At 34.1% G+C, this 72,089-nt stretch overlaps 5 protein-coding genes, 1 long non-coding RNA gene and 1 pseudogene across 6 annotated transcripts; 3 read left to right on the plus strand and 4 right to left on the minus strand.

Annotated features, from left to right (window-relative positions):
• Positions 1–8,949: 8,949 nt before the first annotated feature.
• Positions 8,950–11,618, plus strand: LOC146926919 (cytochrome b5-like). Its single transcript, XM_085700361.1, has 3 exons — positions 8,950–9,044; positions 10,924–10,990; positions 11,106–11,618. Exons 1-3 carry the CDS (start codon positions 8,958–8,960, stop codon positions 11,357–11,359), a joined length of 408 nt encoding a protein of 135 aa, XP_085556487.1. The 5' UTR covers positions 8,950–8,957; the 3' UTR covers positions 11,360–11,618.
• Positions 11,619–12,222: 604 nt separating this feature from the next.
• Positions 12,223–14,243, plus strand: LOC146926920 (uncharacterized). Its single transcript, XR_015005551.1, has 7 exons — positions 12,223–12,356; positions 12,443–12,493; positions 12,622–12,728; positions 12,839–12,931; positions 13,159–13,213; positions 13,326–13,438; positions 13,656–14,243. It is a non-coding gene; the product is annotated as an uncharacterized LOC146926920 (long non-coding RNA).
• A 2,693-nt stretch (positions 14,244–16,936) lies between these two features.
• LOC146926921 (Phototropic-responsive NPH3 family protein) lies at positions 16,937–20,432 on the minus strand. Its single transcript, XM_085700355.1, has 4 exons — positions 20,272–20,432; positions 19,471–19,537; positions 18,096–19,262; positions 16,937–17,922 (listed from the first exon to the last, which is right to left on the minus strand). The coding sequence occupies exons 1-4, from the start codon at positions 20,355–20,357 to the stop codon at positions 17,389–17,391; spliced, it is 1,854 nt and encodes a 617-aa protein (XP_085556481.1). The 5' UTR covers positions 20,358–20,432; the 3' UTR covers positions 16,937–17,388.
• A 5,930-nt stretch (positions 20,433–26,362) lies between these two features.
• Positions 26,363–32,950, minus strand: LOC146926922 (E3 ubiquitin-protein ligase PRT1-like). The gene is made up of 7 exons (XM_085700356.1): positions 32,811–32,950; positions 31,250–31,278; positions 30,979–31,158; positions 29,654–29,965; positions 29,346–29,549; positions 28,039–28,130; positions 26,363–27,024 (listed from the first exon to the last, which is right to left on the minus strand). Exons 1-7 carry the CDS (start codon positions 32,888–32,890, stop codon positions 26,782–26,784), a joined length of 1,140 nt encoding a protein of 379 aa, XP_085556482.1. The 5' UTR covers positions 32,891–32,950; the 3' UTR covers positions 26,363–26,781.
• A 6,117-nt stretch (positions 32,951–39,067) lies between these two features.
• On the minus strand, positions 39,068–40,749 carry LOC146926923 (uncharacterized). The gene has a single exon (XM_085700357.1). It carries the CDS (start codon positions 40,689–40,691, stop codon positions 39,333–39,335), a length of 1,359 nt encoding a protein of 452 aa, XP_085556483.1. The 5' UTR covers positions 40,692–40,749; the 3' UTR covers positions 39,068–39,332.
• A 23,889-nt stretch (positions 40,750–64,638) lies between these two features.
• On the plus strand, positions 64,639–66,093 carry LOC146926924 (F-box/kelch-repeat protein At1g74510 pseudogene; annotated as a pseudogene).
• Positions 66,094–67,811: 1,718 nt separating this feature from the next.
• On the minus strand, positions 67,812–68,752 carry LOC146926925 (uncharacterized). The gene is made up of 2 exons (XM_085708114.1): positions 68,480–68,752; positions 67,812–68,029 (listed from the first exon to the last, which is right to left on the minus strand). The coding sequence occupies exons 1-2, from the start codon at positions 68,639–68,641 to the stop codon at positions 67,943–67,945; spliced, it is 249 nt and encodes an 82-aa protein (XP_085564240.1). The 5' UTR covers positions 68,642–68,752; the 3' UTR covers positions 67,812–67,942.
• Positions 68,753–72,089: the final 3,337 nt, after the last annotated feature.

A 72,089-nucleotide genomic window follows, 5' to 3' on the forward strand; every position in this document is an offset into this window, starting at 1 on the left:
ATCATGCATCTTCAATTCCACATTGTAGCTCCTGAGATCTCTGGTGCCATTCTTCAGCGTGTTCCAACAAACATCCAAAATAAGCATTATTAGTTTAAAATGATCAAATAACACTAAAAATGAATTAAAACCATAAATTTCTAAATAATCACTGATTAGATGCTGTAGACCATGCATTCACTCAATTTCTCGTTCATTATGGGGAGTTAGTGCAATGTAATAACCTACAAATTTGCCGGTTATCACATGCTCAAGGGAGAAAAACAACAAGAAACAAAAAAAAAAAATATTAAACCAACAAATCTTTAGAGACGTTAAAAGCTTCAGTTGCAACCAATGCAAAGATTAATGTGTACTTCTTTTGAAATTCTACAAACTTTCAAACCTAGTTTGTTCCAAAGCAATAAATCATTATGTTGCTTGCTTCTCCAGTTCTGTACCTCATAACTCATTAGGGGAAGGGGGTGAGAGTAGAGGATTTTTATAGAGAATAATAAAGGAATGCTTATGATTATTATATTTTTAATCATGAGAGTATTATAACATAAATTTGATTTCGAGAATTTGTTCAAACTCTTCAAAATCCTCCTCCAACACAATTTCTCCCAAAGCCCTCAACACCAAAATCCTTCATTATTTCCACTTAAACCTTCCTTTCTTTCAAAGCCCCCCAAGCCCCTACTCGAAGGGGTTTTGAATTTAAATGTGAAATAACGACATGATATATGATCATATAATACTTCAATCAAATTTAATTGATTTTAAAAAACATTTATAGTATGTGTAACTTAAACAAGGAAAGTAAACCATCCCTTCTTTCCCTCGTAAACTCCAAATCCATACATACCCTTAATTGAATTAGATTCTACCACCACAGTTCGGAAATAATATAACAAGACTAATTTTAAAATTATGGTCAACAATATCAATGGCATCCATATTCACAACCTATGAAGCACTGACACCAGACACGAGATCGACATTAACACGTTGACATTGATGTTAGACATTGACATATGTAAGACACCAGACACACATTCAATCAAAGGTGTCAGTGCTCCAGAGTTAACAACATTGACAATTACAACAAGCCTAACAAACAAACCAACCTACATAATATCAACATATCTTTGAGTTTGGTACAACTTGGAAACACTATCCAAGTGATCATAGTTGAGGTTTTCTAAGTCACCAAGGTGACCATCAACATCTTCATCCATATCCGACGCATCGACATCATTATCCGCCGAAGATAAAACAAACCACACTACTCATCAATTTAATCACACACACTAAAATATAAAATGAATGAAAATATTAAAGAAAAGTATATTGACAGGAACTTCAGCCTCGTTGTCAGAGAGTTCATCGAGGTCAGCAAGAGTAGCCTGAAATTATAAATGAACGAAAATTGAATGGTTAAGAAAGTGGTGACAAGAAGATGTTGATATGGAACATCAATGTCTTGGGGAGAAAGAGAGGAAAAGTACCATACATGTTTAGGAAGACATAGTGTGTTGCGGATTCGATGAAAAACTCACACCAATAACAACTTGATGTGTGGAGCAAGGGATAATTAAGCAACCAAAATCAAAGTGTATGGAACAATTAACACAAGCCAAAAGTAGAAAACAACGGCGAGAAAAAAAAGGAAGAGAGAACACAAATAATTTGTTGACCCAGTTCGGTCCAAATTGACCTAGTCTGGGGGAGAGAGCAGCCATCCGTTCCACTATATGATGAGTAACGTTACAAAAGAGATTTCAATGGGTTACAAGAATAAGTCTCCCGCCTAATTCTACCCAAATCCCAGCCTCTTCCCGTAACCAAGAGACTCAATCCTAATAGTGTTTCCCAAGGTGAATCAACCTTCAAACCCTAGTTTTGTTGCCAAGAGACAAACTCTATACAAACCCTAGTTTTGTTGTTGCCTTTCTAAACCCTTGTTTCAGCCCCTCTATCTCTCAAAATAGTCTGATACAAGGCCTATATTTATAGTAAAAGAAACTCCCATAAAATTGTAACAAATCTGGCCCAAAAAATACGTTTCTGAAAAATAACAGCACGTGAAATCGGCCACCGATTTTCCAAATCGGCCACCGATTTTTCCCGAACAGAAAGCCTCCCAAAAGGCAGCCAAAATCGGCCACCGATTTTCCAAATCGGCCACCGATTTGTACTTTCAGCAAACATCAATTTTGGCCTCCAAACTCCAATTTTGAGTCACTTTCACAACAATCTCCACCTTGACTCCAAATTAGTGATGATGCCCATTTAACATCAACACCTTGCTGCACTTTCTCTTGCTTCCCACTACACCAAGTAGCTCCACAAGTTTACACCTTAATCTCTTCAATCATCGGAATGCCTTCCGCCCCTTTGAAGATCCTTGTGTCCAAACTACTCAAGGAATTTTAGGTAGTTCCACAAGTACACACCTTAACCTCTTCAGCCATCGGAATGTCTTCCGCCTTCTCGAAGATCCTTGTATCCAAACTACACTAGGAATTTCAGGTAGTTCTACAAGACTACACCATACCTCTTCAATACGAGACATCTCCCGCTTCCTTGAAGATCTACTTGTTCCCAATCACCCTTGGCTTTTAGAGTAATCCACAAGTATACACCTCAACCCTTTCAGCCCTTGGAATGTCTTCCGTCTTCTCGAAAGGTCCTTGCAGTCCAACTACACTAGGAGTTTTAGGTAGTTCCACAAGCATTCACCATACCTCTTCAATACGAGACATCTCCCGCTTCCTTGAAGATCACCTTGCATCCAATCACCCTTGGACTTTTAGGGTAATTCCACAAGTCCTGCTATACATTCTTCAACCTCCGGAATGCCTTCCGTCTTCATGAAGAAATCCCTTGCTCACCACTAGAGCATAGCACCCAAGGTCCTCCATAGTCGTACCACTCCCGGTGTGTTCAACTCCACCTAAAGCTGAGCTTCCAACCTCTCAACTAGCAAATGAGTACATCCCACTATGTCTTCCTTGAACCTCCACCTCAACCGGTAGATCATGAGTATTCTTACCACCGCCTCTCCAGGCTGATGTTGAGTGTTTAACGTCTCTCCAGACGACCACCGCTCCACTAGGCATCAATCCCAAGGTGACCAACATCACCTTCATCCTCCAAAGAACACCACACCATCAGAGCACGCGCATCCTCAAGACGCACCTTAATGTTCTCAAAATCACCAATGATTTTGTTGAACTCCACAAGTAGCTCCATGACGGCCTTTAACTTTACCATCCTGAATAAGTAAAGTTGTTGCTTTAGGAATTGCCGACGAGTCAAAGACTTTGTCATATACAAATATTCGAACTTTGACCACATCGATGCCGCGGTTGTATCCTTTGTTGCTTCTCTCAAAACTTTATCTCCGAGGCACAAGACAATGGCACTCCTGGCCTTGTCCACCATCTCGGTCTTCTCCGCTCGTGACATGGTGATCGGTAACGAACCTTCACCCTTCAAAGTTTTCTCACACTTTTGTTGTATTAACACCGCTTCCATCTTTACCTTCCATAACCCAAAATCGTTATCGCCGGTAAACTTCTCAATATCCCACTTTGAACCCATGATACTTGATTATCCTTTGACCTTTGCCCCACGGTGGGCGCCAATTGTTGCGGATTCGATGAAAAACTCACACCAATAACAACTTGATGTGTGGAGCAAGGGATAATTAAGCAACCAAAATCAAAGTGTATGGAACAATTAACACAAGCCAAAAGTAGAAAACAACGGCGAGAAAAAAAAGGAAGAGAGAACACAAATAATTTGTTGACCCAGTTCGGTCCAAATTGACCTAGTCTGGGGGAGAGAGCAGCCCTCCGTTCCACTATATGATGAGTAACGTTACAAAAGAGATTTCAATGGGTTACAAGAATAAGTCTCCCACCTAATTCTACCCAAATCCCAGCCTCTTCCCGTAACCAAGAGACTCAATCCTAATAGTGTTTCCCAAGGTGAATCAACCTTCAAACCCTAGTTTTGTTGCCAAGAGACAAACTCTATACAAACCCTAGTTTTGTTGTTGCCTTTCTAAACCCTTGTTTCAGCCCCTCTATCTCTCAAAATAGTCTGATACAAGGCCTATATTTATAGTAAAAGAAACTCCCATAAAATTGTAACAAATCTGGCCCAAAAAATACGTTTCTGAAAAATAACAGCACGTGAAATCGGCCACCGATTTTCCAAATCGGCCACCGATTTTTCCCGAACAGAAAGCCTCCCAAAAGGCAGCCAAAATCGGCCACCGATTTTCCAAATCGGCCACCGATTTGTACTTTCAGCAAACATCAATTTTGGCCTCCAAACTCCAATTTTGAGTCACTTTCACAACAATCTCCACCTTGACTCCAAATTAGTGATGATGCCCATTTAACATCAACACCTTGCTGCTCTTTCTCTTGCTTCCCACTACACCAAGTAGCTCCACAAGTTTACACCTTAATCTCTTCAATCATCGGAATGCCTTCCGCCCCTTTGAAGATCCTTGTGTCCAAACTACTCAAGGAATTTTAGGTAGTTCCACAAGTACACACCTTAACCTCTTCAGCCATCGGAATGTCTTCCGCCTTCTCGAAGATCCTTGTATCCAAACTACACTAGGAATTTCAGGTAGTTCTACAAGACTACACCATACCTCTTCAATACGAGACATCTCCCGCTTCCTTGAAGATCTACTTGTTCCCAATCACCCTTGGCTTTTAGAGTAATCCACAAGTATACACCTCAACCCTTTCAGCCCTTAGAATGTCTTCCGTCTTCTCGAAAGGTCCTTGCAGTCCAACTACACTAGGAGTTTTAGGTAGTTCCACAAGCATTCACCATACCTCTTCAATACGAGACATCTCCCGCTTCCTTGAAGATCACCTTGCATCCAATCACCCTTGGACTTTTAGGGTAATTCCACAAGTCCTGCTATACATTCTTCAACCTCCGGAATGCCTTCCGTCTTCATGAAGAAATCCCTTGCTCACCACTAGAGCATAGCACCCAAGGTCCTCCATATTCGTACCACTCCCGGTGTGTTCAACTCCACCTAAAGCTGAGCTTCCAACCTCTCAACTAGCAAATGAGTACATCCCACTATGTCTTCCTTGAACCTCCACCTCAACCGGTAGATCATGAGTATTCTTACCACCGCCTCTCCAGGCTGATGTTGAGTGTTTAACGTCTCTCCAGACGACCACCGCTCCACTAGGCATCAATCCCAAGGTGACCAACATCACCTTCATCCTCCAAAGAACACCACACCATCAGAGCACGCGCATCCTCAAGACGCACCTTAATGTTCTCAAAATCACCAATGATTTTGTTGAACTCCACAAGTAGCTCCATGACGGCCTTTAACTTTACCATCCTGAATAAGTAAAGTTGTTGCTTTAGGAATTGCCGACGAGTCAAAGACTTTGTCATATACAAATATTCGAACTTTGACCACATCGATGCCGCGGTTGTATCCTTTGTTGCTTCTCTCAAAACTTTATCTCCGAGGCACAAGACAATGGCACTCCTGGCCTTGTCCACCATCTCGGTCTTCTCCGCTCGTGACATGGTGATCGGTAACGAACCTTCACCCTTCAAAGCTTTCTCACACTTTTGTTGTATTAACACCGCTTCCATCTTTACCTTCCATAACCCAAAATCGTTATCGCCGGTAAACTTCTCAATATCCCACTTTGAACCCATGATACTTGATTATCCTTTGACCTTTGCCCCACGGTGGGCGCCAATTGTTGCGGATTCGATGAAAAACTCACACCAATAACAACTTGATGTGTGGAGCAAGGGATAATTAAGCAACCAAAATCAAAGTGTATGGAACAATTAACACAAGCCAAAAGTAGAAAACAACGGCGAGAAAAAAAAGGAAGAGAGAACACAAATAATTTGTTGACCCAGTTCGGTCCAAATTGACCTAGTCTGGGGGAGAGAGCAGCCCTCCGTTCCACTATATGATGAGTAACGTTACAAAAGAGATTTCAATGGGTTACAAGAATAAGTCTCCCGCCTAATTCTACCCAAATCCCAGCCTCTTCCCGTAACCAAGAGACTCAATCCTAATAGTGTTTCCCAAGGTGAATCAACCTTCAAACCCTAGTTTTGTTGCCAAGAGACAAACTCTATACAAACCCTAGTTTTGTTGTTGCCTTTCTAAACCCTTGTTTCAGCCCCTCTATCTCTCAAAATAGTCTGATACAAGGCCTATATTTATAGTAAAAGAAACTCCCATAAAATTGTAACAAATCTGGCCCAAAAAATACGTTTCTGAAAAATAACAGCACGTGAAATCGGCCACCGATTTTCCAAATCGGCCACCGATTTTTCCCGAACAGAAAGCCTCCCAAAAGGCAGCCAAAATCGGCCACCGATTTTCCAAATCGGCCACCGATTTGTACTTTCAGCAAACATCAATTTTGGCCTCCAAACTCCAATTTTGAGTCACTTTCACAACATAGTGGTTGATGAAGCTATAAGTGGAAGGAAGACAGAGTCACCAAAATCTAGATTGATGAAGGAGGAAGCGAAGAAGGTGAAGGTCACTGAGAGAGAAGAAGAGTGTAAATATGTTTTGTTTGTGAGATTTTGTTTATAATTAAGGGTATTGTGTGCATAGTTTTAAAACTCAGCTCGGTCATCGACTCGGCAAAGGTATTGGATCACTGGTTTAATGGTCGAACCACTGAATCATTGGTTGAACCACATGACTGAACCAGATTAAACCGAATAACTCGATTAGACGACTCGGCTTAAGATTAAATTTTAATAGATATTTAACCAGATTAAATCAGATTGAACCGATGACTCAGCCACTCAATATTTAATAATGATGTGCTATTTTTGAAAAGAAAAAAAAACGGTGTGATCTTTTCTTTGGACAAATGAAGATATATATTACTTACATATATATTATAATGTACTTGTTGACATAAAGAAGTGGTTGGTGTGGTTGTTATGTTTCCATTTTCCATTGTTTCACTTTGATGAGCATGGTTCGATTCCTCTATCCGGAATCGGCTGAGCCATCAGTTTGCACCAGTTTAATTACATGGTCGATCTGATATCTATATCGAACCGACATATCCATCGGTTCCCCGTCAGACGGGTTCGATCGGCCGGTCCGAGCCAGTTTTTAAAACTATGATTTTGTGTTTCAATTTTGGGCAAAAATATTTGTCGATCTGATATCTATATCGAACCGACATACCCATCGGTTCCCCGTCAGACGGGTTCGATCGGCCGGTCCGAGCCAGTTTTTAAAACTATGATTTTGTGTTTCGTTTAATTACATGGTCGATTTGATATCTATATCGAACCGACATATCCATCGGTTCCCCGTCAGACGGGTTCGATCGGCCGGTCCGAGCCAGTTTTTAAAACTATGATTTTGTGTTTCAATTTTGGGCAAAAATATTTGTCGATCTGATATCTATATTGAACCGACATACCCATCGGTTCCCCGTCAGACGGGTTCGATCGGCCGGTCCGAGCCAGTTTTTAAAACTATGATTTTGTGTTTCAATTTTGGGCAAAAATATTTAAATCCGCACTGCTGACTGCAACGTTATCGGTCGTCAATGACATTTAACAACAGAGACTAAATGTGTTGACGGAAATTTTTTTAAGGATAAAAAAATTGCAAAATATTATGGAGGGACAAAAATCAAAATTCATGAATTTTATGGATACCAATTACTTATTAAACCCCTACAAATATATATCAACAACAACAACGACGACGACGACGATAAATATGGTGGTGGAAGGTGGTGGGCAACGTCGTACCGTTAGTGTTGACCACATCGAAGCTCCGGTAGTCAACATTAGTAAAATGTGGAGTTCCGATCATTTTTCCAACAATGGAAAACAGAGCATCGAGAAAGGCGACATACGACGGTGGGCACGTGATGCATCGGTGGCCTTGGTGGATGTCTTTCGATTTTTGTTATTTTTTTTTTAATTTTTACTAAATTAATAATTATATTATTCTAGCAAAAAAATATTTTCTAAATTTTTTTTAAAAGAAATTATTTTTTCCCAAAAATAGTTTCTAAAAGAAAATATTTTTTCCCAAAAATAATTGTTTTCTAAAAAAAAAGTTTTTAATTTTTTCCAACTAAAATTACTTATTTTCTAAAATATATTTTTTACTATATGTTGAAAATTTGAATAGGGTCAAGGGTTGACCCTCAATAAAGCCTATCATCAATAAAACAATAAAAATGATGCTGAGCCTAATACACATTCACTTAAAAGAGGGATCTAAGAAATATTATGATTTATTGAGGCATAATAATGGGTGTCTTTTAATTTGAGTTTTTTTTTTTTTTACGGTTTTTCATGTAGGTCTCATACATTAAAAATAAATCTCGCATGCACTTCACTTGATCAGATAAAATATTAGGGAGAGCGTTAAAAGAGTGTTTCTAATATCATTCGTAAAAGAAGGTTAAAACTTAAAAGTTGACGTATTTTATTCAAATTTTGAACCATGAGTAAACATTTTTTTACAAATATAAACGATATTTATTCATTTAAATCGATAAAGTATATCGTTACCATACAAATTCAAAATCATTAAAAACGATGATGAATCTACAAACAAACTCGTGCATTAAACCGAAATAGCCATATTGGGTAAACTTTTGACGATAAAAAACTTTTGTCTTACAAATTGAACTAGAGCAAATAAATATTTGGACCATATAAATGAATTTGTTGACCAAACTCTTTGTTTGATTAAGATTTAAGAGAAGGAGTAGATATTTCTAGAAGTTGAGAGTATGGTATGTTATTATTGTTGGTGACAAATCATTTCCAACCTTCACCAACCCATTACCTATACCAACCACAATTCTTTGCTATTCATTCATTTTCACCAACCACCCACCTCTTTATTTCAAATACTCTCAATTTTTGTGAGTACTGATCAATCAACAATGGGTGACGAGCGTAAGGTGTTCACTTTGGCTGATGTCTCTAAGCATAACAGTGCCAAAGACTGCTGGCTTGTTATTCATAACAAGGTAATGCTCTGTTTTTTTGTTCTTTCTTTTTTGTTTGTAATTTGTTTGGTTCTTGTTTGAAATTCTAGTGTTTGGTTTATTTGTTTGTTTGTGTTAAAATGGAATTCACAAGTGATATGGTTGAGAATTGAGATTCACATTGTTTTGATGTTTTTTCTGTTTTATTATGTTTTGTTGTGACAACCTTAGTTGCAGGATTGGATTGGATTGGATTAGTTAGATTTAAATCTATGTAAGAATTGGATTTGTTTTGATTGAAAAATGTTACATTTTGTATAAAGGGATTTTTTTTTAAGAAAAATTGCTGAAAATTTGATCGTGTTTTTTTTACTGGTATGCGGCACAAAGACCGACTAATCTGAGGGACCAATCCAACAGTCCACTTGCATTTAGATTGTGTTTTTATTCTGGTTTTTTTGATACTATGTGTGTTATTTTGTCAAATAGCTTAGCGGAATTTGAACAAATTGAAATTGTTTGGCGATACACTATTTAGCACAAAGCGTTGTTAAATAGCGCGACTATTGTGGTACTATATTTACCTTGATAGCGTAGCGGAATTTTAACAAAATGGTATTTTTTTGCGATCTGTGATTGGCAATGTTGTTTTGAACCATACTGATTTGCTTTTAAAACATTGAATCACTGATTTTGTTTTTTATGTTTTCTTGTTTATTTTCCAAAGTACTGTTTTTGAGTTGTTGAGCTCAAATTGTAGCCATATGCGAATTTCCATTTGTTTTCTCTGATTTTGTTTTTTATGTTGAGACGTGTTAAGTTTCATATTCTGGAATGAAGATCATGATTCCAATACGGAAAAGTACGTTTTGAGAGATTGAAGGCTTAATCTAATATGCCTACTATGTTGAATTGTATTCATCATTGTCTTGAAAGCTTAAGTTGGTAAACAGGGAGAGAAAAGTAGATGTTGAAAACTAGGACAAATATTAAACATTTAGTGCATACTTTTCTTTCATGTCTTACTTGTTATTTACGAAGCACAGACAAATACATGGACACCGAACACGACACTGACACATAAACACCAGTAATAATTTGAGAAAATGAAGCTCATTGAATGTAACCACATGTGTTAGTGTCAGACATGGGACATGCCTTTAATCTAAAGTGTTGGTGTTATACAGAAACAAAAAATATCTTCACATATTTCCAATATTTTGTTTTTTGTAATTGACTTCGTTCAAGTTGCATATGGTGTTGTTATATTGGAAGCAAGACTTTGGAATGACTTAGATTTCCTCTGCCTTGACTTGGTCTTTCTGCATTTTTTCTTAATCCTTATTTTTCTTTCTTAACTGGAATACAATCAAAAGATGTAGGAATGGTTGGGAATCATACCTCAATCTCATAGAACAATCATATATTGTGAGTTTATGCTAAGGAGTAATGAGTCATGTGCATTTGAGGTTTAAGAAATATATACAATCAAAAGATTTGAGCATTTGCGATAACTTATTGAATTAGGGCCTGTTTGGATTGACTTATTTGAGTTTATCTATGGGCATAAACATTTACGAGACTGTTTAGGAGAGCTTATGAAAACAGCTTATGACATTGTTATAAGTTGCTTTCAACATATTTTTGTAAGATCTCAGAATAGCTTATGGAAACAACTTATTAGCTTATATGAAAACAATTTAACTTTATTTAACTTTTTATTAGAAATAGTTTATACAAGTTTTTTATACGATAAGTACTTAAATAAGCTGTTCATCCGAACAGGGCTTTAGTAGAAGAAATTCAAACTTCAATGTTTTCACTGCACTGCGAAGTTTCTTTTTATCTTTTAGGGTGATTTGAAATTATCCTGTGTTGGTGCCTTCTGTCCCTTTACCTTACCATGTCTATTTTGGAACAGGTTTATGATGTGACAAAGTTCTTGGAGGACCACCCTGGTGGAGATGAAGTTCTAATTTCTTCCACAGGTATCCTACATTTTCTCTGAAAAAGATCTTAATTATTTAATTCAAACCTCATGATCTCAGAAGTGAGATGTTAATGTAAATGCCTTTTGATAAACGTAACAACACATGTTTGCAGGGAAAGACGCATCAACTGATTTTGATGATATCGGTCACAGCACAAGTGCTTATACAATGATGGAAGAGTTTTATGTTGGAGACATTGATTCATCAACCATCCCTTCAAAGGTTGATTACACTCCACCGAAACAACCTCACTATAATCAGGACAAGACATCAGAGTTCGTCATCAAGATCCTCCAATTTCTAGTTCCCTTGTTTATCTTGGGTGTGGCAGTTGGTATTCGTTTCTACACCAAATCAACACAATGATTTAAACAGCAAGAAACGTTAAATATTAGCCGCATTTGCAATAATATGTTATTGTTGAATGTTGAAAGACAGGCATGTTTTGTTTTCAAGTGTTCAAACTAATGAGGTTTGCTAGGATATGCAATGTGATGTTGGGCTTGTTTGCCTTTTCCTTGTAATTTTCTGTTAAATCTCATATTGTCTTTCTGTCATTCTTTTGCTACAGGAACCGGAACAGTTTTATGGAGTTTTAACAGTATAAAATTTTGGTTCATTCTCATATTTTGTTTTATTTTCCAATTTTGATATATCAATTATGGTGTGATGCTGCAAATGATCGGTTTATGGGAACCATAGTTGAGATACCATAGTTTATGCTTAAGATTTTTTTTTCAAAATATATTCCCTCAAAAAAAAAAAGTCTTTCAAAATATATGATAATTTTCTAACATTGACCATTCACAGAAATTCTCTCAAAGCCTAGGATAACTTTGAAACATTTGATCCATAATTTGAATTATTTGATTAACATCAACATTAATACCTTGTTGGTCCATTGTTGATCCTTCTCCATCTACTATCGACTCATTAAAAAAGACTATCAATTGCATCTTGCATACGTTGCAATCTAATAAAATTATTAAAAAAGACTATCAATTGCATCTTGCATACGTTGCAATCTAATAAAATTATGTATAGTGCAACAAGCTATTATTGGAATTAGTCTTTGCCTTTTAATAGGATAACTTGGCATCATCTTTAAAATTGTAGACCTCTCGATGAAAACAGGAAATGGTCAAAGTAAACAACCCCAGAGATCTGGTTTCTGGTTTAGGGTTTCCGTTTCGATCGACCCCTATTTCAACACTATCTCTCTCTATAACCGTTTTTTGAACCATCGATTTTGTGATCTTCCATGGCGGTGATCCAAGAGTTATCGGAGCTCGCTGATTCCATACGTCACAATGAAGACGGAAGACCTTCCACTCTTCTCAACGTCATCCCTCTCGGCAATGCCGTAAGCCTCCACAATCGATTTTGTTCAATTTTGCGGTTTTGATTTGAATTTTGATTTTGATTTTAATTTTAATTTGGATTTCGTAGGGTTCTGGTAAATCAGCGGTGTTGAACAGTTTAATTTGACATATAGTTTTGGTAAGTCAGGTTTTGAATTTCTATATATGATGGTTGAATCTCAAATTTCAAAAGATGAAGTGAAATTGAATCTCAAATTTCAAAAGATGAAGTGAAAGCGACAGTGAAATTTTGTTTGATTTCTTCAGCCTACCGGTGAAAATGTAGTTACGATCCAATCGTGATTCATCTGCAACGAGATACATCGTTGAGTAGCAAATCGATTATATTGCAGATTGATGATAAATCTCAGCAAGTTTCAGCAAGTTAGTTAATCTGATCTGTGCATTTTCGCGTTATGGATTCGGTTTATAGTGAATGTATTTATGTGATTTGTTTTGTTTTGTTTTGTTTTGTTTTGTACAGGTGATTTAAGACATGCGTTGCAGGATAGGTTGTGTAAGGCTTCCTCAGCCAAGCCTCGAGATCAGATAAAATTGAAGCTACGAACAAGTACAGGTCTGTATTTGAATGAGTGATAATTGATCTCTGAAGCACCAACATCTATGATTGAAGGCGTGTCTTACACGGCACTTGCACCTACACATGTGATTGCATTCAATTTTGTCGTTTTTCTCTAATTACTACAGGTGTCAGTGACATGTCTGATGTCATTGCTTCATGGTAATTGATTTCATTACCTTAATTTTTCTGCTAACATTATTTTTTACATCTTGTCCTCCCAGCACCATGTTGGTTGATTTACCTGGGTTGGATAAGCACATCATGGACAAATCAACAGTAAGTGTTGTTCTTCATTTACTTGTCCTATAGTTTATTCCCAATTTTTTTGATGTTATCATCATTGAATGGTTTTGGAGTTCTGGTAATATTTCCTTTTGCCTTTGTATAGGTTAGTGAATACGCGGAGCATAATGATGCCATTTTGGTAGTTATTGTACCAGCAGCTCAAGCACTTGAAATCCTCTCGTGCCCTTCAATTGGCAAAGGAATATGACGAAGAAGGTAATTCACATCTTTTTTTGTTATCAATGCTTTTATGTATAACAAGCGAAACCCACTTGGGTTGGCCTGGTAGTATTGGCTTGGGATCTGCGAGTGTGTTCTTCCTCGAGGTCTCAGGTTCGATTCTCTCCCAATGTCCTGAGGATTTGCTCAGTTCTTCTCCCTTAGTTGTCATTGTGAATTAATTAACTAAAAAGGTATAAACAAATTTTGATAGGTACAAGAATTGTTGGTGTTATTAGTATAATTGATCAAGCTGCATCAGACCAAAAAGCAATAGCTGCAGTTGAAGCACTTCTACTGAATAAGGGTTCGACAAAAGCACAAGATATCCCGTGGGTTGCATTAATCGGTCAATCGGTTTCAACAGCTACACCACAGTCTGGATCTTCTGGTTCTGAAAATTCTTTAGAAACTGCATGGAGAGCAGAGAGTGAAAGCCTCAAGTCCATACTGACAGGAGCCCCTGCAAGTAAGCTTGGAAGGATCGCTTTGGTGGATGCTCTGGCACAGCAGATTCAAAATCGCATGAAGATGTGGGTGCCTAACCTATAAGTTTTTTTGGTGGTGTCTGGGGTTCGAACCCCGGACTTTGCATATATTATGAATTGTCCTTACCAACTGAGCTATAAGCTCACAGGGACGCCTAACCTATAAGTTAGAAATACTTATGATATCTTAAGGAGGTCGTAAAGTAAAATACTAGAATCAACTTATAATTATATAATAAGTTATTTTATAAGCTATTCCAAACACTTAGCAAGTGCTTATGTCTAAAATAAGTCTGGATAAGCTCTTCTTAAAACTCCATTGCCAAAAGGGAACTTAAGTGTCATGTATAATCTAACATAATAGTTTTGTCTAAAATAAGTCTAGATAAGCTCTTCCTAAAACTCCACGTGCATATGCAACATATACATTTTCATTCTTATTCAATTGTGTTGTAATGTTTTGGACTTCTAGCCTTTCGCAAAGAATCAAGATAATTGCTTTACTGGCTCCTGCATTGCTTCTCAAAACACCCCCGTCGGAAGGTAACTTCCGATCATTTCTCTGGAAAAAAACGCATATCGAAAGATACATTCCGATAGGTTGAATAATTCGAGAAACCTCTTCAGCAGTCATCAAGAATCAAGTTATTTGTGTTGGCGTGATGCCAAATAAGATGATTGGCATTCACTTTATTAGGGATTGTTATCATCAAGAATCAAACAAATTAACGGACACACGAACTTTTTCAAAATGGAGACTCACAAAAGGGTAACGTATCACTAACATAAAAGATTAAAATTGAAAACTTAAAGACTGATCCAATATAAACGTTAGTTATTTTTTTTTTTTTAAAGAAGGCAAAAGACATAATAGATTAAACCTTTCATTTGACGCACAAGGAGTGCCTGAAAGGGGAAAAAGAGTTTGCAAAACAAGTATAGCTAGATAGCTAGCCAAAATGGAGAAAAACCGAACATTTCAAAATGGACCACCACGCATGATAGTCGCAAAAGACATAATAATACAGACATATAACATTTTATGTTCTTAGTCTTTTAGTTCAAAGAAAAAGTAGGTTTAGTAATTTAGAGTTCGATGAAAACTAAAGTTTGATCATTATTATTTCAATGACTGATGATCAAACATAAATAAAGTCTGACCTAATATTATTTGAATCTTGTTAACGAGTGCTCTCGGAGTACTCTTCAGACATTCTAAAATAATCAATTATTTTTTTTAAAAATCAAATATTTCAATTTTAATAGATAGAAGACACACATTTTCATAAATATTTACTACTTATGATCCTTAATGAATACCCAAAAACACTCGTTAACATTTCCCTTATTATTTTCCGTTAATAGGATCTTAAACGAAACTCATTAATCACTTAGTCAAACTATTTAATATAAATCAATAAATTGTATACTTCTATATATGTTTCTTTTTTACTTCTTGGTGGTGAATACTATATGAATACTAGTACTACTGTATGTTTCTAATGTGAAAAAGTAAAAAAGAAGAAGAAAGTTTAGTCCATGTTTTTCCGTCTAAAGGATAAAAAATACGAGTAGATAAAAAAGGTTGGAACACCATAATCATCATGTCTGAGTTTGCATGCGGGTAATCTTTATGGTAAGTAACACGCGCAGAACATAATTCTCTGATGTTGAACATCATTCCTATTTGGCATTTTCCACTCAAAATTCATAATGACTTGAGCAGCATAGATCCCTATTTTTATTTTTCATTTATAACAACATTTTCAAAATCAAAACAACTCAAGTACTCCCTCCGTTTCAAAATGAGTGTCGCTTTAGCCAATTGCACACAGATTAGAATGGAATAAAGTAGTCAAATGTCATAGTAATTTTACCAAATTATCCTAATCAACTATTGGTTTGTTTTTCATTAAAGAAAAAATAATACTTTGGAAGTAGTGTAACATAGTATTAATTGAAGGGTACAATTGAAAAGAAAAAGTTATTATTGCATTGAAAACCGAAAGTGACATTCATTTTGAAACAATTTTTTTTGGCTAAAGCGATACTCATTTTGAAACGGAGGGAGTAGAATGAATAGGAGTACTATTTTCTTACCAACATCATCTTGGGGAAAGAGTCACGTCAAATAAAGAATACTTACCTTCTGAGGATTAATCCCATGATGGGTCTAGAAAAGATTTTAATTACATATTAGCAACAAAAATGTAAGAATAAAACTTCGTCTGTTTCGTTTTACTATAATGTTATATATTTAAGGTTAGAGAAATGATATTTTGACAGCCACTTTTTGACAACTTTTGGACAATTTTCTCTCATATTCACATGATATTGTTATCCTATCTCTTCCTTTTTCTCTCTCCATTGTTTTTGACCAATAAGAAGTGAGAAAAACAAGGTTGTCAACAAAGTTGTCTTAAAATGGATGTCAAAATATCATTACTCTTAAGGTTAAATTGCACCGGTGATCCTTGAAGTTTCAAGTTTGAAACCGATTAATCATTTAAGTTATTTTCGTCCCATATCAATCCTTTAAGTTAACAAGCGTGTGCAAAGTTACCCTTATGTTAAAGTGATGTTACAAAAATGATGAGTTGACTGTTAAGTGTGTGACATTTCTTAATAAGAGACATTTCACATTTTCTTTCTCTAAATTGCCGTCGATAATTAAAAACTGAATGATTAGCGACAACAATTAAGAGAAAGAAAATGTGAATTTTTTTTTCCGACAACAATGTCTCTTATTAAAAATTAAGTGATTCTCGTGAGCTTAACTCAGTTGGCAGCGACAATTCATTATATTTGTAGAGGTCGAAGTTCGAATCCCAAACACCTCACTTATTCAACTTCAAGAGGTGAATTTTTAACCACTAAACTACTTGACAAAAAAAGACTGAGTGATAGACTCATCTGAGAAAAAAACTAAACTTTGAATAACAGTAGAATAATTAATGTAGAAAAACTAATTCATATATTTCTCTGAAAAATGAAAAAGTGCCAAAAATAACAACATACATATGAAACTTTCAAAACAAGAATATCACCCTTGTAATTATCTTATACACATTCAACATTCATGTTAACATTCTCAAATATTAGACAACACATTCATATCAACATTTTATACACAATAGTTAAACAAAGCTAATGCTGCAAAAATTCTACTAGTAGTATACTATTTTGGTACATCAAAAAGTCTTACTTTGCTTGGAAATCGAGGGTAAAGATAGTTTTAAAGACGGACACTCTTCTACCCATTGAGACGACTTTTAAGGGTTACACAAGACCCAAAGCAGACTTGAGGTCGGAACGTATACTTACACATGGGTTTCCAAAAGGTACAAAGATAAGGAAAAATGAAGTGATTATGTCACCATGAGCATAACTCACAATTACCAAGTGAGTACACTTAAAGGATAAAAACAAGAGAAAAATTGAAGCTAGCTAAAGATTTACCTATTCTGTGCTAGCACAAGTTCTCTCAATAACCTTTGAATCTGTTCTATGAGAATTCCTAGATGGAGAACTTGTTTCTCTAGAGGAGCTATGTTGTCCAAAGAGACTAAGTTTACTAATTTTTTTCGAAAAAGAACTCATAAATTTACGCGATCCGGACTTCGCCATATCCCTCTTCATGCAAACATGTTCCCTCTCTAGATCATTTAGTCTCATTCTTAGTCGGGCCAACTCGAGTTTTAGCTCACGATTTTCGCGCCTCAATGATGCATAGTTATCGCGTGGAGACATTGCCGCACTTAGTGCACCACTACTTATGCGCCATGACGCATGCATTGGCTTGATGTCATCCTCCCCGGTGGTGGACAATGAATTTCTTAGCTTTAGTTGTTCAAAATATAGAACTTGCACTATTGATTGCAGAGGAAGGCGCTCGTTTTGCGCAGCATGTGCTCCGGCTTCTTGAGTAAGCTTTTGAAAATCAATTAATTTGCATAGTTTCTTCTTGTCCAAATCTGACAACCCTTGATGAGCCTGAAAAATGCATTTACATTAAGAATCAATGTAATTTGCAAAAGCAAAAATTTCTTAGACATATTTATAACATGGGTATGGTTCGTCTAAAGCGACGAGTAAATATCGATTGGATAGGATTGTAAAATATTGTACTCAAAATCTTGAAGCAAATATGACAAAACAAAACATACTTTTAAATAAATATCGATGGCTCGATATAAACCGTCATGAACTGTGCGCGCATGTGCTGGCAATGTTTCTGCAATGACCAAAAACTTTGAAAGCTTCAAGTTTGCATCAGGAGCAATTTCAGCAAGGTAATTGTCCACTAATTTCGACACCTTAACTAACGAAGTTTGCGAGGGCGAGTGAGGGCTATCAGATTCAAAAAGAGAACCATCTTCTAAATCGTCATCACTATCTTCCTGCTGACAGAAGTTTACTAAAAGTCTATGAACTGTGTCAACATCAAATAAGGTATCACCTGAATGCTTGAAAGATGGAATCAAAATATCATCGAGTGTGGATAGATCCAACTGTGATCCAATCCTTCTTTCCAAGTCAAGCCTAGCAGAAATTGCGCAATCAAGCATCACCGCGCTTCGCAGCAGCCCGAAAAGGAAATTAATCGGAACAACAAGTTTCTCAACAGGCAAAAGGCTTACAATAGTCTCAACCACAAGCTTTTCATGCAAAGTTGAATTTGAATCAGTTTTATTCTGGTTAGATTGATTCCACAAACTTGATTTCTTTGTCAATTCTTTCTCTGCGTAGTTCACAAGGGAAGCACCGATACTTTCTGGCCGAACTCCACGACACTTCATCGCTGTTATGACTCGTTGATACATGTCGATTCTTAAAGCCGAAATATCTTCTATCCACCAATCGCCATCACATTTAGCTTGTCTGCTCATGTGCAACCTACCTGAGCTGCTATACTCCAATCTTGAGAAACTAGAAGCTATTTGTTCGGCACAAGTTTTCGATGCTATTGCGTCGATGCAACGAGTAACTATTTTCAGCTCATCGGCTAGAGGGATTAGGCTTTCGCATTGTTGCAAGACTTCAACACACATTTCCAGATTCTTGCAGACAATGCAATCAAGATATTCCTCGGCCCTCGAACTCAGATTATCTTTTGAGAAATCATCGGTCATTTCGAGGTAATCGGAAACACAACATAGCTGTGCAACATTTGAGGATGTAATCTCAAAGTTAATACCATAACAGAATTTTGCAGCCAACTCAAAGCATTCAGCACCTCCTGGTAGATTAAGAAGCTCAACTCTTGAGATATCAGAATCTCTATGTTCTGCAACTAGCCTTCGAATTCTACCACTTCGAGAAACGAGAGGGAACTACATACCAAAATAAAAACAGTTAGAACAATCATAGTTGGAAAGTGAAGACTCAGTGCATGTTTGGATTGACAGAATCAAAACGTTTCACGATGATTTTGACAAAACATAAACTTGGAGCTTCAACAAAATCACAGCGTCACCATAATTCTGTCAAACTCACCACGATCTCAAACATGCACTCAAATTAACCGAAGTATGTACTTACCTTATGTAATGAAAATGTTACTCCACACACTTCTATAGTTATATCACTAGGTACATCGCGAAAAATCCTGAAAAACGTTCATGCATAAATAAATCATTCAAAAAACCAACTTATGATTTCAAAAGTTTATCTCAGAAGCCATCCAAAGCAAAAATCACAAGGTAGAAGAATTCATTGATAACATAGAAGATCCATAATTGAGATACATAATAATATTAGTTAGAAACAGATCTTTGATCATTCCATTCCTGCAACACCTTCAGAAGAGAACCAAAGAAAAAGCTAGCAACAACAATATTCAGTAAAAGAAAAATTAATTAGCATAAATATGAGAATGCATGAAAGATCATATATTGAATGCTTAACACATCACAACTCACAAAGATCATATATTGACCAACGGCCAAACGTTGACATGGTCAATTTTATCCGAAAGAGAATAGATATACACATGATAGTATTTAGAATGCCGCAGTTCTTAAACCTCCGGTTTTCAGAAGAAAGAGCGCTAGTAATTCAGAGTTGGCCGAAAGCCAAGTAAAGTCTGGTCAAAGATAGTTCGAGTATGGATTCAAATCAGACGATTTGTCCATAACTAGGATTCGTTAACCACTTGAACACGAGCACTTGGTTAAAACTTAAAACACAAAAAACATGTACAAACTACAAAGTAAGTAACACAAACAAAAACAAAACCTTCAAGTAACAAGTTTTCTTTGAAGCAAACAAGAAAGAAAAAGAAAAAAAAAACTAAAACAACCCTTTAACATTGAAGTGGAAAGAGAAAAGCATGAAACAAACCATTCATTGTATCTTTGCCTGACATTCTTTGCCAAAGACAACTGCTGTTGGTGCTGCTGCTGATGTTTGTCAGTAGTACGGTCCATATTAGAAAATGAGAAAAAACACACAAACTTGTGTTGTGAGACAGATAAGGAGAATGTAAATGGAAAGAGAAAAGTAAAGTAATAGTAGTGAGTTTAAGGTAGTAGTAGTGAAGTGGTGAAAGAGACAGTAACCAAGTTGAAGATGTTGCTGTTTTGGTAGTTCTTTAGCCATTTTCATTGAACAGGTTGTGCTTAATGCATAGATTGCAATAGTCCAAAGTAATGGACCTCTCTTGTGGGACATACCATGTTTTTTCATATACTTATTTTATACGTTATATGATTTTTTTCATATTTTATCCATTTTTTTGAAATCAATAACAATTATTTTGTCTATGAATCTAGAGACTATTTGATAGAAAGTCGGAGACTAATCTCTCGAGATAATATGAAATATATAAATCGACGCGTTTAACCTCTACAATAAATATATGATTTCATTAATATTGACCTGTGATTGAATGTAGTTGTGTTACTATAAATTAAGGAACTAATATGATCATTTTATTGAGACCAAATTTAATCATGTGACGGTGTAGTATAGTAGTATTTTTTACATGAGACAATAATGTACATAGTGTGTCTATTCTCTAGTGTGAGTACATTATGAATTATTGGTTTAAATTTCAAAACTAATAAAGTTGCTTCATGAATCAATTAGTCTTCAATTTCATTATCCTTCATTATGTTAATTATTTGTTCAAAAGTAAATTTAATTAAAGAAAAACGTAATTTAATTAATTAAATTGGATATACCAGACTTGGAAGGAAAACTAATCATTGATTTGAATTTGAATTTGAATTTTAAAAATATTTAAAATTTAAGGTAAATAAGTTTCTTGCAAATATATTTTTCTGTGCCTCTTTCTCTCGATGATTTTGATCACTCTTATAAGTTTTTTTTTTTTTTTGAAGGAATGATCACTCTTCTAAGTTGGAGAAGTGTCTTATATAATTGACCAATAAAAATATTGTTTGAAATTAAAACATAGACTAGTGCGACTTTCTTATATGAAAATACAACACCCTAGAATTTGTTCTTTATCCTTTTTTATATGAACTCTTTCAAATTTTTAAGTGCATTAATTAATTACATTTGTATCACTAATTTTGTTGCTGTTTTGGACCGGCTAGAAAGTCAATCCAACGCTGACACGTGGACAAAGAACCCAGCGGATCAAGATGTACCACTGGAGTGAGCATAATAACTCTGGTGCACATCACCCCATTGAAGCACGCCCCCGTGCATCCTACGTCGTATAGACGTGGCCTCCAACGGCTTCCTAATAAGGCGTTGCATTTCGTAGGATCCGTTAGCGCCTCCTTTCTCTATATAAGGTTGACTCAGCGTCACCCTCAAGGTACAATTCATTTCCCACACATTTTTACACACTCAATCTCATTTCCTACATTGACGAGCGTTGAAGTGCTAACATGCCTGCAGGCATCTTCCTTTCACCGTGAAGATGTCATCGCCACCGCACCAGAACACAACACCGTTACCGTGTCTCCATCGGACAGATAATTACATTCTTTTCTATAATATCAATATGTACTAAATATTTTTGTGCAACATTAACTGATTGTCTTTGGTGAAGGATAAACGACATAATAACAAAATTTTCCATTTCTTTTAAAATATGAAGAGTATTTCTTTCTTATTTTAGTATGACAATCTAGTTTGATGCAAGAAAGAGTGTCTTAATTTGTGAGTGACACACTATGACATTTCTTCATTTCATGCTTTTTATTTTTTTTCCTTACCCCTTTCAGTTTCAACGGCAGAAGAGGCGCAAAAAAGTGGAAAAATGTGAGAAGAAAAGTCAAAAATGTGACTTTACATAGGAAAAAGGAATGAAACTATGAAAGCATGAACAAAAGTTGTTAAGCAGGTTTTGACAATTTTGTCATGTTACTCTTTCTGTCCCCTATTACTTCAAATTTAATCATTTTATCTTATGAACATACACTCCTTTTTTTTGTCAACAATGTGAATGAATATTTTTAGGGGAATTAGTCACTTTAGTCCCCGAATGGGGAACGATTCGTCAATTTAGTCCCTGAATGCAGAGAAATTGCAAAAATGTCCCTGAATGTAAACTCTGTTAGTCAATTTAGTCCCTAAATGCAGACTCCGTTAGTCAATTTAGTCCCTGAATGTAGACTTCGTTAGTCACTTTAGTCCCTGAAATTGACTAACAGGGTCTACTTCAGGGACTGTTTTGCAATTTCTCTGCATTCAGGGATTAAAGTGACTACTCCTTTCCCATTCAGGGACTAAATTGACTAATTCCCCAATATTTTTATTGGAGTTTTCTTATGAATTTTAAAATTTAAACTTAAAGGAAATGTCCGGTCACCAAGAAACATATGTAAATTACTTTTGTGCTGAATTTATGGACTCCTTTGATAACGGTGAGTTTTCTATTGTGCAAATTTGTCTTATTTATTTTGACATACAAATTCTACCAAAAAAAGAAACATACAATAATTCATTTCTTACATGATTGAATAAATGGCCTCAAAATCAAAATATAAAAAGTGGTTTCAATCTAATAGAAATTTTGTTTAAGATAATGTTGAGATGAACCTTTTACATTTTTTTTTATATATATAAATCTTTCAAAAAAATAAAATAAATCAAATCATACCTTACATGTACATGGGACCTAGTGTTATAGCTGGCCATACTTTAGGAGTACGCGTAAACAAGTAGATTCATCCTTCAAAAAAAAAAAAAAGTAAAGTCAAATATTTTCCTTCAAAAAAAAAGTAGAGTCAATTTTTTATTTTTTGGAAATCTAATATAAATTTCCCTTGTGAAAAAATAATGGTTTAATCTTGTTAAGCATAGCTAGTTGAAAAGAAAATTGTGAAATTTGAGTTTAACTTGTTTGTTAAAATAAATCTAACTCATTTTTTAATTCACCAAAAACATCTAGCCCTTTTTTTCTTCTTAAACTCTCATATACAATTGGGTTTTTATAATCCAAATTCATTATTATATCTACCATTTAAAGAACGAGAACTGACGACTGACGAGGACTTAATGGAAAGGAAAACTAATTTTAAAATTTCTAAGTTTCGATAACATTCAAAATGTTTTTTTTTTCTTCATAATATTATCAATTTATGTTAGGCCAAGGATATTTTTGTCTTGGACTAAGAAACGAAAAGCTCACTGAATAAATAGTTTATTATAATTGTTGTCCTTGTGAGCTTAACTCAGTTGGTAAGAACAATTCATAATATATGCAAAGTCCGGGGTTCAATTGCTGGCCACCACCAAAAAAAAGTTTATGATAATTGTTTTTCTCACTTTTGATTTTGCTCATTTCCTTAATTCAGCGTGAGTTAATTCACACTCGATATTTTTCAGAATGAGTTAACCTACACTGACACTTTTAAGATCAGTTCAATCATCTTTTAAGCTGGTTCAACCGATCTTAAAAGTGCCAGCGTGAGTTACCTCACGCTGAAAAATGTCGAGCATGAATTTACTCACACTGAATTAAGGGAATGAACAAAGTCAAAAGTAAAAAGAACAATTTTTGTAGTATATAGTTGTGAAATATAGTGGAAGTATTGATTGGAATTGAGTCTAATGAAATATGTCAATCTTCTATATCATGGAAAATCAAAGTAGTTTTCATGTCAGATTAAACAATATGTTTATATTTAGTGATCGTACCTCGAACAAAATCAACTCACATGTAAAAAACGGATTTGAATCCTCTCCTTCAAGCTCTCTCTCCGTCCTCTCTCTATCTTTTCTTTTATCTTTTTTTAGCCTTCAATTTCTTATTCTCTCATCCTCCTTTGTAATGTGAAGGAGAGTATCCGGATTCCGGATACGTAGAAAACATGTAGGAAACCAAAAATCAAGTCGGAGTAGAGCAACCATTTCAAATGAATATTTACACGTGAAAGAAAGAACACATAAAAGTCAAAAAGGAGAAAGAACAATGAAAACTTAGATATAGATAGATGGGTCTGCCCACTTTCGATAATATTATGATTTATGATTGCACACCACACCTGCTATGTAGGACACCATAGAATTAATGAAGTAGGGTCACTCATGATCCTGTATATCACATAATGTTATATTATTGATATCATATCTTCCACTATCGATTCCATTCCTTTCATATAGATAGGAACAAAAAAAGTGTTGGGTCCAAGTCAAAGTCGTTAAGAGCCATGCCATGTGTGATATATATATTGATGGACAATACATAACAATATGTGTATGGTGGCAAGATCCCCTAAAGTAATGGACATGTGCATTTGTAGTTGCATTTCTAACTAGATATTTCATATATAATCATATGATTACATGAAGCTATACCTTACTCTTTATTTTCCTTCGTATGTATGTATATATGCTCCCTCCATACTTTTTTTTTTGAAGAAGCTAAATTAACTCACTTAAATTGACATTTGAGAGAATCGAATTTGAGACCTTGAAGAGGAGCATACTCCCTCCATACTTAAAGACAAAAAAAAAAGAAGTTGTATAGATTTGTTTCATAATTAGACTAAATATATGTACTTTTTTAATTATGTTTAAATCGAAAGAGAGTAGTATTTTATTGTTTATAAATATATTAACCATACACAAATTATAGTTATGCGTGTGCCTAAGATGAACAATGGTGTTGAATATGCTGATCTTCTTCCCCTTGTAGGAGGTAGATACATATATGGGTGGATAAACGAAATGATAATAGTTATTGAAAACTCACATGTAAGTGGAGGAGTTAGGATTCGAACCCCAATCACAACGTCTAGCCTTTCAATTTTAGCATTTATTTCAATTGAGCTAGGACTTATAGATAAGGCACATACCTTGTATTGATAGCTGTTTCAAAAGAAATTGTACCATGGGGACGTAGCTAGAAGCGCTTCTCAATGCTTGTATTGAGGTGGATGATGTTTAAGATGATAGGAATGGATTCTCTCATGTCTGATCGCTTAAGATGAACGTATTATTCTTGATTTTCATGTGTATGGCTAAGATAATTTTCCAATCTTAACAAATTGTGCAAGGGCATAACCTTTTGGAACTAGGGATGAAGTGGAAGCCCTAAAGACTGGATTGATGAAGGATCTTTATTCAAAAAGAAAAAACAAAATTAGAGAATCTAAATTTTTATCAATTCAAGTGACATTAATAGACATTTTACAAGTTATAAGGCTAAGTTCTTTACCACTATCCTAGCACTTCAAGTGATGAAGGACTTTTATGATCAAACTAAAATTAAATATTACAAAATTTGGATAGACACTGCAATTTAACATAACTTTACGGCAATGAGGATATGAATGATCACATTTATGTTATCTTTAGTTAAGCAATGGTCAACCAAAATGGAATTTCATAACCCTAAATTTTGCATTTTCTAATCATCTCACCAAGTGTGGATCTCCACATTGCTATGCTCCTCCCTCAATCAAATGCTTCTCAAGTTTTATGTGGTTGCCAACAAACGGTCAGACCAAGTCCAGGTACTTTTACATAGCATACCGAAACTATTGTCTTTTATACCACTTTTTAGAGTGGGCGACAAGGAGAGGTTCAAAAGAGCAAATTAAGGAAGAATTCCTATCAAGTGAGAGATGGACTAACACCAAATCTTCAGCAGTACTATACATGTCTTCATATAAGTATATTCTCTTTTACTTCATAATTTGACACTTGCATTTGACAACATACCTTGTTACTTCGTGCAACACCATACAATAGAGACCAGGGAATATTACATACCATCTTACTTTACAAAAGGGTGGTCCCTTCTGGTTGTCATATGCTAGAAAGCGTGCTCGTTAAAAATAACTCAGCTGCTTGGACAAAATGATTGCTATTGAGTGTCTCCAGAAAATGTGCATCACTATTTTCCTTAGGCCAAAGAAAGATGCACTTTTTAATCGAAGAATTAAAAAAAGTTATCTTTGCAATACACTTACTAAAAAGGGTTCAAGCATATACTTAATTCTATGCATAAGTTGAATAATATCATCACCAAAATGTTTTTATAGCATTCTTATTTTTTGTAAATTCAGGAAAAATATTGGAAATATGTACCTTGCCTTGTCAATAGAGGTAACGCTTATATTGTCAAGGCCTAAGCCAACACAATAACCTATATCTAACTCATACTAAAATAGTCACAAATTGCTACAACCAAGAGACAGATTCAGCTGTAATAGAAAATAAAAAAAAAATAAAAAAAAATATCAATATGCACAAATCAGGAAAGCCAGATAGACCATGTGGATTTGAGGATTCACAACATAACCGGATTGAAATATGAAGCATTGGATCCTGTCCTCACACTAGCGTGTAATTAACCATTAAATCCATAAATATGAGTACCGCCATAAGATAATGGGATTTTGTGGTGTCAGAGTGACTCTGGTTTTATTCCTCATCAGTGGAGGAATCAGGATCATCCGGTATAACTATTAAATCTGAAGAATCTTGTCCACGGCTAATTAGCATTCTCCGATATTGTACAAGCATGAGTGTGTGGTCAAGAGTGTGCTTCTGATTAAATCGGCCCGGACGCTCTGAGCGTTTGTTATAGCAATCACCACAAAGATCAAAGCCGATACTCTCTTCACAGTCAACACATTTATATCTGTCCCCAATTATTGGGTACAACTGTACAAACCAGTTAAAAACATCAACACATTGGAAAACTGGAAGCACAAATGGAATTCAAGGAAATATTATATCAAATAGCACTGAATCATGCATCAGAATTTTAGCATAATGCAACTTACAAGTGACACCGTATAGATACTTTTAAAAACAACTAAAAAGGACGGCCTGACGCACAAGGCTCACACCAGGTGGAGTCTGGGGTGGGTAGATGTATGCAGTCAATGAAGACAAGCAGTCGCATATTATGAATAGTAAATTACACTTCCCTTGAGGGATGCTTAAATTACACTACCCTCCCCTATTATGTTAAAACATACCTTCCCCTCTTATGCAAAACATATCTCACACCAGGTGGAGTCTGGGGTGGGTAGATGTATGCAGTCAATGAAGACAAGCAGTCGCATATTATGAATAGTAAATTACACTTCCCTTGAGGGATGCTTAAATTACACTACCCTCCCCTATTATGTTAAAACATACCTTCCCCTCTTATGCAAAACATATTAGAAAAAATTACACACCCCTCCCCTAAGAGAAAATTGATAATGAAATAAATAATAAAAAATTTCTAAGAAAGGAAAATTGATGTCTTAAATGGTGGCTTAAATCTTTTTTGACATAAAATGGCAGCTTAAAGTTAATTGCTATCATAAAATTACTTATTTCTGTTAAAATGGATTAAAGTGTAGTAAATATTTAATTTTTAAGCGAGCATAATGTAATTCAAGAATCTCTTATGGAGGTGAGTGTAATATACTCTATATGCTTACTTCTCAAGGAAGTTCAGTGTATGTTTTAACATAAGAGGGGAAGGGAGTACAATTCAAGCTTATTTCAAGGGAGGGCAGTGTAATTTACTCTATTATAAAACAAAGATGTGACTAAGCATAAATCCTCCTACACACATTCCATACACTGATTTCCACTCTCACTGACCATAATTAGACAAAAAGTTGAAGCAAAATAAATAGATGATTAAAGAAAATAAATGTTATGATAAAGAGGTTTTACCCCGCAAAAATCACAACCAACTCCTGTGTGAATCAACAATTCAGGATTAGACCCCCAAGCTATCCTTTCTGTGTTGTCCGTAGATAATGAACCTGAAACCAAACAATATCAAAGAAACATCCAACATATCACCGGGCAATAGTTCTACAATTTTCTTTCTTTTTGTTAGTATGGTAATTGACAAAAAATGAAATTAATATTTATAAATCTAAAACCTTTAGAAAGCATGATGAGAACTATTAGCAACCTTGAGAAGAGAAATGAGAAATTGATAGGAACTATTGAGAAAGATGAAAATGAAACAGCTCTCAAGTGAATATATGTGTAGTATACAGATGAGCTATTCATAACACATATAATATACAACCACCACTACCTTGTTTACATTACTTCTGCTTCAAGGTGGAGTGTATGGATCATATACACTAACCTTGTTTTCGAAAAGTGTACATTAAATTAAACTTGTTACATATATAACTTATACCAGGATCTCTCATTCTTCGCGAAAACAATACCAAATTTAAAATAAGATCAGAATGAATTTAAATGAAAGCTCATGCACTATTGTAAACACTGGCCCATTGTCTATAGTTGCTGGTGACAGGAAGCACTGCCGTACAACTCAGACCGTCGTTCAAAGAAGCATATGCACTATTGTAATCACTGGCCCATTCTCTCCTTTTATCTAAAGTCCCACAACTTTAACAAACTTTTTATCAAGTCATTTTAGCCTTGAGGACATAGCAATAGGTAATGTCGTAATGATAGGATAACGGACAAAAATATGAGTGGGGAAATTCAGAGGGAAATGTTGATGTGGTCAGTTTGTTACAAGGGAGGCTTAATAGGAGTAGAGCGGGACATATTTTGGAGGTTCTGGTATGGGGCACAAGAGGCTTTAAGTTTTTGGGTGAGGAGCTTTTGTCTGGGATTACGGGGTTTTCTCTGTTTAATAGTTGTGGTTTCAATTAAGAATAGTTTATCTCACATTGGGTTCCTCTCATATGCTTAGAGGAAAAAAAAAGGGCAGTCTGGTGCACTAACGCTTCAGCATACGCAGGGTCCGGGAAGGGGTCCCACCATTTGGTGTACTGTACACAGCCTTACCCTGTTTTTTACATATGAGACTGTTTCCAGGACTTGAACCCGTGACCTTTCAGCCACATGACAACAACTTTACCGTTGCGTTCCTCTCATATGCTTAGAGGAAAACATAAACATATATATACAGATGCGTCAATAGCTTGACTAGTAGGGTTCAGAATATCAAAATATAAATTAAAAAATTAGTAGGAAAAGATACATACAAGAAGATGTGGTCTCAGGTTGGACTTTGATTTGGCCAAGTTGAATTGCATCTCTTCTCTGTGTGTACTCTTCTGGAAATTGCTCTTCTAAATATTGGTCAAGAGCCAAACAAACTTTTGGAAATCCTCCGGGATGTGGACTTTGACAAACTTGACATCTAAACATCTCATGAGATAAGTCGGTGATACAAGTCTCACAGTATACTGTAGAAAATGCGCACAAAATGATATAAAAACATGTTAATGAGGTTTTGTGCTATTGATAGCTTTAATATATGTTAAACAAGAGAAAAAAGTAGAACACCTACCATGACCACAATTAAGAGCAACAGGATGAATGAGAAGTTGCTTGCACGTTGGACACATTAAATCTGCAACTAATATTTTTGGTTGCTGAATGTGCTCATTTTGAGGCAATATAGTTCCATGTTTCCTGTCAGAAGAGTATTCCAAAATGATGCCTTCCTCTCTATGATTTGCAGACCCTGATTGCTCCATACTTTCAAAGGACAATGTGCTGCCTGAGTTAGACGTCTGATTTATGGTAGTACCGGTAAGCGAATCCCCAGGAAGATCACATATAACTTGAGGGGAGGAGTGACCCATTTCCTTTTCTTCCTCTGAATCATAAGGTTAAATTAGCAATTTTGGTCAAACATTTCACAAACAAAGTAGACAGAGGGATTGTTGTCTTTTATGATAACTGCAATTTTACTAGAAAGTGGCATAATGGAGGGGACGAGAAAACTGCCAATGAGTGTGCAAGAAATTCCAAGAATTAGAAAAATATTAAAATACAATCACATACTGAAGCTGAGGCTTAAGGTGTGTACGCATATAACAGGGGCAGGAATTGTTCAGAACAAAATACCAGACACTTATATCCACACACACACACACACACACTTCCAATATCCAGACCAATCTACATAAAAAAGGAGTCAACATCACACAAAAAAAAGCATGGAACAAACACAAATAAAACACCCAGAAGTTGAAAGTGGTCTCAACAGAACTAGGAACGTAAACAAAATTTGAATAGCAGTGCGCCCAACAGACGACAAGATGGATCTTGCACCCCACAGCAAGAAACTTGGATAGATGTACGTGAAAGTCAGCAAACTATGGTGGGAACGGTCAATTGCAGCCTCTGAACCAAACAATGGGGTTTTTGACACTCGACAACCAAATAAGAAAGGGTCAAACTCCTTGACGAAGGCTGAACCCAAAACAAGGGATTCAAGACAAGAAAATCTATTGAACCATATTAAAACTCAATAATGAATATTCTATGTATTAGAGCCTGGAATATATGTACAATTGCACAATATATAATAAAAGGTTGAACAAATCAAATCCTAAATTTTTAGGATTAGAATCAGCTAAATCAGGAGGCTAGGAAAGAATACAGTAATAAAAACAATAAAATAGATCTATGAAATCTTAAACAATATCTCAACATAGACAGAGTAAATTTTCTACAAGAATTATTATCATAACAACAGTCAGTCCATTTGCTAAACCTTCTAGTGAAATGCGACAAAATGCTTTTACAGAGAGAAACTATGTGAGGCATGCTGCAAATTTATATTTCATTATGTTCATGCGTAAGCCCTTAAAAAGAGAAACATACCCAAAGTCTGATTTTCCCTTCTCTTGTAAGCTTCAGGATATGTCTTAAGAAGCAAAAAGTGAAACATTTCACAGATTGTTGGAAAGTGGTAGTATGGATGCCTACAAGTTGGACAATGAGACTCGCGTGATGAATTCATTGATTTATGGACACACCAGAAACATGATACGTGGCCACAAGCTACAAACAAAAGAGAAAATAATAAAAATTCATCGCAAATTACTAAATCTATTTGAAATATTTTCAGAAATTGATAATGTGTCTTACTTACATAGCACAATGGGCTTGTATAACAGATCCCTGCATTATAAAATTTAAGTCATTCAGTAAGGAAGGTTTGATAAAGTTAATAGGGCAGTTTATAGACCAACTTAAACAAACATAATTACATCACGATAAAAATCAGCTCCATTCTATAGACAACATAATAATAAGTCAAAGATTTAATTATGTTCTTAGTCTTTATAAAGTACCTATCAAGTTTAGTCGCTACAGATTTTCCATTGATGTTTAGTCCTCAAATTGGTGATTTTGATAACAAAAAGAAAATCATCGATTTCTGGTCCTTGAAATCGGCAAATTGAGGAGTAAACATCAATGGAGATTTTTCTAGATACTAAACTTGATTAGTGAATATTTTATAGGAACTACAAACATGTTTTAAACGGAAATTCAAAGTTCGTGAATGTGCAATCTTTGTCATGGAAGGAAAACCAAGTCATAAAGACCTAATAATTCAGTCTTAAATGTGTATAGAAACTCATCTAAATATCCAACTGCACTATCAACCAATAAGATACAAGCTAAATGTCTGGCTCAACCAATCTGCCACAAACTTTACTTGCATCCTGACCAAACTATACATTATCAGAGCCTCTTTTCTCTAGAACCCGTAGGGCTAAGACCCAAAAAAGGCATTTGGCTCCTCAAATGTGAGTTAAGTGTAAACTAAAGAAATCAATAGTTTTCTTTCAACAACCCCATGATTTGTTACAATGCACATGCAATATTCACATTTGATCCTTGTAGCAGCAAGACTTCTGACGGAATGTGTGTCGGGTGTGTGTCAACAAGAACCCCACACATGCCAACTTGACACTGAATCATTGACACATGTGATTATATTCAATTAATTTATTTTCTAAAAATTAATAATTAATACCGGCGTCACTATCAGCACCATGTATAGCATCTGTGTTAGTGTTTGATTAGTTCATCAATGGTGATAGTACTAACTTTACACTCTAAAGTGAATTTCTTACTTTACACTCTAAACTGAGTTTCTTACTTTAGATGAGTCAAATCCAAAAAATATACAAATGAAATCTAGTCCCTACAAAATAAATGATCTCTATAAATATCCAGAATTTTGATTTGAGTCCCTACAAAAAAACATCGCACTTTTTAGTCTAGTAATGTTCCGATTAAGAAAATATCCATTGAAAAGGTCTAATGGTCCAATTTCCGATGCATTAAATGCACCAGTTTCCATAAAAATTTACTATCTAAAGTCCTTAAAAAGTGCCACGAGGGCACTCATTAGCATTTCCCTAAAATTTTCCGTCTGCATTTTATACATTGACTAAGAGAGAATTTGTTACAGGGACTAAAATCGAAATTTTGAATATTTATAAGGATCATTAACTTAATTAACCCTAAAATAATTTTCAAATCACTTTGACAATCAAGTGCTACATTCATTCTGAACCTAAATTGAATTTTACTATCCAAATGAAATTTCAGAAATCTAAATTTGAAATCTTTAACATGAACTAAAATTAAAGTGAATAAAACAAAATTAAGAAAGAAGATGAAAAGCAAAAGAGACTTACAAGCAAACGCAGCAAACAAAGGATTCATTGATTTCTTGTTCTTGTTCTTCGTCTTTGAATGCGTTGTTTTCTTCTTCCATTCTCTGTGAAGCGAAATTCGTTGAAATGCGGCAGCTTAATGTAAGTGGGATGTTCGTGTTAGTTTTCAATCGAACTGCTCAACATGATAAAAAATAAAAGAATAAAAAAATGAAAAAAAATGCGGTTGGATTCAGCTTAGTTTACTATTTAAAATGTTTTTTTCTTTCAGAAAGGCTACTATTGAATCGGTTTTTTTATACCCAAAATGCGTATATAACCTTTTTTTTTTTTAAGGAAAATAGCAATAGCAACGATAGAAATTTTTTAAGTGAACTTTTATCCAACACATCATTCTTACACCTAACTGATTAAAATCAAACACGTCGTTAAAATAATAAAAAAAATTAATATCAGAATTTTTTCTCATTATTTTTAATGTTTCTCTCTCCTTTTTCCACTTTCTTTTATCGACAAGAACCACCCACCATCATTTATGTTTCCATTTCCTTAATTAAAATCACACTTTTTTATTTGAAGCAGAAAAATCACACTTTTTTAAAGTTAATAACATGTGTCATATTTTTATTGGTTGGGTGTAAGCATAATGTGTTGGGTGAAAGTTCATGCAAGAATATCTCTAGCAACAAATCATATAAATCTTGAGGAAGGCTAGCAACACACATTTTAACACACACTTTTCAACACATTCTTTTTTATTGGTTAAAATTCACATGTGTCTCAACAAATCATGTGGGACTTATATAAATTTTGGAGAGACTCATATAAATTTTAAGAGTGTGTGTTAAAAGTGTGTTGCTAACATTTTTCATAAATTTTTTAGACTTAATTATTCCTTTAACCATTTTAGTTATGTTTTAAGCTCTGTTTGATAAAAATAGTGGATAGCTGATAAGAAGGCGGTGTGTGATGATTTTTTATGTGCGTCGATGTGGGGTAATTTTGCCCATGCTTTCTCCTTTCGCCCTTCACTCGGGGCGTCAGGGGGTTTGTTGACATTATGAGACTGTTCAGAGGTGGAGGTGTGTGTGACTGTTAATTGTGAGCATTACTTGATGATTCATGGCAGATTTATTAAATCAAATGAGGAGATTTTTTTGTTTAATTTTTTGCGCCATGGAATCCTCTGGAGAAGCAAGTGTTGTGGGACTTTCTTTCGCCCTGGTTATTTGGGTTGGGTGGGAAGAAAATCAGTGTTTGTGGGAATTCTACTGCAGTCAGGTGTGTGGGGGAAAGGCGTTCTAGTAGGGATGGTTATGTGTCCTTGGATTACATCCCTTTTAATCAATTTATTGATAATAATGTCTTGGTCGACTTACCGGTATGTGGCCGTAAATATACTTGGTTTAAGGGGGATGATATCACTATCAGTCGGTTGGACAGTTTTTTGCTCTTAGATGAGTGGTGCTTGAAATGGCCTAACTGTTTGCAGGTTGCTCACTTGAGGGGTTTGTCTGATCATTGTCCTCTGATGTTGTCTGTTGATGAGGAGAATTGGGCTCCTAGGCCCTCCCGAATGTTGAAATGTTGGTAAGATATTCCTAGGTACCAGCAGTTTGTTAGTAACAAATGGAAGTCTTTGCAGATCGATGGTTGGGGAGGCTATGTGATGAAATAAAAATTTAAATTAATTAAAATAGCTTTGAAGGAATTGCATGTGTCTCATTAGCAAAATTTTCCTGAAAAGATTGACTTTCTTAAATCTCGTTTGTCTGTTTTAGACTGTAAAGGGGAAGATGAGGTGTTGATAGTCGATGAAATAGAGGAAATGCATGGTATTACTTTAGACATCCACTCTTTGTCCCGCATTAATACTAGTATTTGTTGGCAGAAGTCTAAGATGCTTTGGCTCAAAGGTGACGCAGATTCAAAATATTTTCATTCGGTTTTGTCCCACCGTCAATTGCTATTGATCCGATCTCAATATATACGGTTCAATATGAATAGGCTTTCTTTTATATCCAAAATGCAAGATATGATATTTTGTTGGAAAATAACAATAGCAACAAACACAAAAAAGTTGGCCTTAGTTTTTTAGTGAGAGAAATTTTACATTCTTTCTAAGTTCTCTTGAATTAATAAATACTCCCTCTGTTCTATCTTAATTGTCGATTTTCAGAAGAAAAATAATTCATATTTGTTTGTGTTTTCAACATTCTATTACACATTAGCAATTGTTTGTCAAAAGTACTCCTAATTATTTATTGTAGAGAAGGAAGTAAGTGAAATGGAACAATACATACTAAGAGTATTAAAAAAATTAAACATTTTATAAAAATAATAATATTTATTAGTTTTCTAGGTATGTATAAATAAGCCTAAAGCAGAAAATAAAAGAAACATGGACTTTCCAATACTTGATTCATTGGAAAAGTAAGACAATGTCACAAAATAAATGTAAATTTAAAGGTAAAATTAAATTTAATGGGATTTGAACAAAGGCTACCCATAGAAAACTTCATAATTACTCTTATTTATTTATAGTTGAAATTTAAAAACAAAACACCGACATGGTGTTGGGAGCTTCTCAAAAAAGCATAGTTTCGAGAGAGTTTCATAAAATAGCACTTCCCAATGAAAAAGAATCATTTAATAGGTAGTCTAACCCATGTGAAAAAGTGGATGATCCATTGTCACCTTGCGGATTAGTCGCACAGAGGGATTTTACTGTTGGATACCTTAGACCACCTACTAGAGGTCAAAGATCCAAATTACATTGAGTTAGGTAAAAAGTCGAAGGTGAGAAAAAGACAAAAAAATTTAAATAAAATTAAACGAGATGATGTGGTGGAAAAGAAAGAAAAAAACAAAAAACAAAGTAAATTAAAAGAGAAAAGTCTATACAATGAACCAAGTTCACAATATTTTCTAGTAACAGACGTTAGGGGCTTGAATTTACTTAGGCTCCAATCTCTAGTTCACAATATTTTCAAGTAACGTACGTTAGTGGTTTGCACTATGTGGTTTTCATACACCATAGATGCATACATTTCTTTTTTATTGGTTAAAATTCACACGTGTCTCAACAAATCATGTGGGACTTATATAAATTCTGGTGATTTAGATTTTATCATATTATTTGTAAGACCAATGTCTCATGTAGATTGAAAAAATCCCTTCTCTCTCTAAATACTAATCCTCCGACTTCTCTCTAGCTACACTCAAAACAACTACCGTCCTCCTCCCTTTTTCCAAATCTTGTCACCGCGATGTAGATCCTTCAACCGGTGGTGCGACGAGAGCTGTTTCTCTGCACCACCTTTCACTCCTCTCCACTGGTGATCTCATCCCTTTCACTGATTCATCCGCCAACTGTGTTTTTGCATCGCCGTTCTTTGGTTGGTGTGAGGATGAGCTGTTCCGGATTCCTGCTTTCTTTGCTGGGTCAGTGGATTTTCGGTGGTTTTTTGATTCCTGCTCTTTTGGTTTCGGATTCCTGCTGATTCGGATTAGTTGTTGGTTGGTGGATTTTTGGGTGGTGAGTCGGTGGGGTTTCTTTGCTACGTCGGCGATTGCAGCCTTCGTTCTTGGTTCCGTTCATCCTCATCGTTCAAGGCCTTGGATCTCTGGCTCCTTTCAGATCTGTTGAGATCTGCAGATTTCTTGGTTTCCAATTCGCCGCCTTCACGCCGGTGGTCTTGGGGTTGTTCTCTTGTTTATGTTCATTTCGGTTGTTTTCTGTACTGTACGCTGTTTTCTGTATTGTGCGTTGTTTTGTTTGTTCTCTGTTCTGCTTTTGATCATAGATTGGGTGACAGGAGACGTGATCTTATTTTGTGGTGGTTCGGTTTCGTAAACCCGTAAGGGTCTGTTACAAAAACCCGAAAGGGTCTGGTTCGTTTAACCCGAAAGGGTTTGGTTACTGACGTATTGGACTCATCCCTCGATCTGAGTTCTTACGCGTTGCTTGCTCGAAAGAGCTTCTTATGCTTGCTGTTTCTCAGCTGCTGGCACTTGGATTCGGATACCGTGTTGGCGGTCGATCCATTCGCCATCATTGCACTCTAATTGTTCTCTTCAATTTTCACTTTTCATCCTTTTTTTGTAACTTGGTTTCGCGCCCGTATGCGGGCTCGCTAGGTTGCGTCTGTGATTAGTGAATTTTGGTTAGGATAGATTAGAGTAGATCCACTTGGACTGCTTTATCATGATGTATTCCCGTTTGGGTTTTCCTGGGTCAGGTCTATGTCCCCCCAGTCTTTGTATCTTTTTCTTTTTATTTAATATATTTTCTGTTGGCTTAAAAAAAAAATTATTTGTAAGCATTTTATCGTTGTATGCTATTAACTTGAGTGATGTGAGTTTGTTCGAAAAAAATAAATAAATGGTCCGCCTAAACTTTTTTTTTAAAGAAAGACAAACTTTTAGTCACTCCAAAATTTTTAATCCATGAAATTAGTTGCTGCTGATGAAAAAAAATAGTGTAATAGAACATGGGTTAATTTCACTAATGAAAAATTTTAGAGAGACCAAAAACCTAAAGAATATTTTTGAGGGACTAAAATCAAAAGATGGTAACAATATCAACATATTATTTAGGAATAATAAAACATATTATTTATGTAGGAAAACAACAATAGCAACGGATCATACAATTTTTTAATTAATATTATATATACACGATGAAATAATATGTTTTATATATCAATATTATACTTGTTAAAAAAAAAAATCTATATTATATATAATTAAAAAAAGGGTGAGTTCCTATCCACTAGGCTACTTTACCAAAACAATATATTTATACTATATAACAAATAGATAAGAGTTTATTTTTAATAAAAACGAGAGTAAATTCAAATATTAAAATAAAAGTGTAACAAATACGATATGAGTATATGATTTTTTTTTTCTTCTTTTATCTTTTAAAAAATGTAACAAATTAGATAAGTAAATTCAAATTTGATTTTGATTAAAACAAAAATATAAATGTTTGTTGCTTTAAATTTATAACAAATCAAACTAACCATGATTATCTATCTCAATGACACCAACAATATAACAAAAAAATTATTTGCATCGGATAATTTGGGGGGGGGGGGGGGGGGGGGGGGGGGCTAAGCATAAAAGCGCACTGCAGTGCAATATGAATTGAAAAAATAAAATAAAAACAACTAATGATAAAGCCGACGTTGAGATAAAAGGTCAAATTACATTGACTTCCCTTGAGATTTTCTTAAATAACACAATCTTCGAGATATCTGTTTTATTACATTAGTTTAAAATTTGAACCACCTTGACTGAGGAACAATAAGTTAGGAAAAATCACCTAAGTGAAAAATGGAAAGAAAAAATTATTGAAAATTATGCGAGCTCATACTCGTATGAAGAAGTTAATCGCTAAAAAAAAGTTTTAATCATGTTATTTTTTTTTTGTGTTGGCCGAGATTTGAAATTTGGACCTTACATATTTTATGCATTGTCCCTACAAACTGAGTTAAGCCCACGAGGACAATCGTGTTATATTATAAAGGAAGTGCTTGTCAATTTGATAAAAATAAAATAAGGGAGATTAGTTTTAGTGAAAACATAGATGTTTGTGTTATTTAAGATGACCTTAAGGGATGATAGAGTGTAATTAGCCCATGATTATTTTTAAAATCATTGAAATAGTTGTTATTAAATATTATGAAGCCGTAAACTAAAAATGTGTAAAAATATTAAGATTAATAAAGATTTTAGTATTGATAAAGATGTCGTTATGAGTCCGTGTATGAACCGTACAAATGTATTATTTAGTGACTAATTTATCATTTTTTTTTTCATTGTTTTTTATGGTCATATTTCCAAAAGATATAATAATTAATAATCTACCACAATAAAAAAAATATTATTTTATAATATGACATGGTGACCAAACTTCTTTGATTCTCTATTGTTTCCAACTATGTTTGAGATTTCTAAATTGCACATATAATCACTTCATTCAAATATCTTTATGTGTGCCGGTTCAAAATATTATGATCATAATCAGTTTTGTACCTTTCAAGTTTATTTTGAGAATATTTTAATTTTAAATAACAGGCTTCACAAATTTCCCTGAAATTTTATTATGCAAGTTATTTTGTGGCGGATGTATGGTGGTGTACACAAGACAAGAATCATAAAGGAGAGCATCATTCACACCGAATGTGTCCTTCAAAATGTTAGAGGAAGTTTGCAAAAAATGTTAGGGAGAGTGATGTACGATTGTAGATACTATATAAACACTTTTTGAATATTGAGAAGTCGACTCTGATGAGCCTTCGATTTCCAACTCACTTAAACTTCTTTATGGAAAAATAGCACACCCACAATATGTCAAATAGTAGAAGAATGAAAACAAATGGAACATATAAAGAAGAAAAAAAATTGAGTACATTTTGCTTATGATTTGGGACAGAGGGAGTACATTTTTGTGGAACAAAACCATCCTTTACGAGTTTCATGCATATAAGTACCGTATTGAACATGTACCATTAATTTCCCATTGCTGTATTGTTGTCAAGCATGTGTTTCAATAGCATTGTTGATGAAACTAGAATCCATGGACATAGGGTCGTCTTCTATAGCCTCCAAAATATCATAAGGAAGACAAACTTCAATATCAATACTACCTTCTTCTGCACCACCAAGCACAATAACTCTACCAATATTTCTTTGAAGTCCAACCCCATTTCTAACTGCAATAGGCTTACCCCAACCAAAGTCATTACCGTAATAGTTGAACCGTGGCGAACTGCTTGCTATCAAAAGATTACTTGATGATCTACCTGGCTCCGATATAAACGGGGTTTTCAACCAAGATTCAACATCAATCATTACCTTCTCATGATGAGATTTTGATGAAATCTCCTTGTTCATTTCCATAGCAATTTTACCAATCCCACTTTCCATTAATTCCCCTTTTTGCATTATTACATATCCAGTTGCTCCGATTCCACTCCCAAAATAATTCTCTTCTAACTTTGGACACATTCTTGTCCTACAATCTATGGGTAAGACGAATGCAGACCTTTCTTCTGGTTTAAGATTTTGTTTACTTATAATTAAACGCCAAAGGTGACTTAAAAGCGCTTGCAATGAAGATATCGTTATTATTTTATCATTACTACAACTACTACTACTAATTTCTGCATTAGCTTTTGATTTGAGTTGCAGAATTTGTTCCTTTGTAAAGTGGAAGATTCGATTAGACGAAACTTCACATTGTTGATTTTGTGCATCCTTTGTGAAAGGAAACCGTATGGGAAGGTTAACATTGTTTGGAAACCAACGTTCGAAAGAAGGTACTTTTGTTGGCTTATTGGAACCTTGTGAGATTTCAGCCCAAGAGTTGATGAAATGCCAAAATGACTTGCCGTCTACACACACATGGTTAATTGCAAAACCAATGAAGATACCGTCGATTAACTCTGTTACTTGTACTGCAAGTAGTGGTTGTGACGTGCCTTCGTAGCTTTTCACATCGTTGAGTAAGAATAATGAAGAAACAATGGGAGGAACATACTTTGGTTGAAGTATGTCGGCAATGGTAGTGTTTTCTGCTGTGGCGTGGACAAACAATGCACCAGCGTTGTTACAAATGATGGAACATGAGGCGTTGCTAGGTTCGTCGTGTTGTGTTATTACAAGACGACCAGCGAGTGGTGGAAAGAAGTTAAGTGTGGAGGCAAGTGTTTGTTTAAGATGGTCAATTTGGTTTGTTTTGGGTTTATGGAAAAGAAGACCTCTTTGGGTTGGTGCCAATTTGAGAAATTTGAGATCCCATGGAGATAAATGGATAATTTTGTGAGTTGATTTGTCATCACCTTGATTTGTTGCTTGGATTGTAGTAGTTGAGATAAGTAGAATCTCTGTCATGGTGTTGAGTGAATAAAGGGAATGATGAAAATAAGAAATGTGATGAGATAAACAATATATAATGTAGAGTATCCTTCACACATTCTTATAATATATCTTGCATGTGAAAGGTTAATTAGCGTGCATGTAATATACTAATATACTCGTTTCTCTCGCGTTAGGTCTTTTGGAAGTTTAATTTGTAGTGCATATGTACTCGTTTCCCTTGCGTTAGGTCTTGAAATCTTAAATCTTTCTTATATATATCTTGGTATTTTTATATGCGGCCTCGGATCTCCCGTATCAATTCATTCAGAAATTGTTTATTGTGGATGGTCTTGAAATGTTAACATTGGAAACTCAAATTGTGAAAAGAAAGTAAAGAAAATGGGAGTGAGCTAGTTGTCGGTTCTGATTAGAGGGACAGGGACAGCTGGGAGTTTCGAAAAGTTGGTCAGACACACTTTTTGTTGGATATTTGTGTATTAGCTTCATTATTGCTAAAACAAATATTCATGCATGATGGTGGATACGATGTTCCAACATCTTGGCACGGTTCAGTGTGCCCTATTTTTGTGTCTTGGTATACGTGCGCTTTATCTTATTAAGGAATCCACGCCTTATTTCTTGTTGGTCAAGTAGCGTGCTTTTTGTACAAAATCAGATGGTTTATTATTTCCTAAATTCGTGTCAACAATTTAGGAAACTTTGGATGTGTTTGGATTATTCCTAAAGATGTTCCGACATTTTTGGAGTTCCTTTATTTGTTCTTGATTCATGTGTAGCGGGTCACTGCTTGGAACTAATTTGTTCTGAAGCCTAACAAGACTAATTAACTCGTATTGCTTCAGTATATATACAAGACTGCAAGACCTATTTGTTTATTCAACCAGTTATTGAAGATTAGAGATTTTTAGGGTTTTGAGTCATTGTTATTTGTGAGCCTTTCTTGTATCACCTTGATACATGTTAAGAACTGTGTTTTATTGAGTTGTAAGTTGTGAACTACTCCAAAGCTGTGAAGCACGGAGGTAGTTTATGTTTGAAGGTAACTTCATCTTATTAAGTTGTAATCTGATAATCACAAGGGCTGTGATTGATTGAGAGGAAGTTAGATGAGATCTCAGATCTAGGAGTTCCTAGGTTGAAGCTAATACGGGTAGATCCTAGGTCTTAAGTTGTAAACTGAGAGTTTGCTGAGAACTTAGAATAAGGACTACACTAGTGGATTTCCTTCCTGGCTTGGTAGCCCCCAGAGTAGGTGTGTTTGTCACCGAACTGGGTTAACAATTCTTCTGTGCCTTTTACTTTCTTGTCTTTTACTGTTTGCATATTTTGTTTGTTATTGTTAGCACGATGTTTTAAATATTTAATTCAACATTCGTAATTTGTGTCTGGTGTTGGAACATCACATAGAACATCTGAAAAGCTAACGTGCCAAAATTTCACTTTTTAATTGGGTTACTGTTCTAGACCAGACAAATCTATAAGTCTCATTTTCATAGGCCTAATCCAAAAACAACCTGAATCCTGCATTTGAGCCTTACTCACGACACACCCCTTCGACGCAAGGGGTGCTCGTAGAACTATGGAAGACCAGTTCAAACGACTGATGACATCTCCTAAAACGTGCCTCAAAAATCTTGCTCAACGATTACGATTCCCACGGATCCGTAACCGTCGAACTCCACGTGTGCCCTAACAACGGGACTTGCACTTCCACACTATAAATTGGGGACTCCTAGCAGCCCCTAAAGGTACATTCTCTCTCTAACCTTAACCTCCATTCATAAACTCAAAGCAACCGTCATTCAAGTCAACCAATCTACTCATAGCAACTGTGAAAGCACCGCTTCAGCAGTCACCTTCTGGTCAAGTACGATGAGTGGCATCGACGGTTGGTGCTAATGAATGATGAGAACCATGACCATAGATTTCCAGCATAAGAACAATAAAAAAAATAAATAAGGGATTAGTAGATAGATGAATTGTTGCAACCTCTCTCTAATTCAACTCTAAAGTTATACTCAACACTAAAGGTGCAAGGGTTGTCAATCTAACATTATTTTTTGTTATTTCTTTTCTTTTTTTCCCTTAATTTTATTGGAGAGAAATACAAGATTCTCCAATTCAAGGAGAGATATAGTACCAGATAGATGACTCATTAAAGAAATCTTTTGTCATTTCTTTTCTTTTTTTTTCTTGTTTTTTTTTTTGGTACAATTTTTTCTTGTGCCTTTTTTCCTGTACCTTTTTTTTTTCTTGTTTTTATTTATATCAAAATAGTACTTTTAATATAAGCAATTATATTATAATATATTAAAAACAATTATATTCTAAAACTAATATATCTTTCAAAATAAAATATATTTATTTAATATCAATAATAAATAATAATTAAATAAATGCAAACGACAAACATGTAGAAAATTATCGCAACACCACGAACCCACCTATATAAATAATTTATAAAAATATTACTAAAGAAATATTAATAATAAATTTGGGGTGTTACCCTCTCTCACTTACCACTTCAATAGAGAGAAGGAGAAGATGGAATAAGAAAAGAGTAGGACAGTCAAGAGATAGGTAGAATGAGGAGAAAAAGATAAAGCTTGAAGTTACACCATATCGGCATTTATCATCACTATCTTGTACACATCACCATCATCTCCCTTTTGAATGATTTTGATTCCTATTATCATATATGTCGAAACTTTCTTTTTCCTATATTCTAATTGATGTTAATAATGTATTTGAATTGAACTGGGACTGATAGAAAATGGTTGTGGAAAAACACACATATAAAAAGAGACACACACACAACAATTTTGTCTTTCAAAGTGCAAGAAATGTGGAAAAATGGCAATAAACAGATGGACATCAATGTCCATATAGCTTTGATGCCCAAAGATTTTTTGACGTTAAAAGGGCCTTAATTAATCCTAACATCGATTCCCATCACTAAGGCTTCGATGTCAGGACCTATGCTGCTCAATTATGGGTTCAACCATGTTTCCTTTAGCCTTAAATCATTTATAACCCATATTATCATCTCTTTACCCTATTTTAAACTTGATAAACCCCGTGTTTCTTAATAGTTTTGTATATTATAGATTTTGTACTGATGACTAATTTGATAAGTGCATTAAACTGTTTTTAAGTAATAAAGTAGTAAGTAAAATCATCTCCATAAAGATTGTTGTTCGACGAGGTAATTAAAATAAAATAAAAATAAATAAATGATGAGTTTGCAAGTTTGATTTGATTGCACCAAACAATTAGGTTTATTGTAGAAAAAGAGTTTAATTTAGAATTTATCAGCGATTAGGATTCTTCGAATCCCCCTCTATCTCCTTATTGAGATTAATGCAAACAATTATCAATTATTAAATGAAGTTTCTATTAAAGTGGGTAGTTCGGTGGGATTAAAGTATCCCTTCAGATGTCATACTGCTCCTCAATCACCTTAAAGGCCATACATGCTATACGGGGTGGAGGTTCATCACTCCTTTAGAGTTTCATATGCGGTTAGAGAGTTATTAAGGCGGAGACTTACACTCTCAAAGGTAAACATAAACAAAGTTGATATTCCTAAATTGTCATATAAATGAACTATCTTTACTTATGGATCATAGAATTCGCCACATTCCCCTAATAGATTAATGGATAAGCCTTAACCCTATCTAACTAGAGGAGCTAGAATAAAATTCATTTGCAACAATTTTGAATATAAGAGAAAGTTACCTTTGCAAATTATTTCCAAGTTCAGTCACTACATATGTCATATTCCCTAGGATAATGAAAGCATTAAGGGTGATGCATACAAAAATTAAATAGATTTCATACCATAACTGAATGAAAGACTTGCATTAATAAATTCCAATAAATAAATAGAGGTTTATCTTAAAATCCTAATCAATAGGTGTTTAGTTACTCATGGCAACAAAAGAAAAATTACAAAAGAAATAAAACACATTGCTAGAACAAAAGTTGAGGAGAGAGAGGCTCCTCTTGATGCTCCTAGCTCAAGTTTTCCTCTTTAACCGCAAAGTTCTGAATGAGAATTGATGAATGAGAGCTCTTATATTTATTGGCAAGTTTCCAGTTGGATTTGGTTTGAAAAACCGAGCTTTTTCCCCAAACCCGAATAGGAAAAACAACAGTTAGTTGTCTTTTATAGAACCCCACACGCCTCGTGTGTGGGTGGTGCGCTTCACGTATGCAGTAGAAACACAGAGCATTTTTCTCTATGTTCCACGCACATGGGGAACAAGCCTCATGCATGGCTTCAATCCCCACCGTCGATTTTTCCCTTTTCTTGTATTTTTTAGTGTTTTATTCTTGTGAATTGGTCTTGAGAATTGGGACAAAATTCTCCAACTATAATGTCTTCATATATCTCTTGAATCTTCATTTCATGTCTTCTAAAGCATTCATGTGGTGTCTTACTTTGCTGAATGACATGATTTTTCACTAAATACTAAAAACACTTACGAAATTGTCTCGTTTAAAAAAGAAGAGCAATGCTATATCTCTAGAAAAATAACATCAAGAATTCTTCAAGAATAAAGAATAGCCAATCACAATGCACTATTTGCCACAATTCAAGGAGGTGTGGCTGAAAAATAGGAAGTGGACAAATAAATCATCCAATTAAAATTTGCCAACTATTTCTTAAAAAAATTCTTGAAGCTATTTTTCTTGAGAAGTAGCATTTTCCTTTTCCTATATTTCCGATGGTGTGCATTCAAATTTAGGAGGTGAAATAAATTACATTCATACTATTCATTATATACAAAATATAACCACAATCTTACTAGCTATAGGTGCAATTAAGTTACGATAAATTTATCATTACCATTTAAACGATCTAATGACGGGTCATCTCTGGTTATTTTTAGTATACTTTTCAGTTATATTAGTAATCAATTTATTTAATAAAGAGGAGTTTTAAAGAAGTTGTTTGTAGTTTAAATGACATTTTATAATGTTTTTAAATTGAGTCATGTAATATTATTTCTTTTTTGGAAAATGCTACTTCTCAAAAAAAATAGCTTCAAGAATTTTTCAAGAAATAGTTGGCAAATTTTAATTGGATGATTTATTTGTCCACTTCCTATTTTTCAGCCACACATCCTTGAATTGTGGCAAATAGTGCATTGTGATTGGCTATTCTTTATTCTTGAAGAATTCTTGATGTTATTTTTCTAGAGATATAGCATTGCTCGGAAATATATATGCTTAAAATAATTCTCCCTTATTTGGAAAGTTTTAACATCTTGTAAAAGCAAGGAAAATCTGAGATGTTATATATACATCTAAACCAACTTACACCTTTAGATAAAACATATTACATGTGCCTTTAGAATGAAGCCTTCAATCAAGCATAAGCCATACAAGTCAAGCCTCCAATCTTAGGTGAGTTAAATGCGTATCAGGTCGTTCCCTTTGGTACCAATGAATTTGATTTCTTTACCCTCTGGTCATAGAGTAGTCAGCTTCAACATGCATTGGATACTTTAATTTGCATGTAATTCCTATAATACAACATGATCAAACCAGAAGAATTATAAATGTCTAGTAGTACATCTCTCTTTTGTTTGTACGTGTGTACAACATAACCTAAGTTTAACTTATTATTTATAACAAATATTTGTACAAACTGCAAACATGAAATGGAACTTCCAACAACTAAATTTTTTTTCCAGAATAAAAATAAGTTCATTTGAAATGAAGAAGTTGACAATCCCGTTGTGGCCAGTTGAGAAATTAAAGCACCATTCCTTCAAAATTACGGATCAGAGGTCTGTTCTTTAGACTAAGAATTTTTTTCAATGATTCTGGTTCAACATTGGCTTACAACCACTAGTGCTACTGCATGTGCATAAAAGTACCACTACTGTTATCAATATGGATTAGTGATATATCCGCAATTCAATATTTAAGTGTTAATTTCAAATTTGTCTAGGTGTATGCATCGTCTCTATATCGAAAGAAATAGATCGGATGTGTTTGGGATTTTGGACCCAATATGCTTGAGTTTTAATCCAAATGATCCCAAGACTATAAATAAAGTTCAGAGACACATACAAACAAACTAGGTTGCGTGATTTGAACAAAGTGTGTTACTTAGCACCATATCTATATTCGTAAGTATATATTTAAATTAATGTTTTTCTTACGTATCTTTGATAGCTTAAACCTTAATAATTGTAGCTGTCTTAATGCGTGGTGGTTTGGGTGTGTGAAGTGCGTTTTCGCAGTTGAGATAACTTTTTCAATTGATTTTGTTTTTTTGCATCTGAAAATTGATTATGATCGTGCTGAGATGAGATGATATTGCCGATGCTTATGACTGAGATGTTGTGGCTATGCTGGCAGCATATTTACAATGATGATTCTGCTGTCGATTTTCTTTTTTGTTTGAAATTTCTACCCAAAGATGTTTTATTGGAATATTCCTAGCTATATTGTATTCATATGCCTTTATATATATATATATATATATATATATATATATATATATATATATATATATATATATATTGGAATATTGACGTGGAAAGTTGATGATTGATTATGTAATATCCAATTAGATAATATAATTTATTTTTTGGCATTAAAATTATCCATAATTTGTTTTCATTTTATTAATATAAAAGAAAAGAGCAGGTGTCAAGCTTATTTGATAAGCCATTTAAAAAAAATTATTTCACTATAGTGGTTTTGAGAACTGATGTGAAATATACATATTTAACTTTAGTGTCTATCGTAAAACTGATGTGAAAACTCCATTGACATATTTCAAAGTACGTCTATTACAACAGTGGAAGAGAGACCTAATGTAGAAATCAAGATTTCACATTAGTCGAAACCCGATATGAAAGGATGTGGATTTACCACATCATGTCACCTTACATCGGTTGCCAACTGATGTGAAAAATCATTTCCAACTGATGTAAAAAATCATTTCTGCAGTAGTGTTGAGACATAATAACCAAATGTCGATCCAGGACCCTGGGTCAGGGGGTGCAATTTTTTTTCCTTCTACCTTTTTAGTAATTATTATAATATATAAATAAAAATAATTATTATAATATAAATAAAACCATAAATTTAGTTTAAAAATCCATTTGTAGAGACAATAAGATCAAAATGACGTGAAAAAAGATAAAAAAAAAAAATCAAATTGTTTATATGAAATTAAGTTAAGGGACCTCGAAAATAATTTATCTAAAATATAACTATTTAAAAGTATATACAATATTCCTTCAAAAAGAAAGTATATACAATATATTAATTTAGCCATACACTTGAAAAGGGAAAATAACTTATGTCACATTGAAAAAAGATGTTCTCAACAATGAATTGGATATCAAGAAAATATTAAATTAGAGATCAAGAAAATATTATAAAAAAAATGAATTATTGCATAATATAGTGTATTCGCAAAGGAAAAAGCTAAAATACACGACAAAAATAGTCGTCAAAACTGCACGAATGGGTTATTTGTAATGATTTCTGTTCTCTTTTAATTTGGATTTTACTCCAAATGATCGATTTGGTCTAGTAGGTATTTGTTTATGAGAAATCAAAAATACTTTTCTCATATCATTGTTGAATGCAGTGTATTGCCGATCTCTATTGACTGTCAGAGGGTCCAACATGTATTGCACCACACAAGGCTAAATATATACCACATCTTGTCTTATATGATGTTTATATAATAACTAGATTCATGCTTTATTTTAAAATATTATAAGCTAGCACCATTAAAAGAGATAACCACATGAATTTGTCTTGTCGTGCAAATTCGTGTGCTATTACTTGTTGGAACATGTGTGGAAATTGAGTTAAAAAAGACTAAACACAAATTCCCATGTTGGGTAGAACTAGTGTTGTGTGAATTGAAAAAAGTGCAAGTCCCACATCGGATGGAACACACACATTAGTAGTGTTTATATAGTGGGGGTGTACCTCTAATTAATGGGGGTACATAAGCACTAGAGAAAAAATATATATTGATATATATTTTATTATTTGGAAATGATAAATTAAATAATTAATTTAATCATTATTAGAAAGTGCTTTCTTAGTTCCCAAGTTTTGCTAAAATATTTTGGTACATAATATAATATATTTTTGTACTAAATTTAATATATTTTAGTACTCAATTAAGATATTTTTGTACTAGATCTAATATGTGAATTACTTAATCACAAAGTAATATGTTACTTGTTCCCAAAGTTTCTCATATTACTTGTTCCCAAAGTTTCTCACTTATTAGTTGTGAGTTTTCCCTATAAATAGAGAACTCACATAGTGCATTCCACACACCGAAAAGAATTTCATTGAGTTGTCGGGAATTCTTTTCTTCTCTTCTCCCTCCGACTTGTGTTAACAAGTTTCTTCTGCTTCTACTCCTTTCTGTCCCTTTCGGTTTCAAATAGAGCGGTTACATACCGTATCGAGTGGCTTCAATCAATCGATTGAACCATATTTTAAGAGTGTTCTTAAGACCATAGTCCCTTTTTCGGTTTAATGTCCCTTCGGAATTAAGAGTGGTCTTAAGTTCATAGTCCCTTTCGATAATATATGTCCCTTCGGAATAAAGAGTACTATTAAGATCATAGTCCCTTTCGTAATAATAATGTCCCGTCGGAATTATGAATAATCTTAACAGTATATAAATTATTTAAATATTTTTCTATTTGAGGAGAAATGGTGGTATCACCATATTTGAGTGGTCGTAGTACCATATTGAAAGTTTGGAGAACTTAAAGGTTAGAATGGTGGAAACACCATATTTGAGTGGTCTTAGCACCATATAGAATGGTAATAATACCATATTAAAGTGGTTTCAGTATTAAAGAGTGGTCTTAGTACCATATTTGAGGGTGTATATCTCGAACGGTTTTCTACAGTGCAGTAGTTAACCGCACAGTTGTAGCTGGACTTGTTTTATCCTGGAGGCGGCGTGGTTGATAGTCTACCTTGCACAATTTTTGGGTAGTGCCACGAAACGTCTTAAAGAGAGCGACCTGGTCGTGACTCAACCTAGTAACAACTTCGGTAGATAATAGAATTTGGAAATCCAAATACAACAGTTTGGAAATCCAAAAACAACAATTTTAAGACATTTCTATCTGCTATGTCTACCGAAGAAAATTACTTATTGAGGTTCCGTTGTCCCTAAATACAAGAAGGATAAATCAAGCTATAGAAATACATCTTTCACAACAATTTTAAGACGTTTCTATCTGCTATGTCTACCGAAGAAAATTACTTATTGAGGTTCCGTTGTCCCTAAATACAAGAAGGATAAATCAAGCTATAGAAATACATCTTTCGACTGAAACGAAGAAGTGCTTGTTGTATCAAACAACAACACTACGAAATTCACATATCCCTTTTATTTGTAAAGTGTGGAGTTAATTGTGGATAGAAAATTGTCCCTCGACAGATCCGTATAGTTTGGTGTATTTTGCATAACATAATGCTAGTTAATCCTCTTTACTTGATAGAAGGATTAATTGTTCCTCTGCTTGTTATTTATGCAATCAACACCATGAAACTAGTAACCACTTTGGTTATGGAATATAAATCGGTTTGCTTCATGGAGTAGCTACAGAATGGTATAATTATAATCAAAGTTAAATTATTGAATAGTTGGAATGTACTGAGGAACATGTGGATAACTTTACCATATTAATGGTCCCTGTTATATGTTTATATGTATGAAATATGAACATCGAAAAATCAAAGAATGGATCAAATTGAAGAGGTTCATTGATGAACTAGAAATTATATGAAAAATTTGTTCCAAATGTTTCGTATAAAAATAAGAATCTGAATTTCAGATTTCTATTGAATAGGACTGAGTTGACTCAGACTTAAAGAGAGACTTGTGTATCATGCATTCTTGTGGGAAAAGACTGCACCTTTGATGGTATGTTCAAAATTAAAATTCTCCTTTGTGTGATTTTAATATTTGACATGTCAAATTGATCACGAACAAGCTTTTAATTTTAAATTTGAGTAACTTGGATTTAATTCCAACGTTATAATTAGACAATTTTATTTATTGCAGTCAAGATATATGAACCAAAAGTTCATATAAATCAGAATTTAGAGAATATGAATCTCTAAACATAATAAATTATGATATGTGTGAATTTGATGACACATAAATTAGAAATGATAAAATGATGTTTTTATCATATTTATTAATGACTGTGAATTTTGGAAAATAAAATTGATATGCTTGAATGTTCAATTTTTATAACGAAAATTGAAATTTATAGAGTACTCAAGTCTAAGAACAAAAATTCTAATTAAGAAATTTTTGAAGAAAAGACAATCCAACTTGTCTTATTTTTGAACTTGGGATTGTCTGAACAATATTTGGATTCTGGACCCCGAGAGTTGAACTCACTAGTAGAGCCTATGAATGTGTATTCATCGGATATGCGATAAAATAACAAAACATATAGGTTTTATGACCTAAATGTTAAAGTGATCATAGAATTAAAAGATGCTGATTTCTATGAAGTAAGTACCCCTGTAAATTAAAGAATAGTGGGGGCACTAGTGGGGGTAAACTAAATTCCCTTCTAAAAATTAAGAACTAGTGGGAGCACTATATCTAATCACATTCATGTAATTAGAAATAGTTATGAAAACATCATACGAGATGTTATAGAACCTCAAGGAGGTAAGAAAGCTAAAAATGCTAAAGAGTATGAACTTGGTTTATACATTGGAAGAAGATTCATTAAGCCTTAAAGAAGTTATATCCTCATTGGATGCTGAATTATGGCAAAAAGCAATAAACGATGAAATGAATCTTCTAGAGTCTAACAAAACATGACACTTGGTTGACTTGTCTCATAGTTGCAAAACCAATCGGTTGTATTTGGATTTTGGAAAAAAGGAACTAAAACCTGATGGTATGGTTGATGAATACAAGGCTGTCCTTGTAGTCAAAGGTTTTAGACAGAGAAAAATATAGACTTCTTCGACATTCATTCACCAGTCACGAAAATCATATCCATAAGAGTACTAGTCCCTTTAGCCGCCGTTCATAACTCGATAGTACTCCAAATGGATGTGAAAGTTACCTCTTTTTATGGTGAACTAGAAGAAGAAATCTATATAGAACAACCTGAAAAATTTTGTGATTCATGGACAAGAAAACAAGGTATGTAAGTTAGATAATTCTTTGTATGGTCTAAAATAAACTCCTGAGGAATGGCATGAAAAAATTAGCATTCTAATGCTATCGAATGAGTACAAAGTGAATGAAAGTGACAAAATATTTGCACGATCATATGTCTCTATAAAGACGACTTGCTCATATTTGATTTAAAGATTCATGTTATGAATTATGTGAAATCATTGTTTATCAATAACATTGATAAGAAAGACCTGGACAAAGTTGAAGTAATTCTTGGTTTCAAGATTACTAGATCAGAAAAAAGAATTTTTTTGATAAATCTCACAAAGTTGAGAAGATCTTAAGGAAATGTAATTATTTCATCGTAAACTTGCAATCATATATTATGATCAAGTGTAAGTACACTTGAGATGGAGTTAGAAAAACAGATGCGAGCATCATTGACAGTACTTAGGTATGTCATTGAATGTATTAGACCGATATTGCTGTTGTCGTGAAACTCTTGTGCAAGTTTACTAGTAGACAAATGAGAAGCATTGACATGCTATTGAAAGAGTCATGAGGTGCCTTAAGAAGACCATGACTTTAAGATTAAATTATGAGGAGTTATTTGTTAAAACAAATGATATTGACTCAGTCCACTATGGAATGAATCTGAGATGAGAACACTAGAGAAAACTAGTGGAGAAGCAAGTTGACAAGATGCTTGCTAATTGAGAACCCTTAGTGGGTAAAACCATTTCCAGAAGTGTTAAATCATTGTGATAGTCTGCAGCTATTACAAAAATTGAGAATCGTTAGAGACGATAATTAAGGCATGAACACATAAAGGATTAGAGAGCTAGCTACTCTCAAAAGGAACGGTTAAAGTAGATCATGTACGTACTGATAAAGAATTAGTTAATCCTTTGACGAAAGGAATTACTAAAAAGAAAAGTCCTAAACACATCCAATAGGATGAGACTTATGCCCAAAGGTCACAAGTGATGGTAACCCGACCTACATGACTGGAGATCCCAAGAAATAGGTTCAATGGGTAATAACAAGTCACAAGTGATAGAACATGCTATGATAAAAGTAAGAAAGCATGATTCCTGCAGTGATAGAAGGATGAGATAATAGAAACTCTTAATGAGATCTATACTCTATTTGGAGTGGAGTACATAGCTACAGGAGTACTCTTGATAGACTCACCTATACGAATGTGGAACTAAGGGCCGGTTCCTATGGGATTCGGGGCAAAATACCTAGAGTGTTCGTTAAACCGGGATACACGTGCAAGACCATAAACGCACTGGCTTTTAGAATACACCTTATGAAAAGGTTTGTGTGTGGGTTCTATGTCTGAGATAGAGTTCAATGCTGTAAGCAACTCTTGTTAATCAGAATTTTACTCGCTATGCAAAGGTTCAAGTTGTAGGCGACACCTTTGTTTACTAGCAAATCTTATGGAGACGTTTTTGACGTTATTTCTGAAACCATTTTTTAAATTCAAGTGGGGGATTGTTGGAACATGTGTGGAAATTGAGTTAAAAAAGACTAAACACAAATTCCCATGTTGGGTAGAACTAGTGTTGTGTGAATTGAAAAAAGTAGAAGTCCCACATCGGATGGAACACACACATTAGTAGTGTTTATATAGTGGGGGTGTACCTCTAATTAATGGGGGTACATAAGCACTAGAGAAAAAATATATATTGATATATATTTTATTATTTGGAAATGATAAATTAAATAATTAATTTAATCATTATTAGAAAGTGTTTTCTTAGTCCCCAAGTTTTGCTAAAATATTTTGGTACATAATATAATATATTTTTGTACTAAATTTAATATATTTTAGTACTCAATTAAGATATTTTTGTACTAGATCTAATATGTGAATTACTTAATCACAAAGTAATATGTTACTTGTTCCCAAAGTTTCTCATATTACTTGTTCCCAAAGTTTCTCACTTATTAGTTGTGAGTTTTCCCTATAAATAGAGAACTCACATAGTGCATTCCACACACCGAAAAGAATTTCATTGAGTTGTCGGGAATTCTTTTCTTCTCTTCTCCCTCCGACTTGTGTTAACAAGTTTCTTCTGCTTCTACTCCTTTCTGTCCCTTTCGGTTTCAAATAGAGCGGTTACGTACCGTATCGAGTGGCTTCAATCAATCGATTGAACCATATTTTAAGAGTGTTCTTAAGACCATAGTCCCTTTTTCGGTTTAATGTCCCTTCGGAATTAAGAGTGGTCTTAAGTTCATAGTCCCTTTCGATAATATATGTCCCTTCGGAATAAAGAGTACTATTAAGATCATAGTCCCTTTCGTAATAATAATGTCCCGTCGGAATTATGAATGATCTTAACAGTATATAAATTATTTAAATATTTTTCTATTTGAGGAGAAATGGTGGTATCACCATATTTGAGTGGTCGTAGTACCATATTGAAAGTTTGGAGAACTTAAAGGTTAGAATGGTGGAAACACCATATTTGAGTGGTCTTAGCACCATATAGAATGGTAATAATACCATATTAAAGTGGTTTCAGTATTAAAGAGTGGTCTTAGTACCATATTTGAGGGTGTATATCTCGAACGGTTTTCTACAGTGCAGTAGTTAACCGCACAGTTGTAGCTGGGCTTGTTTTATCCTGGAGGCGGCGTGGTTGATAGTCTACCTTGCACAATTTTTGGGTAGTGCCACGAAACGTCTTAAAGAGAGCGACCTGGTCGTGACTCAACCTAGTAACAACTTCGGTAGATAATAGAATTTGGAAATCCAAATACAACAGTTTGGAAATCCAAAAACAACATTACTGTCGTGCATGCGGTATCTAGCAATCCTCATTTGCAAAAGATGTTCTCAACAATGAATTTGGCTTCATGGTAAACTGTTGTCCATTGACATGAGATCAAGTGTTCTATGAGTTTTTATTTTAGCCTTAATAACAAAATTAAATTGGAGGGAAGTAAAAGACGGAAACAGTTAAGAAACAAAAAGCAAATAATATATAGGAAATAATATATAGCAAATAATATGTATGGTCTAATAACCAACATACGAGCAATTAATATAGGAAAGCAAAAGACGAAAATAAGTGGATCGATGCAAATTAAACAATTGAGGGTGTACAAGTTCAATTGAAATAATATATTAAGTGCAGGATTTAAAATCTTAGGGTGTGCACCACAAGGCTGGCTCCGCCCTTGATAATAACCCAAGTTGTTGCGAACTAGTATAAAAATAATTTGTATAATATTCTTCTTCTCTTGTCTCTTGATTTTGTTTATGTTCACTATGGTTTAACTTCAACCTCTCATAAACCTCATTTAGTTGGATGGGATGTTATTTGTTTGTCTAAAATGAATGGAGGGCTAGGCCTCAAACGTCCCCACCTTATGAATGAAGCCTTTTTAATGAAGATGCTTTGGAATCTCAATACAAAGTCTGATGATCTATGGTGCAAAGTGCTCCTTAGTAAGTATGGCAGGAATAATGATTTAAGTTCGTCCATTAAATCCCAACCTTATGACTCTCCTTTATGGAAAGCTCTTGCTGGCACTTGGGGGGAGTTTCAAAGAAATATAGTGTGGAAAATTGGGAATGGTCTTCATACCAATTTCTGGCTGGATAAATGGGGATCCAACAACATTTCTCTCATCACAGTAGCAACTCAATCTTATATTGATACCACTCTTAATGTTAAGGATGTGACTAATGAATCTGGAAATTGGGATAACGAGTTCTTGTTTCAAAATCTTCCTGAAAACATTGCGACTAAAGTGATTGCGCTACCCGCGCCTATTGAGGCTGATGGTCCTGACACCATTGGGTGGAGAGGAACTAGTACGCATCAATTCACAGTTAAGAGTGCTTACAATTTGCTTGTTCAGGACCAATCTACTATTGATGGTGATTGGAAAATGCTTTGGGGATGGAGGGGACCGCATCGTATTCAAACTTTCATGTGGTTAGTTGCTCATGGTCGTATTCTTACAAACTACCGTCGTAGTAGGTGGGGTACGGGTGTTTCAGCTACATGTCCATGTTGTGGAAATGTTGACGAAACTGTTCTTCATGTGCTTCGTGATTGCAGGCCGGCGTATCAGGTATGGATTAGACTTGTGCCTTCTGATTGGATAACTAATTTCTTTTCCTTTGATGATTGCAGGGATTGGGTTTTCAAAAACCTTAGCAAAAGATCGATTGGAGTTTCTGAGTTTAGGTGGCAGACAACTTTCATGACTACATGCTGGCATCTGTGGACTTGGAGAAACAAAGCTATTTTTGAAGAAGGATTTCAAAGACCAGATAACCCAACTTATGTCATCCAAAATTTCATTAAGGCCATTGAAGAAGTTGCTCAAGATCGTGTGCAGAAAAATCCTCATCATAAGGAAATTGTGTATATTGGCTGGAAAAGACCATTGGATGGTTGGGTGAAACTTAATTGTGATGGAGCATGCAAAGGTAATGGTGAGCTTGCAGGTTGTGGCGGGCTCCTCCGACAATCTGATGGCACGTGGATCAAGGGTTTTAGCCGCAAAATTGGAGCTTGTGATGCTTTGCATGCTGAGATGTGGGGTCTTTATCTGGGGCTGGATATGGCTTGGAGAGAGGGTATATCTCACTTGATTGTTGAGAGTGACTCAAAGGTGCTTATTAATATGGTTACTAACAATTGTAAGATCAATGGAACCATTCCTTCTTTGGTTCAGCGTATTCAAGAGATCCTTCGGAGAGAATGGCATACTCAAGTTATTCACACTTGGCGTGAAGGCAACAGATGTGCTGATTGGCTAGCCAATTTTAGCTTATCTTTGAATTCTTGGAATCTGGTAGCTTTGGAGTCTCCTCCTAATGAGCTTCAAAACCTCATGTTTGATGATATTTCTGGAGCGTGCATGCCTAGAAATATGCGATTAGCTCCTTAGTTTTTTGTTTCTTTCTTTTGGGCCTTTGGCCCTCTTTTGTACCCAAAAAAAAAAACTTCAACCTCTCATAAACTACTTTAAATAAAAGTTAAATGTTTTGATTGGAAGCATATTTTATTTTAAAAGAAAATATTTTTAAAATGATCAACGTAATTTAAACCTCCTTTCTTGTATTTACGCTACCTTCAATAAGGTGAGATTGAATTCATGTAATTTAATATATGTACAAATATTTTATTTGCTCTGAGGCGGCTTTATCTAGAACAATTTTGGAGACCACCATTAATGTACTATTATGTTAACATTGTTATATTATATCTAGATTTGCAATATATGAGTGTTACAAATGCCAATGAAACATTAACTATCTATCACAAAATTTTAAGCAGTATTTTCTCTCCGATAAAAAAAAAAAAAGTAGTATATCCTCTATTATTTTCAAATTTTTACTTTTGCAAGAAAATTAACTCTTATTTATTTTTTGCTTTTAAAGTTCAATTAACATTAACTATTTTTTTCATCAATAACATCCTTATTTTTTACGTGAGATCTTTGAAGATTCTATGAAGATATGATTCACGTGGAGCTTTGACCAAGAAGTGTGTGGTTTCTAGAAGCGGTGATAGGCGGTTTAACTTTGCTGTGTTTCGTAAATGTGATGTTGTAACATTTAAGGAAACATTTGATTTGCTTCAGAATATTGTGCCGAAGACCGTGTGATTCAACTGGATGTTTAGCCCGTTTTGTGCATCAAGCTCATTCTGCATTCAGGCTATATAAAATAAGACTAATTCACCACTGAAGCCGTCATTTACAAAAGTGTCATTTAGGGTTTTAGTCTGTCCTTGTTGTTTGTGAGCCATTCCTGTATCACATTGATACTCGAGCTGGATTGTTAGTTGAGTTGTAAGCTTTGAATCACTCGTAAGCTTTTAAGCAAACGTGAATTCTATTTTTTACGGAATGTGTCTCCATTTCTTTTATAACTATTGATTATCACTGGTGAGTGATTGAGGGGAAGTGAGAGGGAGGTCTCATAGCTAGGTGTGTCTTAGATAGAAATTACACGGGTAGTGATTAGGTGTGAGGCTAGTAGATCGGAGGTTTTTATGCATGCTTCAAACTAATACTTTTATAGTGAATTTCCTTCCTGGCTTGGTAACCCCGAGACGTGGGTGACATTGCACCGAACTGGGTTAACAAATAGCTTGTGCCTTTTACTTTATGCCTTTATCATTAAATTTTTTATTTGTTGGGGAAGCATGGAAATACGGGCGTAGGCTGCTTTCTTGAAAGGAAGAGGAGTTGGTGAGGGAGTGTGTTGATCTTTTGTCTTTGGTTTTTTTATAGGATAATTAGGCGGATAGGTGGATTTGGAGGTTTCATTCCTATAACTGTTAAACTGTGAGTAATGCTTATAATTAGTTGTTGTCCGAGGTTGTAGATCATGGCTTGGTGGTTAATAATTACAATGACTTTCACTTTATTATTTGGTTAAAGGAGGTTCCTTTAAAAGTTTCGTTGTTCGTTTGGTGTTTGCTTCAGAATTGGATTCCTACTAAAGATAATTTAGTGCGTTGTCAAGGGCTCTCCGTTAATAACCAACTTTGTACATGAGGGTGTGGGAGTACTGAGGATAGATATCATATGTTTGTATCGTGTGACTTTTATGGTAATATTTGGGTTTTGATTTGCGTCTAGCTTGGCTTTTCTCCGGCCACTTCTCCGAATCTTTTGTCGCATTTGCTTCACTTTTGCGGTTCGGGAGGTGGTTCGAAATCTACTAGCTTAGCACTCAAGATGATTTCGTTGGCAGCTGTTTATGTTATTTGGAAAGAGAGAAATGGGCAAATTTTCCGTAACAAAAAGAATATATTCATGAAATCTGTGAACAGGTTAAGCTTATAGTTTTTTGGTGGTTCAAATCAAAGTTTGTTTCCTTTGATTTCAACTATAATGACTGGAGGCTGTCTTCATAAGCACACCTTATGTTGATTGACTCTTTTGGTTGTTATATAAATTTCATTTTATCCTCTTAAAAAAAAAACATCCTTAATTATTTATTACAGGGAAAAATAAGTGGAATGGAATAAGATAAATGTGTTATAGACAAATAATTTTCTAAAAAGTATCAAAATTTATTAATTTCATAATACATGTAAATATTCTAAAAATGAAACTAAAAATGTATAGAGTAGTAGTTATCAACTAGTGCGGTTAATATTTTTTTTATATGATATCTTTTTAATAAAATATTTAATACAAAATATTACGTGGATTATGACTTAAATTGAAATATCCTTTTTTCTTGGATATATTTTATTTTTTATTTGTTAAAAATAAAGAATCATACGATAATTTAGTCATAATTACATTAATGTTTCATACATATATCATACAGTTTATTATAGGGGACTTTAACGAAATTAAGTTCCCAAGTGAACAAAGGAGAGGACAATTTAATCAGACCAGGGATGATGTTTTACTTCGAACTATGGATACGTGTCAGTTAACGAATGTTTCTACGACCTGTGGAAAGTTCACATGGGCGAGGAATTGTGTAGGCCAAAGAAGAGTGATGAAGCGGCTTGATAGAGGTGTGACGAATATGTCCATATGCTTATATTGAATTGCTAAATATGTTCCATTCAGATCATAATCCTTTGTTCGTGTGGTGCAATTCTTCGAAGATGCTTATATTGAATTGCTAAATATGTTCCATTCAGATCATAATCCTTTGTTCGTGTTGTGCAATTCTTCGAATCCAAGGTCTAGCCCAAGGCCCTTCAGATTTGAAGCCTTTTGGATCACACATCAAGATTATCAAAGTGTGGTTGAAAGAGCCTGGGAGAGTAATTGTCTTTTCCAGTTACGACTTTGTATCAGATAAGAAACGAATCCTTAATATTTAATTCGGAGGTGTTTAGAGATATACAAAAAAGGAAGACTATTCTTGAGAAAAGAGTCAGAGGAATTCAATTATATCTTGAGATGGTTGATTCTGCCAGATTAGAATACCTTGAGCAGGAACATCATGAAGAATATGACAAAGTACTTTTCCAAGAGGAACTCCATTGTTACCAACGTTCTAAGGAAAAATGGATCAAGTGTGGGGGATAAAAATACCAAATATTTTCACGCTCAAACGATTATTCGAAGAAAATGTAATAGAATCCATGGGCTTCACCTTCGTAACGGCATATGGTGTACGGATGATGATTTGTTGAAAGATGAGGAGCAAAGATATTTCAAGCAATTGTTTTATAGCTCTTCACAACAGACAAATAGTGTTCCACCTAGTGATGGATTGCATGTTCCCAAACTTTCTGAGGAAACTACTAGTATTTTGACTCAAGTGGTAACCAGAGAGAGGTAGCTAAGGCACTCAACATAATGCAAGTGTATAAATCCCTGAGACCAGATGAATTTCAATGTATCTTCTTCAAATAATATTGGCATATCGTGGGGGGAAATGTGACTACTCTTGTGACTCAAGCATTTGCTACAGGTACTTTGTTCCAGCTATTGCAGAAACTATAATAGCTCTTATCCCTAAAGTTGATTGTCCACAAAGCTTTAAGGAGTTTCGACCAATACGTCTATGCAATACCATATACAACCTTATTATAAAATTTTTAGTGAATAGATTGAGGCCTTTCCTAGACCAAATATTTGGGTTGTAACAGAGTAGTTTTCTCCCTGGTAGGGGTACAACGGGTAATGCTGTTATTTTGCAAGAAGTTGTTCATTTGATGCGTAAATCGAAGAAGAAGAAGAAGAAGAAGGGATGTGTGGTATGTAAAATTGATTTTGAGAAAACTTATGATCATGTTAGTTGGTCTTTCCTATGGAGTTGTCTCCAACAATTTGGTTTTCCATCCATTATTATTGATTTAGTTATGCATTGTGGACTGCTTCAAGTCTCTCACTCATTTGGAATGGCACAAGGTTACCTGTTTTTACTCCTAGTTGTGTCCTGCATCAAGAGGATCTTCTCTCCCCTTATCTTTTTGTGATTTGTATGAAGTTTCTATCCCATGATATTTTGAAGGCAGTGGAGTTAAATCATTGGAAGCTGGTGAACATATCTCGCAATGGGCCGACTCTATCCCACTTATTTTATGTGGATGATGTTCTTTTGTTTACTAAGGCAACAAGATCTTAGGTTGTCATGATGGAAGGAATTTGGACAAATTTTGCAAATATGTCAGGGTTGAAAGTTAATATCTCAAAATCGAGAGCCTTCTTTTCAGCTACCACTAGAAGAAGTAGGATTGAATCGAAGGTTTCTACAACTGGAATACGGAAAACCTCTTCGCCGAAGAAGTATCTTGGGTTCCATATGGTTCATGGGTGGTTGGCTAAGAGTGACTATGAGTTTTTAATTGATAAAGTTCATAGGAGATTAGCTTCCTAGAAGAACAATCTCTTGAACAAGGCGGGTAGATTGTCCCTAGTACAATGAATGTTGAATTCAGTTTCCTGCTATTACATGCAGATTGCTTTGTTTCCCTCTTCTATTTGTGAGCAAATAGATAAGTATGCACATAGTTTTTTATGGAAGGGGAACAAGGATAAGGGTGTGCATCTGGTGGGATGGGATAAGATCACCAGGTCTTGGAAAGTAGGTGGTTAGGGTATTCGAAGGGCTCGCGAATCAAATATGCTATGCTTGGGAAGCTGGTTGGGACATTCATTGTAATTCAGATAAGTTATGGGTCTCTCTACTTCAACACAAGTATGTTAATGACAAGCTCTTTCTTTATATTCCCACAACCCTAGGTTCCACTGTATGGAATTCTATTATGAAAGCAAAGGAAACACTTTTGAATGGGTTCAATTATAGACTGAGATATGGGTCTTCTTCCTTTTGGTATGCACCATGGACCAAATTTGGGAAGCCGTGTGAGCAAGTTTTATATGTTGATACTCATGATGTTCACTTGATAATATCTTATGTGATTTAAGATGATACTTGGGTGTTGAATCGTTAGTACACCCAACTTCCTTCTCCTATAGTCGAGGCTATTAGTGGCACCCTTGTGTATTTGAATGATCAGATTATGGATGGCTTCACTTGGAAGGGTAATATGGATGGTGTGTATTCAATGAAAGATGGGTATAAGTGGCTTCTGAGGTTGAACGCTCGCGAGGATGAGATCGGATTGTTGAAGTGGATTTGGCGTCTAGTTGCTCCTGAAAAGATTAAGTTTCTTTATTGGACAGTTTGCCATGATATTGTTCCTACACTGTTGTTGCTGCATAACAGAGTTATGTGAAACACTAACAACTGTTTAAGTCGCCTCAATAGTGGTGAGAGTATCATGCACTGTTTTCGGGACTGTACGTTTGTTAAGAATCCTTGGCTTGCTCTTGGATTTGACAATATTAAATTTTATTGGGAGCATTCTATAGTCATATGGCTCAAACAAGGTGCGTTTAGTGCAAATAACCATTAGTAATGTGCAGGATTTGCTGCAAAAGGAGCTGGAGTGTTCAGTTACAGCATTCTGTGAAGGATTCAAATTCGTCTGCAGATTTCGTGGCTAAATTAGGAGCTGCAAGACCTGAGTTTTGGCATGAGTTTTTGGAGCCACTAGAGGGTTCTCTTCCGCTGATTTAGGCTGATATCCGACGAGAGATGTATCACAGACACTAGTTTTTAACTGGTTTTTGTTTTCTTTTCTTTCTGTTAACTTCTTATTCCAAAAAAATACATTAATCCCAATTTTGGTTGAATATTTTATATTTTTATTGCTATAAGTTTTTTTAATGGATTGCTATTACTATTTTGGTTGAATATTTTATATTTTTATTGCTATAAGTTTTTTTAATGGATTGCTATTACTTGTATGGTCAAAATTTATATTAAAGTAGTCAAACGTTCTTGTTAAATTAAAATAACTTATTATATTTAAATAATTTTTATAATATAATTATCTTAATTATATAAAAAGAGGAAAATAGAATTTCTCCATGAGTAATTATAAGTAAAAAGTTACACTAATAATCAATCACTATTTTTTCTAGATTACCATACACAGGAGTCAATGATCAAATCCATGATCATCTACTTAAGATGACCAAATCCTTTCCCACTTATACCAATTCATTTTTGAAGTAATAACCTTCTTTATAGTTTCTAGAATAACTTTATTTTTCATCACATAAAAAATATACTATATTCTATAACATATTAATTATGTATTATCTTTTGAATTAATAAATACTCCCTCTATTCTATCTTAATTGTCGATTTTCAGAAGAAAAATAATTCATATTTTTTGTCTTTTTCAACATTCTATTACACATTAGCAATTGTTTGTCAACAATACTCCTAATTATTTATTGTAGCCTAGGAAGTAAGTGAAATGGGACAAACATACTAAGAGTATTAAAAAAATTAAACATTTTATCAAAAATAATAATATTTATTAGTTTTCTTGGTATGTGTAAATAAGCCTAAAGCAAAAAATAAAAGAAACATGGACTTTCCAATACTTGATTCATTGAAAAAGTAAGATAATGTCATAGAATAAATGTAAATTTAAAGGTAAAATCAAATTTAATGGGCTTTGAACAAAGGCTACCCATAGAAAACTTCATAATTACTCTTATTTCTTTATAGTTGAAATTTAAAAACAAAACACCGACATGGTGTTGGGAGCTTCTCAAAAAAGCATAGTTTTGAGAGAGTTCGTAAAATAGCACTTCCCAATGAAAAGGAATAATTTAATAGGTAGTCTAACCCATGTGAAAAAGTGGATGATCCATTGTCACCTTGCGGATTAGTCGCATTGAGGGATTTTACTGTTGGATACCTTAGACCACCTACTAGAGGTCAAAGATCCAAATTACGCTGAGTTAGGAAAAAAGTTGAAGGCGAGAAAAAGACAAAAAAGTTTAAATAAAATTAATCGAGATGATGTGGTGGAAAAGAAATAAAAAACAAAAAATAAAGTAAATTAAAAGAGAAAAGTTTCTATACAATGAACCAAGTTCACAATATTTTCAAGTAACGGACGTTACGGGCTTGAATTTACTTAGGCTCCAATCTCAAGTTCACAATATTTTCAAGTAACAGACGTTAGTGGTTTGCACTATGTGGTTTTCGTACACCATAGGTTCATACATTTCTTTGAAATATAACTTCATATTATTTTAACTATAAATAAAGAATAATATTGACACATAGACAATATGATCTCTCAAATATAAATTATTAACGAGAGAGTGTATACTATCTGGAGAATAGAGAAGTTGTAGATAGAGAACTAACTTTCTAGTTCTTCCAAATTCGTAAGTTTTTGTTCTTGTGCTCTCATTTTATTTTGATCTGATTTTTTTCAACTGGGTTTTCTTTTTCCTACTTGGTAATCCTTTTGTTCAATTTTCAGTACAAATAATCGTGTAGAAATAGGGGAGTGAGATTCAAGCAAATTCTACATACAAGGGATCCTTTCTCAAAAAGCTATTTTGTTGATGGAATAAATACTTTTTTTAAGGATTGTTGATGGAATGGTGTAGACCTTAAATTTGGATATGCTACATTTTAATTTATTTTGATTTAAATTATAAGGTAACCTATGCATATTTGACTTTGAAAATCATAAGTTTTTAGAACATTAAATCTTAATTTTTTATTATCATTCTTTATAAAATGGTATCGTAAACTAGATACTCACTTCCATGTTTGTGATCATTGTGTGAAAGTTTTGTACCCATAAAGCATCAATTTATGATTCAACTTGAAATTTCTTCTTCATTTGAATTAAAAATTGTTTGTTGATGGAAACTGTTCAATATTTTTTGTTGATTGTACTTTACTCTTTGACATTTGTATGCATGATTAATTAGGTTTCTGTGTGGGCTAGTGTGTGTTTAATCCCAAACTCATATAAGTAAGAGAACTAGTTGGATTTTGAAGCTCATCACTTGATGGATCTTCCCAGCAATAATAATCAACCAGATGTAGATGAAAAGCAGGCTATGCCAAAAAAGTCAGAAAAACAAGTAGATGATCTCAAGGAAGAGGAAAAATCGAAGAATGAACAAGAGGATATGCAAAATAATGCCTTTTTTCCAGTCCATTCCATAGACAATGGGAATGGAAAAAGGTATGCCATTATGGTTTCTGACTCCAATTTGCTTAGTGAGCATCTCAGTCGAGATATATCAATCCATTGTCTTCTTCGATTGTCAAGATCTGATTATGGTTCAATTGCTGCATTGAACAAGAGCTTTCGATCGCTAATTAGATCCGGGGAACTGTATAAGTTAAGGAGAAAAGCGGGCATAGTAGAACATTGGGTTTACTTCTCTTGTGAAGACCTTCAATGGGAGGCTTTTGATCCAAATCGTAGTCGATGGATACATTTGCCTGAAATGACTTGTGACGAATGCTTTATGTTGTCTGATAAGGAATCGTTGGCTGTTGGTACCGAGCTTCTCGTCTTTGGAAATGAATTAATGGCTCCTATCATTCATAAGTATAGCCTTCTAACAAATATGTGGTCAGTTGGAAAAATGATGAATACTCCAAGATGCTTGTTTGGTTCGGCTAGTCTTGGAGATATTGCAATACTAGCTGGTGGTTGTGATCCATATGGCAACATATTGAGCTCTGCTGAGCTCTATAACACAGACACGGGAAATTGGGAGACCCTTCCAAACATGAATAAAGCAAGAAAAATGTGTTCAAGTGTATTCATGGATGGAAAATTTTATGTCCTTGGTGGGATAGCAGCTGACAAAAAAACACAGCTTACATGTGGCGAGGAGTTTGATATGAAGACAAAAAAATGGCGTGAAATACCCAACATGTTCCCAATACGAACTGGAGTGTTTGAGACACCACCTTCTTTTGGGTCACCTCCTTTGATTGCAGTTGTAAAAAATGTATTGTATGCTGCTGATTATGGACAACAAGAAGTAAAGAAGTATGATATACACAACAACTCTTGGGTCATCATTGGAAGCTTTCCCGAGCAAGCTACCTCAAGGAATGGTTGGGGATTAGCATTTCGAGCATGTGGTGATCAACTGTTATTTCTTGGTGGTCCTATTCTTCATGGTGGAATCACGATGGAAATCAATGCTTGGATCCCAAATGAAGGAGAACCACAATGGAATCGGCTTGCTGGAAAGCAATCGGGGGGATTTTTAAAGAACTGTACTGTGATGGGGTGTTGATGCTAGTACTTTTACTTTTTTTTGATTATTTCATGTTTTTAATTTAGCTCAAAATATTGTAGTATAATGACTTTTGGTTTGTTGTTGTGGGTGTTTTTGTAATATTGGATTTTCCTGTTTTTATTATATATTTGTTGTTGTTTATAATTTTCATTTTCTTATTGGTGTAGTGAGAAAATATATAGCTAGTTGTTATGATGGGTTGTCAAAGGTTTTTATTTGATGGAATGATATATATATATATATATATATATATATATATATATATATATATGGATTTGATTTTTTGAAGACTAAAGCGAAAGTGTCACAAAAAGAAGGGTTAATATTTTAACACTTTTTAATTTATAACCTATACTTCAAAATGCTTATTGAAATTAATAAGGTCAATTTGACACTAATGAAAGTTTCACGTGTTGGAGAGATTAAGTCATAATATAAATCGTATGAAATTTTATAATAGAACATGCAATAATTTTTAGTTCTATATTGACATACATTTTTGTAAGAAATAGGATACATTTTTTTTTAATAAAACTTCATGTTTCACAACAACATGACCTTCTAATTAATAATTGAAGTTTTTCACCATGAACATCACTTGGGTTATGCAACAATTAATTTATGTACAAAACATAAAGAATATAAGATAATATTGCACAATAATTTTATTGAATTTACTTATTTATTTATCTATATTTTTAATAAGTTATGTAGCTTTTTAAAGAGTAATATATGTTAGATTCTTGAATGGAAGAAAATATATGGAAACATAACATCAGTCTAAATGAAACTTTACAAAAAACCATAATATGTTTAATAAATAATGATGTTTATTTAACAACACCATTTAAATTAGAGAAGAAAGTCGAGAATTACACTATGATGATAAGAATTTTATTTCTTGATCAAAATGTTAAAACAAATACATTTTTATGTTAATAACTTTGTCAAACTAGAGATCATGCATATGTTGGAACGAATTCACTAATAAATGAATTTACACCACATCGATCCCAACCCGCCACAATAGAGCCCACGAGCAGGGAAACCTAAAGCACAAACAGACCTGGTATAATTAACACAACACACATACATATACCCACATAATCTCTTTCTATAAACTCATTTGCGGATTTTTACAAATATTAAAAATAATTGGTTTTTTGTCCAAAATAAATTCAATTTTGTAATTAATGTGTATATTTATGTATAATTATAAATAAATTTTAATTTGTGTATAAATATATTAGATATCAATTTTTCATAGTCAAATACAGATTAATTATAAATATATTTGAAAAAATGTATTAAATACGTCTGGAAATTTTAAATAATACTTATATTTGTACAATTTTGTTTCTTAAAAATGTGCCTATATATAAAGATGGAGGAAATTCTTTCAAAAAAATAAAAAAATAAAGATGGAGGAAATATATGCATACAATATTTAATTTTTTTATGAAATTTTGACACATCAACATGATTATGTTGGAAAAATTAGACATAGAATTATTATAAGTAATAAATTATAGGTGCATATTAATGACTTGATTAATATGCAATGGAGTGGTATTTGTCTTGGTGTTTATCTTATGTTTTATTAGTGGTATTCTCGTCAATTATAGATTGAAACGAACTACAAACCGATCTTTGAGAAAAATTGGGTTGAAGGTAAAGATTATGAAACATAAGTTTTGTAAAATGAATTTAGATCTCATTCTCAAACGCTAGCTCAAAAAATAAAATTTTCAAACACATACATCTAATACTAAAAGAAAAACACTCGCCGACATGAAATTCCAATTCCAATACAAGTTTCACCTGTTAGGGGAGATGAATTATACAACTTTATCAATAACAGTATAGGAAAACTATCTTCTATAAAACATAACCTACAGAAGGAATAGAATAAAATAAAGTAAAAAAAGCTTTATTAAACAGATTCTCTGCATTTATTTAAATCCCAACATAACTAATCTCGCAGAGTTGTCTGAAAAGGCAGAGAACTTTCAACTCCATCGGAGTTCTTCTTCGCTACAGCCTTAGACAAACCAAACATCTGAAATTGACAAAAGAAACATTAACACAAAATCAGGAGATGGAAAACAATTAATAAACTATCAATTTAATTAAATTATGCACCAATCTTCAATTTAGTCATTAAATTATATTTATATAACAATAAGTCTCTAAAGTATATAAAATACTTCGTTTTGTCATCTATTATTAAGATATTAAGAGCACAATTGGCATACTATATATTATTAAGATATTAAGAGCACAATTGGCATACTATATGGGAATAGATAACTCAACTGATTTGATCCAGACGATAAAGTGTTGGAGACCCTAGATTCAAACGAGAGGAATAAATAAATATTAATTTAACAACTAACTATTTTTTTTTAAGGACTAACTATTATTATATGTCATTGAAAACATAATATTTGACATATTTTGATATAATTATCTATAGAGAAAGTAATCATACAAAAAACATATACCGTACCTTCTTAATTGTTTTCTGAAAACAGGTTTTGTGTTCATCCATAGAAGCATGAATGAACTCATCAATGTGATCTTTCAAATCTTCAATGAAAGTGGCTTCTTCATTCTTCTTATTTCTACACGAAGTTGGCTTTTGATCAGCTTGGCTTTTCTGTGTATCCATACCTACCTACTGAGAATACTCCAAAACTAAAAATCACTTATAAAAAGAGTTTCAAATAATTTTTTTGATCAGCCTCTGGAAGTAATAAAAGGGGTTGATTGTGTCGAGCGAAAGATAAGAAAGGAAGACATTCGAACGATAAAAATCAATGGATTTAAGTGTCTATCTGGAGGGTTCTAATTGAAAAATGGGCATTGGAGTATTACAAGCCTTCAACACGCGTATTACAATTTATCTATGGAAGGTCGGTTGGTGCTTCTGAAATCTGTCATGTCCTCGATTTTGATCTACTTTCTTTCGTTCTTCAAGGTTCTCTCAGATATCATTTCTATTATTGAATCTTTTATTAATGCTTTTTTTCGGAGGGAAGTGAGGATAATAGGAAAATATCTTGGATTAAATGGGATATTATTTGTTCGAAAAAAGATGAGGACAATTTGGATTAAATGGTATTGGAGGGTGTGACCCTAACCGCGACCTGCCTGTAGAACCAACACTATAAAAGTTCTTGACCCAAGAACAAAGAAAAAATTCTCACAATAGAGAAAACTCAAATATATTAATCTTCAAATTTGTAGCTGATCTATCTTTGTTTGACGCAGGTAACGGATCAGATTCGAGGACGAATCCTTTCGAAGAGGGAGGGAATGATAGAGATGCGACCAACCCATCCGGAGATCCTTTGAATGGAATAGGAGGTCCTATGAATAAGTCCAAGTCAAAGAGGATGAATCAAGCATTACAAGGCTTAATCATAAAGATCAATGAAAAAGAAATTCAACATGCATCAGAGGCTGCACCAAATTGGGTCACTTTCTTACAATTGGATCAAGATGCTTTGAGCCCAACTTGAAGCCCAATTTTCTCCATTTTAATAAGCAATTTTCGTTTTTTTATTTTGGGTGAATTTTTAGATGGTCTTTTGTATTCTCCTAGCCTCTCCAAATGCTTCAAAGTAGTGCTCTAAGTTATTATAATGGCTAGTGGGAATTTTAATCATGTTAGTGGCCATTTTCTAAGTAATAAACATGCACTTATCAATGTATTTGGTAAATGCATGGTAGTGGGAATTTATCTTTAGTATTCCAAGCATAGGCTATAAATAAGAAGCTCATGTAATTCTCAAATCACAAATTTGAAGATTAATATATTTGCGTTTTCTCTATTGTGAGAATTTTTTCTTTGTTCTTGGGTCAAGAACTTTTATAGTGTTGGTTCTACCGGCAGGTCGCGGTTAGGGTCAAGTTCCTTGCCTGTTTCAAGACGGTCTTATCGGTCACGTATCAGTTACTGATACGTGACCGATAGGACCGTCTTGAAAACAGTTAACTTGACCCTAACCGCGACCTGCCGGTAGAACCATAGTTATCAGATAAGGAACTTGACCCTAACCGCGACCCGCCGGTAGAACCAAAGTTATCAAACAAAGCGTGACCCTAACCGCGACCTGCCGGTAGAACCAACACTATAAAAGTTCTTGACACAAGAAAAGGAAAAGCTCTCACAATGGAGAAAACCCTAATATATTAATCTTCCAATTGTGATTTTTGAATTACATGAGCTTCTTATTTATAGCATAGGCTTGGAATACTAAAGATAAATTTCCACTGCCATGCATTTACCAAATACATTGATAAGTGCATGTTTATTACCTAGAAAATGGGCACTAACATGCTTAAAATTCCAACTAGCCATTATAATAACTTAGAGCACTACTTTGAAGCATTTGGAGAGGCTAGGAGAATACAAAAGACCATCTAAAAATTCACCCAAAATAAAAAACGAAAATTACATATTAAAATGATGAAAATTGGACTTTTAATGCTTCTTGTCATGTGAATTTTTTATAGGTTTCCTTCCACATGCTTAGTGAACTCTTAATCTCATCATTCTCCCCCTCTTCAAGAGGATTTGTCCTCAAATCCAAACCAGTATAAAATGGAAGTGAGTTGTGTGGAAATTGTTCTCCTTTTGATTCTTGGACATAAGCATATTTCCAAATCTCATAATTGTTTCCTACACTTTGAGGAAGATCTTCTTCATTCACTTGATTGCCTTCACGACTTAGAGAAGAAAGGTTAGTATATTGAAAAATATACAACATTTTTGGCTTTAGGCAACGAATCTTTAGGCCACGGCTGAAAAACCGTTGGTTAAAGGGGTAATAAGCCACGGATTTCTATACGTTGATAGGTTTCTATACTTTGTTTGTTAACCATCTGAAAACGGTTGCCTATTCTGATATTTCCACGAATCTATAACCGTGGGAAAAGAGTAGCCGTGGCCTATTCCTTTTAGGCAACGGAATATTCATGTTGCTATTCAAACCACGACTTAAAAGTGTGGCTATTCATTTTATGAATAAGCTGCATCTATCAAAGTGCGGCGTAAACTCCTTCTGACCACAGTTTTATTAAATATTATGCTATATGTAATAACTGTTGCATATAACATTTGTAATTTGTGGGCTATAATTATTTCATGGCCTGCAAATCTTCCTTGTAAACATTTTTTAAGCTTAAATATGTCATTGGTCCCTATTTTTTCATCATATTTTGACATTAATCTCTACACTTTGTAAAAAAGTTATAATTGGTCCTTTTATTATGTTCATTTTAAAAAAAAAAAACTAACTATGTGCCACGTGGACCAATTATTACACGCCACGTGGCACACTAAAAGACAAAATTTAAATTAAAATATTCCAATGTTTTTGGTCCCCACACTTTCAACACTTTTTGATATTTATCCTTACACTTTGGTATTGGTCTCTGAACCCTTTTTTTTAAATCTTTCAATGTTATTATTATGGTTTATTATTATTTTATTATTATTCTTATTGAGAATAATTATAAAAAATAAAACTAAAAAAATTAAAAAAGGATTAAGCTTTAGTCGTATCGCTTCGTCTTCTTTCTTTAACTGCGATGTCTCTGTCAACTGAGCTATGTTTATAGGGACAATTGGATAAATTATTAAAATTGATGAAATAAGCAAATTAAAATTAAATTTTATATCCTAAAATCATAAAATTAATAATAAAATATTTAAATTTAATTATAATTGAGGAGTATAATTTTTTCTATACGTTTACTTTTCAAGGGAGGATAGGAGTTTATTTTGTGGTGGCCGGAATTCGAACCTCGGACCTTGCATATATTATGCATTGTCCTTAACAACTAAGCTAAGCTCACGGGGACATGATAGAGTTTATTTTAATTTTTTACATATTTAATCATTACATTTTTTTTCTATTTTCAATGTGACACAATTAAAACTTAATCCTTCATTTTTATTTTATTTGTTTATAATTATTCTCAATGAAAAAATGAACAAAATAATAGCAATTAAACATAATATTATCATTGGAATTTTTTTTTTTTTAAAAAAAAAGGGTTCAAGGACCAATACCAAAATGTAGGACCAATATAAAAAAAACTTTTTTTTT

Source organism: Medicago sativa, chromosome 4 (genome assembly GCF_051527215.1).
Source record: "Medicago sativa cultivar Bolivia chromosome 4, Bolivia_mono, whole genome shotgun sequence".
Classification (NCBI taxonomy): Eukaryota; Viridiplantae; Streptophyta; class Magnoliopsida; order Fabales; family Fabaceae; genus Medicago; species Medicago sativa.

Bases quoted from the DNA above. Each gene is read 5' to 3' on its own strand.
- LOC146926922 (XM_085700356.1), bottom strand. From the start codon at position 32,890: ATGGAAGAAGAAAACAACGCATTCAAAGACGAAGAACAAGAACAAGAA. The intron at 31,279-32,810 runs GTAAGTCTCTTT...TTTATAATGCAG, and splicing joins TTTGTTTGCTGCGTTTGCTT to GGATCTGTTATACAAGCCCA. The intron at 28,131-29,345 runs GTATGTATCTTT...GTTTGGTTTCAG, and splicing joins ACCTGAGACCACATCTTCTT to GTTCATTATCTACGGACAAC.
- LOC146926925 (XM_085708114.1), bottom strand. From the start codon at position 68,641: ATGGATACACAGAAAAGCCAAGCTGATCAAAAGCCAACTTCGTGTAGA. The intron at 68,030-68,479 runs GTACGGTATATG...TGTCAATTTCAG, and splicing joins TTCAGAAAACAATTAAGAAG to ATGTTTGGTTTGTCTAAGGC.
- LOC146926923 (XM_085700357.1), bottom strand. From the start codon at position 40,691: ATGACAGAGATTCTACTTATCTCAACTACTACAATCCAAGCAACAAAT.
- LOC146926919 (XM_085700361.1), top strand. From the start codon at position 8,958: ATGGGTGACGAGCGTAAGGTGTTCACTTTGGCTGATGTCTCTAAGCAT. The intron at 9,045-10,923 runs GTAATGCTCTGT...ATTTTGGAACAG, and splicing joins GGCTTGTTATTCATAACAAG to GTTTATGATGTGACAAAGTT. The intron at 10,991-11,105 runs GTATCCTACATT...ACATGTTTGCAG, and splicing joins AGTTCTAATTTCTTCCACAG to GGAAAGACGCATCAACTGAT.
- LOC146926921 (XM_085700355.1), bottom strand. From the start codon at position 20,357: ATGGACCGTACTACTGACAAACATCAGCAGCAGCACCAACAGCAGTTG. The intron at 19,263-19,470 runs GTAAGTACATAC...TTTGGTATGTAG, and splicing joins TAACATTTTCATTACATAAG to TTCCCTCTCGTTTCTCGAAG. The intron at 17,923-18,095 runs GTATGTTTTGTT...TGCATTTTTCAG, and splicing joins CCATCGATATTTATTTAAAA to GCTCATCAAGGGTTGTCAGA.